The sequence below is a fragment of the Triticum aestivum genome, chromosome 3D (genome assembly GCF_018294505.1).
Source record: "Triticum aestivum cultivar Chinese Spring chromosome 3D, IWGSC CS RefSeq v2.1, whole genome shotgun sequence".
In the NCBI taxonomy this organism is placed as follows: Eukaryota; Viridiplantae; Streptophyta; class Magnoliopsida; order Poales; family Poaceae; genus Triticum; species Triticum aestivum.
This window is the reverse complement of record NC_057802.1, coordinates 28,908,316-28,980,404: the sequence shown is the minus strand read 5'-3', so window position 1 is coordinate 28,980,404 and position 72,089 is coordinate 28,908,316. Positions and strand designations below refer to the sequence as shown.

The window sequence follows — 72,089 nt, the reverse complement described above, 5'->3', positions numbered from 1 at the left end:
GTGAAATCGGTAATGTACCGGGACCACCGGGAGGGTCCCAGGGGTCCACCAAGTGGGGCCACCAGCCCCAGAAGGCTGCGTGGGCCAAGTGTGGGAGGGGACCAGCCCCAGGTGGGCTGGTGCGCCTCCCCCCCCCCACCACCAAGGCCCAAGGCGCATGGGAGAGTGGGAGGGGGCAAACCCTAGGTCCAGATGGGCCTTAGGGCCCATCTAGTGGGGCGCCCTCCCTCTCCTCCCCTTGGCCGCCCCCTTGATGGGATCTAGGGCTGGCCGCCTCCTCTTGGGGGTGGAAATCCTAAGGGGGGCGCAGCCCCCTTTCCCCCTATATATAGTTGAGGTTTGGGCTGCCCAGGACACATGAGAACGTCTCTCTTTCGGCGCAGCCCTTCCCCTCTCCCTCCTCCTCCTCTCCCGCGGTGCTTGGCGAACCCCTGCGGGATTGCCACACTCCTCCACCACCACCACGCCGTCGTGCTGCTGCTGGATGGAGTCTTCCCCAACCTCTCCCTCTCACCTTGCTGGATCAAGGCGTGGGAGACGTCACCGGGCTGCACGTGTGTTGAACGCGGAGGCACCGTTCTTTCGGTGCTTAGATCGGAATCAACCCCGATCTAAATCTCTACGAGTACGACTCCCTCATCCGCGTTCTTGCAACTCTTCCGCATCGCGATCTACAATGGTATGTAGATGCACTCCCCTTCCCCTCGTTGCTAGATTACTCCATAGATTGATCTTGGTGATGCGTAGAAAATTTTGAATTTCTGCTACGTTCCCCAACAGTGGCATCGTGAGCTAGGTCTATGCGTAGTTTCTATGCACGAGTAGAACACAAAGTAGTTGTGGGCGTCGATGTTGTCAATTGTTCTTGCCGCTACTAGTCTTATCTTGTTTCGGCGGCATTGTGGGATGAAGCGGCCCGGACCGACCTTACACGTACGCTTACGTGAGACAGGTTCCACCGACTGACATGCACTAGTTGCATAAGGTGGCTAGCGGGTGTCTGTCTCTCCTACTTTAGTCGGAACGGATTCGATGAAAAGGGTCCTTATGAAGGGTAAATAGAAATTGGCAAATCACGTTGTGGTTTTACGTAGGTAAGAAACGTTCTTGCTAGAAACCTATACAAGCCACGTAAAACTTGCAACAACAATTAGAGGACGTCTAACTTGTTTTTGCAGCATGTGCTATGTGATGTGATATGGCCAGAAGATGTGATGAATGATATATGTGATGTATGAGATTGATCATATTCTTGTAATAGGAATCACGACTTGCATGTCGATGAATATGACAACCGGCAGGAGCCATAGGAGTTGTCTTTATTTTTTGTATGACCTGCGTGTCATTGAATAACGCCATGTAAATTACTTTACTTTATTGCTAAGCGCGTTAGCCATAGAAGTAGAAGTAATCGTCGGCGTGACAACTTCATGAAGACACAATGATGGAGATCATGATGATGGAGATCATGGTGTCATGCCGGTGACAAAGATGATCATGGTGCCCCGAAGATGGAGATCAAAGGAGCAAAATGATATTGGCCATATCATGTCACTATTTGATTGCATGTGATGTTTATCATGTTATGCATCTTATTTGCTTAGAACGACGGTAGTAAGTAAGATGATCCCTTATAAAATTTCAAGAGAAGTGTTCCCCCTAACTGTGCACTGTTGCGAAGGTTCGTTGTTTCGAAGCACCACGTGATGATCGGGTGTGATAGATTCTAACGTTAGAATACAACGGGTGTTGACGAGCCTAGCATGTACAGACATGGCCTCGGAACACATGCGAAACACTTAGGTTGACTTGACGAGCCTAGCATGTACAGACATGGCCTCGGAACACAAGAGACCGAAAGGTCGAACATGAGTCGTATAGCAGATACGATCAACATGGAGATGTTCACCGATGATGACTAGTCCATCTCATGTGATGATCGGACACGGCCTAGTTTGACTCGGATCATGAATCACTTAGATGACTAGAGGGATGTCTATCTGAGTGGGAGTTCAATAATCAGATGAACTTCATTATCATGAACATAGTCAAAAAGGTCTTTGCAAATTATGTCATACGCTTTAGTTCTACTGTTTAAGATATGTTCCTAGAGAAAATTTAGTTGAAAGTTGGTAGTAGCAATTATGCGGACTGGGTCTGTAAACTGAGGATTGTCCTCATTGCTGCACAGAAGGCTTATGTCCTTAATGCACCGCTCGGTGTGCTGAACCTCAGCGTCGTCTGTAGATGTTGCGAAACATCTGACATACACGTTTTGATGACTACGTGATAGTTCTAATGGTTTAGAATTGTGGCACCAAAGACGTTTGTGAAACGTCGCAGAACATATGAGATGTTCCGAAGACCGAAATTGGGATTTCAGACTAGTGCCCACGTCAAGAGGTATGAGACCTCTGACAAGTTTCTTAAGCCTGCAAACTAAGGGAGCAAAGCTCAATCGTTGAGCATGTGCTCAGATTGTCTGAGTACCACAATCGCTTGAATCGAGTGGGAGTTAATCTCCCAGATGAGATAGTGATAGTTCTCCATAGTCACTGCCACCAAGCTAGTAGAGCTTCGTGATGAACTATAACATATCAGGGATAGTTATGATGATCCTTGAGCTATTCGCGATGTTTGAACCGCGAGAGTAGAAATCAAGAAGGAGCATCAATTGTTGATGGTTAGTAAAATCACTAGTTTCTAGAAGGGCAAGGGCAAAAGGGATACTTCATGAAACAGCAAGTCATTTGCTGCTCTAGTGAAGAATCCCAAGGTTGAACCCAAACCCGAGACTAAGTGCTCCTGTAATGAGAGGAACGGTCACTGAAGCAGTACTACCCTAGATACTTGGTAGATGAGAAGGCAGACAAGGTCGACTGAAGTATATTGGATATACATTATATGAATGTGTACTTTACTAGTACTCCTAGCAGCACCAGGGTATTAGATACCGGTTCGGTTGCTAAGTGTTAGTAACACGAAATAAAAGCTGCGGAATAAACGGATACTAGCTAAAGGTGAGATGACGGTATGTGTTGGAAGTGTTTCCAAGGTTGATGTGATCAAAGCATCGCATGCTCCCTCTACTATCGAGATTTGGTGTTTGCGTTGAGCATGATTGGATTATGTTTATCGCAGTACGGTTATTCATTTAAGGAGAATAATGGTTACTCTGTTTATTTGAATAATACCTTCAATGGTCTTGCACCTAAAATGAATCTCGATCGTAGTGATACACATGTTTGTGCCAAAAGATATAAAATAGTAATGATAGTTCCACATGCTTGTGGCACTGCCATTTGAGTCATATTGGTATAGAACGCATGAAGAAGCTCCATGTAGATGGATCTTTGGACTCGCTCGTTTTTGAAAAGATTGAGACATGCGAACCATGTCTATTGGTATATATGCATGAAGAAACTCCATGCAGATGGATCGTTTGGACTCACTTGATTTTGAATCACTTGAGACATGCAAATCATACCACATGGGCAAGATGACTGAAAGGCCTCGTTTTCAGTAAGATGGAACAAGAGAGCAACTTATTGGAAGTAATACATTTTGATGTATGCAGTCCAATGAGTGCTGAGGCATGCAGTGGATATCGTTAAGTTCTAACTTCACAGATGATTTGAGTAGATGCTGAGTGTATTTACTTGATGGAACACAAGTCTGAATTATTGAAAGGTTCAAGTAATTTCAGAGTGAAGTTGAAGATCGTCGTGACAAGAGGATAAAATGTCTGTGATATGATCATAGAGATGAGTATCTGAGTTACGAGTTTGGCACACAATTAAGACATTGCGGAAAGTGTTTCACAATTAATACCGCCTGGAACACCATAGTGTGATGGTGTGTCCGAACATCATAACTGCACCCTATTGGATATGGTGCATAACATGATGTCTCTTATCGAATTACCACTATCGTTTATGGGTTAGGCATTAGAGACAACCGCATTCACTTTAAAAGGGGCAACACGCAATTCCGTTGAGACGACACCATTTAGAGAAACCTAAGTTGTCGTTTCTTAAAAGTTTGGGGCTGCGCAGCTTATGTGAAAAAAGTTTCAAGCTGATAAGCTCAAACCCAAAGCGGATAAATACATCTTCATAGAAAACCCAAAACAGTTGGGTATACCTCCTCTAGAAGCAAAAGTAATTGTTTCTAGAAACGAGTCCTTTCTCGAGGAAAAGTTTCTCTCGAAAGAATTGAGTGGGAGGATGGTGGAGAATTGATAAGGTTATTGAACCGTCACTTCAACTAGTGTGTGGCAGGGCACAGGAAGTTGTTCCTGTGGCACCTACACCAATTGAAGTGGAAGCTCATGATAGTGATCATGAAACTTCGGATCAAGTCGCTACCAAACCTCGTAGGACGACGAGGATGCGTGCTACTTCAGAGTAGTACGTGATCCTGTCTTGGAAGTCATGTTGTTGGACAACGATGAACCTATGAGCTATGGAGAAGCGATGGTGGGCCCATATTCTGACAAATGGTTAGAAGCCATGAAATCTGAGATAAATGGATCTTTGAGGAGAAGACGTAGCTCTGATGGAGTCCGTCTGCGGCGTTCGGCCCGGGCGTCGTTAGGTTTGTCACGTCCGAATAGGTAGCCATCGTCGTGCCTTGAGGTACGTCCGCACGATCCGTAGATCGATCTTGTATGTCCTGCTTTATTGTCCAGCGTCTGCCGAAGGTCGTATGTGTGACCCCGAACTCTTTTGTCTTTGTTTTTTTGGGGCGGTGAGGCAGGCTGTTGTTCGGCATGAGTTGACGCTTTATCCCGACCGCGGGGAGGCCGGTCGGCCACCCTGTCTCGACCACGCGGTGGTCGTTCCGCATTACGCGAGGGAGATGTGTGCTCCGGTGCTTCCTCGTCGAATTGAGGTAGCAATCTGTGTTTTGGGTAGCTCTTAGCTGGGCGCTTGAGGCCGTATTCTTCGGCAGTCAGGACGTCAGTCCATCTGTCTACGAGCAGATCTTCTTCGCCGCCCCCGCCGTCGTCGTCGCCGCTCCCGAGCCCGCGCCCCTGCCCCGCCCCCACCGTCGCCGTCGCCGTCGCCACCCACGCTGTGAGCTGCCGCCGCCCCGGCCCGCTGTCTTTTTTTATTAGTAAAGTTTATGTATTTTTTGTTCATATATAATGTAGATGTATATATATATATATGTATGTATGTATATATGGATGGATGAAAATATTGATGTGATGTTTTTTTGTTCATAGACCTTTTTATGTTCATAGAATTAGTTTTTTTTTCATATATATATATATAATTAATGTAGATGTATATGTATGTGTATGTATGTATGTATGGATGTATGTATATAGAAAATATTGATATTGTGATATATAGATTATTTTTTATTTAAAATTTACCCCCTCCCCGATAACTTTGACATGAGGGGGGACGTCGGACATGCATGAGAGAGAGGCGGTCCGCTTGCCCGACCAACTATCGAGGCCACCCAAACCCTAGAAAAAGAGCGTCGTCGTTGTCGATCTACCCAGGCCCTCCCCGATAACTTCGACATGAGGGGGGACGTCGGACTATATAACAAACACTTGTGAAAAGTTTCAGTTTTCATCGCCAGTTGCCTCCCCCTCCCGGATAACTTCGACCGTGATAACTTATACCACGGGAGCACCCCCGGGCCCTTTCGCTCGACCAAAACTCTCAAGGACACCCAAACCCTAGAAAAAAACGATGTCGGTCTCCTACCCCCTCCTGCCGCGCCCCTACCCTTGAATCATTGCCGAGGCCACCCCAAACCCGGAATAAGCTAGGTCTACGTTTACACTAATATATCCACCTGCTGTCATGTTTGTGTAATAATTGCCATGTTGTAATATTTGCAGAAACAATGGAGCATGGACGAGACGAGCAAGCAGAAGAGGTGTTGGGGGACATAATCTTAGCCGGAGGTGATATCTTGTCGTATCTTAACGACAATGATGGTCTGGAAGAACAGGGTGAAGAAGCAGGCTACGGTGATCGAAGAGTGGAGGAGGAAAGACATGATTATTATCCACCATATTAGCAACTTTGTTCATTTCCTGATATCAAGTAATTCTTTTCTTTGTCTGGCAGGGTTTGGAGAAAATTCACCACAAAAGCTCCGGGACTGCCGAAGAAGCTGCAATTTAGACACCCGAAAGTAAATACTATAGTAGCATGTTCCGCACATCTCCTAGTGATTCAAGCGCTAGTTTCATCAATACCATTTAGCATGCTTGCTTATCAGTTAGATTGACCTCTATTTCTTGTAAAGTGGTCGTGGCAGGAACAAGGGAATGATTTCTATGAATACTACGTTTGCGAGTCTATCCGCCACACGACCTGTGAGCGGGGCTACTCTGACGAACAATATGAAGTGCGTAAGCAATAATATTCACAATTTTATTTTATTACCATCATTTGCGTCGAGTTTCATTTATTCATATATATATATATATATATATATATATATATATATATATATATATATATATATATATATATATATATATATATATATATATGTATTGAACCCCTTCTTCAAATTAGATCTTTCGGATGCGGAATGAACTCCTAGCACCAGATCGTATGCGAGCAATTCAAGAGGAATTGGCGGCATTCTTCCTTGACCACGTGATCACTGAAAACGGAGAATATTATGTGGACCCTGTGTTCTTACAATTTAATTAGGAGATTATATTGTAAGAGATAATTATTGTATATATGTAGCCGGTAGTGTCAGATAGATATACGAGAACTTGTTGTTCGGCCAATCTCTCGGAGAAGGAGAGGTGGTCGATATCACTTCTCTCTGTATGCATATGTTCATGACGATCTTATGTTTCCTTCATTTGCTTACTAGATAGCGTGTCTAGTCCTCTCCATACGTATATAGTACATAGCGTCGACCAAGCACGGAGATAAGAGAGGACACTTCTCTCTAGCTAACATAATATATGAAACACGTAAATTAACCCCCCAAAACCCCCCAACCCCCCCCCCCCCCCCCCCCCCCCCCCCCCCCCTCAAAAAAACAAAAACCCCAGCCCCTAAAATGCTGACGCGTGGATGCCTATTGGTCATCAACCGGGACAAAAGGCCCTGCCTATTGGTCCCGGTTGGTGTCACCAACCGGGACCAAAGGCCCCCACATGGAGGACCTTCTGTCCCGGTTCGTGTAAGAACCGGGACTAAAGGGTTAGGGCTTTAGTAACGACCCTTTAGTCCCGGTTCGAAAACCGGGACAAAAGGCCCATACCAACCGGGGTAAAAGCTCCTTTTTCTACTAGTGTCTATTACTTATTTATGTTTCATATTTGTATTATTATTTTTATTTTCAATTTTGTATTAAAGAAAATACATGGGCATTTCTCATTGATGAACGCCTCGGCTGAAGAACTTATTTCATGTTGATGAATATATTCAAACACATGGATGAATGCGTCGGCAGAAGAACTTGAATATTTTGCTTCATAGTCATTAAGTATTGTTTCCAGTAACAAAAAAAAAGGGTGGACTGTTTTTTTGCAGGATCTATACAATTGATTGTTTGGTATATGTCACTACATGAGGTATAGAAGGAAGCATTTTAGGGATGGTGAACCATCCCAGTCGTCAAATTACAATCTGACACGGAAACAAGCCCATCAACCACGGCGCCAGCCTCCTCTTCCTGCCTGGGGTGGGCCGAGTAGTCCCTCAACTTCAACCAGGGATTGTCAGCCATGAGCTTCTCGGCGTGGGCGTTGTACTCAGACCTGATCCTGGCCAGGAACGTCTCGGCATCTTCGTCGTCCGAGTCGACCTCTTCGTCCGAGTGGCAGTCCGAGTACTCCACATCGGACCACGTCGGCTTGGTCAGCACCAACTTGACCTGCACCGCCTCCTTGGCCTTGACGGTGACCGGCGCCTCCTCCTCCTCCGCCGCCGCCATGGCCTTGACGGTGACCTCGCGGCAGTCCTCCTCCGCCTTCCTCTTGGAGCCGCACCCCGCCTTGACGATCGACGACGCCTCCTCCGCCCTGGCCCTGACGAGCTCCTCCGCCTGGAGCGATGGGATGAAGGGAACGCCCTCGAGGCCGGCGGCCGGCGGCGTCTTCTGGACGAACATCTCGCCGGATCTCTCCTCTCCTGGTCGGTTATTAGGGTTTCGTGGATTGGGGATTTCTCTCGCTCGCTGGATTGGATCTCAGGGAAAACACGTCGCGAAGGAGGCGGCGGCTGGCGTATATATATGTCCAGGCCAACCCTAGCCAACCTCGGGTCGGACTCGTTCATTGAGCTGGGCTGGGCCCCACCAATTCTTTCTTTCTTTCTTCCTACTACTAGCCTGTTGGGTAGTCGTCAACAACTACTAGTAGAAAGAAAATTCTTCTAAAAAAAAACTAGTAGAAAGAAAACTTCCCTAAAAAAAACTACTCCCTCCATTCCATAATATAGTGCCTATAGATTTTTGCAAAAGTCAAACGTTACAAACTTTGACCATATTTATAACGAAAAATAGGTACATCTAGAATACCAAATGCACATCACTCAATACATCATGAGTTATATTTTGAGAATGCACATATTTGATATTGTAAATGTAGACAATTTTTTCTATACACTTGGTCAAAGTTGGCAAAGTTTGACTTTCACAAAAATCTATAGGCACTACATTATGGAATGGAGGGAGTAGTAGAAAGAAAACATCTCCTAAACAAACGTAGAAACAAAAACACACATGAATTTTCAAAGAATGTTCATGATTTTGAAAAATTATTTGTGTCCAAAAAATGTCAGTCAATTCAAAATGATGTTCCCAAATATCCAAGAGCAAAAACACACATCATTTTTTTTAAATCGTGATTTTAAAAATTACTCATGAATTCAAATAATGTTTTCTAAAATATAATCCCGAAATAAAAACATATGAATTTTCAAAAAAAAGTTCATTATTTTGAAAAATATTTGTGAATCCAAAAAATATTCGTGAATTCAATTCAATAAATTATTCACGAATTAAAGACACGCGAATTTTCAAAAGGTTCATGATTTTTTAAAATATTTGTGAATCCAAAAAAATGTTTATGAATTCAAAAAAATGTTTAAAAAATTATTCACGAATTAAAGACACGCGAATTTTCAAAAGGTTCATGATTTTGTAAAGTATTTCTGAATCCAAAAAAATGTTCACAAATTTAAAATTGTTCATGAATGAGCTTCAAATAATATTCATGAATTATAAAATAAAAAGAAATAGATCATGTGAAAACTTTTAAAATCAGCAAAGAAAAATCAGGAAAACAATTGTTGGAGGGATGGTTCTATAATCAAACCTTCCCAAAACTGATGGGAGAAAGAATCAGTGGGCCCGACTACAAACGCCTAGGAGGGTATGCATGTGGTCGCTATCGAGACCCACGCGTGGAATAGGAAATCCCACCGAATCTCTACTAGGACTTTCCAACAAAAAAGGGGGGAAAGACTACAACTTGCAAACTTAAGTTGTCAAGTGTAAAAAAGCACTTGGTCTCCACGACTAAGACATTCGAATTCGTTCCAGTGCCAACATATCCTCCGCACGCGAGGCTTGAGAAGTCGCTTAGGACGGTGTGGCTGATCCATGCGGTGCTTCATTGATACAGTGCTACAGACCATGGATGCATGCAGGATGTTCTGGCTATTGTTGATGCATAACTCACTAGTAAGGGTGGCAATGGGTAGGGTATAGGACGGGTAGAGCAATACCATACCCATACCCATACCCGTGTAGTCAATGGGTACAAAATTCTACCCATACCCATACCCATGGGTTTGAAACTTTACTGTACCCATACCTGATGGTTACCCATACCCATTTGGTACCCAACGGGTAGATCAAACAGCACACAAGTTATTCATAATTTTACATTCATCAATAGCATATTTGACAAAAAAACATTGATCTCAAATCAATAACAGATAGATGAGTACATGACAATTATCTCAATTCAAATTAACAATTGATGACAACTTTAACATAGGTTCAAGAACTCACGAAACAATTTTAACAAAGGTACACTTGTGAAGCACGGGTAAAGTTCACATGTTAGTATAAACGGGTAGGGTATGGGTATATCCATGGGCAAAAGGCTATACCTGTGCCGTACCCATGACTTAAGGGGTAGGTTATGGATACTACCCATGGGTATAAATGGTGCCCATACCCTACCCATGCGAGTACGGTATCCGCCGGTACCCTATCCATGGGTAAAATTGCCATCCTTACTCACCAGACATATGAGCATGAGCTCCGAATCCGACGCAAGACGACGGATTCATGTGATGATGGAGCACACTGAGATTGTATGAGTTTATAAAGGCTATGTAGTTGATCTGGATGGCACAAGAAAATCTATGAGGGGGCTCTTCAGAGTTCTTTACCGATGCATTACTTCGTAACCAATATTTGGACGAGCTAAAAGGAGATTAAGGAGGTAGGATGGGACATAGGGGAAGTTTCAAAGTGGGTGTGGTGTCATGAAGACCTATGTGTTGATTTTGTATCTGAGATGGGAACTCCCAAGTAAATTAGATCCGATGACACTCGTACCACACTAGTAATGAAAGCTCCATTTAGCAACAAAAAAAGTAATATGCGAATGTGAGTTGCCTTGCGTAAAAAAAGATCAACTACCCATACCAGTAACTTAGCTCCTTGCATTTGTCACCTGTGGTGTGGGTGGCTGATTAGGGTTGATGTCTCCAGGATGAGGGTAGCCGTCCCTCTTGTTCTTAGCTTTATGGGGGTCTGCGGCATCTTCTTCCTTACGATTACACATGGTATGCTCTTCTTCCTTTCTCCTTTAATTCTTTGTATGTTGTTTTCTTTAGGAAGGTGGTGGCCCTGCGCAGCGTTGGCATGCTCATTGCTTTAGGGGTACACGGACTAGTGGAGGCTCTTGCCGGCCTTGGCCGGCTGCGAGGGAGTGGTGGTTGTGCCGCTCCGCATGAATGCCTGGCCGGTGCTTGATGGCCGACAACGACGACACCTGTGAGCGTTGTTGTGTTCCCTAGAGGCGTCATCGGGGAGATCTGTGCATCTTCAACTCCTGGATCAAGATCTTCAAGCGAAAACCAAGATCCTGCTGCAGGGTCAGGCGACGACGTCTTTAGCCTCGTTTCCCCTCTTTAGGGTGTCGTCTTGATGATCTTGGCTCCATTGGTGCTTCATGTGGGCCGGATGTGCATGACATTGCGGTCAGCTGGTGTCCGTCTGGCAATGTGGGTGGATGGAGTTGTGACTCATGTGGCGCCGACGATAGTGGCGAGCGGAGCCGAGTCATGGCTTGTCCTTCTGGTGTCGACGGTCGGGTGCGCCAATGCGTGCGCCTATGTTGATTTCATGTTGTGTCAGAGAAGTCGGGGTTGAGGTCTGCTGGGCCACTGCGGCACCGATGACTCCATGAGGATGGTTTACAGCTGGCGTGATTTCCAAATGTTGCGCTGGAGTAGGTCAGTGCGAGTCTTGTACTTTTCTCCGGTGAAGCTCTTCAACAAAATTGAAGCTGACATGTCCTCGATGTTTCGGTCGACTGCTTGGCGTTTGTGGCTAGGTTGTCCGAGTGTGTCCCGTGGTGGGTTCTAATCTAGGTTTTCATCCATCTTCCCTCTAATTAACTAGGCAACTCTTTTCTTCTCAATCAATAAAAATGACAAATCTCTTGCATTGTTTCAATTCCCCTGCGCAGCGTTGGCATGCTCATTGCTTGAGGAGTGCGCGGACTAGTGGAGGCTCTTGCTAGCCTTGGTCGCCTGCGAGGGAGTGGTGGTTGTGCCGCTCCGCATGAATGCCTGGCCGGTGCTTGATGGCCGACAGCGACGGCACCCGTGGGCGTCGTTGTGTTCCCTGGAGGCGTCACCGGGGAGATCTGCGCATCCTGAACTCCTGGATCAAGATCTTCGGGCGAAAACCAAGATCCTGCTGCAGGGTCGGGCGGCGGTGACATCTTTAGCCACGTTTCCCCTCTTTAGGGTGTCGTCTGGATGATCTTGGTTCCATTGGTGCTTCCTGTGGGCCGGATGTGCATGGCATTGCGGTCAGCTGGTGTCCGTCTGGCAATGTGGGTGGATGGAGTTGCGACTCATGTGGTGTCGACGATGGTGGCGAGCGGAGCCGGGTCGCGGCTTGTCCTTTTGGTGTCGACGACCAGGTGCGCCAATGGGTGCGCCTATGCTGGTTTCATGTTGTGTCAGAGAAGTCGGAGCTAAGGTCGGCTGGGCCACTGCGCCACCGATGACTCCATGAGGATGGTTTTTAGCTGGCAGTGATCTCCGAATGTTGCGCTGGACTAGGTCGGTGTGAGTCTTGCACTTTTCTCCGGTGAAGCTCTTTAGAAAAATTGGAGCTGCCATGTCCTCGACGCTTCGGTCGACTGCCTAGCGTTTGTGGCTAGGTTGTCCGAGTGTGCCCCGTGGTAGGTTATAATCTAGGTTTTCACCCATTTTTCCTCTAATTAACTAGGCAACTCTTTTCTTCTCAATAAATGAAAATGACAAATCTTTTGCCTTGTTTCATTTTTTCCCTAGGATAGGCATTCAAAAGCATCTTGCTACGTTAGAAAAAGATAGTACATAGAAATATTACCAATGTTTTTTATTTTTCCTTCTTCTTAGCTTGAAAACTACTAGAATTCAACACACGTTTGTTTAACTTTGGTTTATGTCCTGACGGTTTCATCTGATATGGACTTTTCTAGCTGAAAATAACCTGACAAGTAGACCAGCATCTTAGCATATTATGCAAAGAATAACTAATCGGTCATCGCAATTTTTCTTAACTAATCGGAACACATAAATAGCTCATATTGAGAGCAGATTAGCAGGACTACGTCATTGTCCTAGGGTTTCAACTTGATTCTTCAACTTGATTCAAACTGGATGACGCCCCTCTATCTAAAATCTTTCTCCTAATAATAAAGGGCGATGTTAGGCGCCGGCGCACCGGCCGAACAGTTTCGGCCGGTCCAGCCCTAGCCGTTCGATGCACGCGATTAGGAGCCGTTCGATCCCCCCGCGTTGACTTCCCCTCTCTTTCTTCCTCTCCTCTCCCGGCCGCTGGCCGTCACCCCGTCACCTGCACCTCCTCTCTCCGCCGCCCCCGCTACTGGATGCCGCCCTCGCCACCGGTCACCGCGCTCACCGCCGGTCTCCGCCGTCTTCTCTCATGTTTCTCGCCGGGATCCAGATGCAGCAAAAACTTCGCCCGTGGGTTGCAGCTCCCCTCGTTGGTGATGGTCGCGGCTCTGGCAACGCCAGTCGCCGGTTGCAGCTCCGGCAGCTTGCAGTCGCGCGCCCCGCCGCTCGCAGTCCAGCGCCCCCGCCGGACCCCCTGATTAAAGGCTGTAGCAAAATTCATCAATGGTGGCAGCAAAAAACACCGCCGGTTGAAGCTTTTTTTCCAACTGTTGATTCCGGTTGTAGCAAAACTCGACGCCAATGGTAGCACGGCAAAATGCAGGTTGTAGCAAAAATGGACGCCGGTTGCAGCTCCTGGTCGTAGGTTGCAGCTATCTGCTGTCGCCGGCCACAAGTTTGCCATCGTTGATTGCAACACGTCAGTCCGATAGTTGTAGCTTTTTTTGTTGCCGGTCGTACCTTTTCACGGCGTGGGTTGCAACTTTTCTGATCTCCCTGTTGCAGTTGTTTGTCGTCATCGGCCAAACTACACCGCCGAAAGATTGTAGCAAATAGAGACGCCGGATGTAGCAAAAAAATGATATAGTTGTAGCAAAAACCAGCTGTGTTTCCAACTCGCTTATCGGTTGCAGCAAAAAACAGTTGTGGTTCCAGCTCTGGATTTCGCCAGTTGAAGCAAAACAAAATGATGGCTCCAGCATCGTTGTCCGCTCGTTGGCGACGCAACCTTCACCGTGGTCATCCATGGAGGCTCGTCGGCACGGCTCGGCATGGTGCCCCCGGCGCGGTCCCAGCACCTCCGTCGCGGCGCCCCGATACAGTCCATAGCAGCTTGTTGGAGCCCCAGTCGCAGTCCGCCCCGAGCTCGTAAGCCATGGCGCATGGGAGCAGCACCCCCATGGAGGAGGTGCAGCTGTGGGGTGCGAAGGGAGGAGTGCTCGGAGCTGCCTGGTGCTATGGCGGAGGCGAGGCGGAAAGCGAGGTCACGGCCGCGAGGAAGAAGAAGTGGATGCAGGCGTTGGGGAGAGGATAAGGTACACGTGTTCACTTCCTGGTGGCTAGCGCCAGCGCGGCGAAGTAACCGGCCAGAGCGTTTCACCGGCGCACCGCGCGTAAACGTTTCCTCCCAATAATAAAGCACGGGAAGCATGGGTGAGTCTGCCGGGTTCACCGTCGCGGACCTTTTACACAAAGGTCCCTGTGGTTTTTAGGAATTAAACCCGCCATCCCTGCGTAAGTGAATCTGGAAAAACGTTTCGATTTTACACCCCTACATTGTTTAGAATTACGCCCGCACTCCTTTCTTCATCCTATCCGGTGGCAGAGAAGGTGGAAGGGGGCAGCTTCGGCTGGGCTCTCGTCGGTACGGAAGGTGCCCGCCTCGTTGGACGACGGCCGTCTCGGAATTCCCCCCCCCCCCCCCCCCCCCCCCCCCGCCTTCGTCCCTCTCGGCCTCTCCAGGTGGACGTGAGCGCCAGCGACCACATCTCCCGCGTCACGCGTGCAGCGGCCGCCAGCGCCAGCGACTGCATCTCCAACATCCCGCCCGCGGCCAGGAATGGGGAATGGGCCGAGGCGTCGCGACGGAGGCCGATAAGGCGGCCGGCCTGCTCGCCTGGGGCGCCGGACCAAGCACGGCAGCATCGGCGCCGCCGTCGTGGGGCTCTTCAAGATGTACTGCAAGATGGCCGCGCTGCTCGGGCGGCACAGCCGCAGCAGGGCCCTCCTCGCGGACCACGCGCCGGCGGTGACGTCCTTCGGGCGCCGCCGCGGACGGCTGAGCCTGGCCATCCACGAGAACACGCGGGCGCCGCCGGCGTTCTTCATCGAGCTGCCCATGCTGGCGGCCGCGCTCGCGTTATCGATCGCTGGTCTCTTTCTTGAGCATCCATGAGAGCGCCGCCACACAGCGCGAGGGGAGCAAGTGGCCGAGGTGCCGATGTGGGGCGTGCGAGCTCGGCCGCGGATGCGCTCGTGCACCGTGCTTTCAGCGTGGTTGCTGCCGAAGATGTGCTCCTCCTCGGGAAAGAGGACGTGGGGAAGCGGAGGCCCCGACGGTGAGGCGACCTCACCTCCCACCCCGACCTCGGGCGGCGCTACTCCCGGACTAGACCCAACCCCCGCGCCACTTGCCATTGCAGCCTCCTGATGCGACATCCATCGCCTTCTTGAGATCTGGCGGCCACCTGCACACCAACTGTTCGGTCAATCGACCCAACAAACAGGAGGTACTTCGCCACCTCCTCGTCGAGATTCTTTGACGGCCACGTGCCGCCGCCTGCCGCCATGTTGCCATCCCTGTCGAGCTTCTTTGGTCACGTGTCACGTCGCTATCTCTTGACACGCCCGCACACCGCTAACGCTGTCAACAGGTTTTCCGCCCCGCTTTCCTCAGCCATATCATATCACACTGCGGTTAATCACTTCCGATCCTCGTGTATGTTCGTCACTTTAGTGTTAGCAGCTCAGGAGTTTGTGTAACTGCGTCAAAATTGGCAGTAACAACCGCCAGAGTTTCAGGTTTCTGCAGATTTTGCAGTTCATTGCAAAGCAGATCAATGTAAATCTTCAGAAAATGTTTAGTTTGATATAGTGTTAACTCTCACTTTGCTTTATGTCAATCTGATTCCTGGTTAGGTAGTGTGCGTGATAGTGTCGCGGGATGTATGTGAATGAGTATGGACGTGCTTGATTTTGATGTGTAAGCACATGTTTCTGCAAAAAGAAAAAGAAAAAGAAAAACAACGACATTGCTATTTAATATTTAATAGTGTGATGTCCACAGTGCTCCTACCGACTGTTCTACCTGAAATTAGTTTCTAGCTTACTAAGTTGTCTGGTAATAGCCTATACAGGTAACCCGGATTCATGTATAAATTTCTCGGTCTTTATGACTCACATAACTACAACTGAAGTAGAACAAGTTAGCAAGGAAAGAAATAGCTAGATGAGAAATCGAGTGGTCTCCACGCTGCTTCTGCTGCTGCTACTGGCTGCAGTATGTGCTTATTTAAAAAATAAGCACATATATGAATTCATCAGGGTTTGGTGTCTTGGCGTTTCCTGAAATTTGGTTACCCAGAGCAGGCTGCTGTGGTGAGGTTCTGAATCCAGAAAGTGAAGAGCAAGCTTGATGGATATATCTGAAGATGACATACAGTATGGTCTTCCCGTGCTTGTTTTGTTTTAATTTCAATAAACAACACATTCCTGCCAAATAGTAGGTGTTTATTTTTATGCCTAGAAGTATGTGCTTTCTAGAATAAGCTCCATGATATATAAGCATTGCCTGTGTTGACTGCTCCTAAGTTATAGCACACATTTGCAGGTTCATATATGCATACTGTACAATTGTGGTAGAAGCACTTGTTCTTATTCTTTTGTCTAATTAGAGTTTTAAATTAGTATGGTAGATGATTTCTCTAGCTCCATATTAGTTACAAAATATGAGCTTGTGAAGAGACAAATTTCTAGCATTTGCTTCAAATCTTATATAATTTTTGAAATAGATCCCAAAACTATTTAATCAGATGCTACTCGCACATTTTTCTGTTTTACTAGATGACGGTGCTCACAAATATCAGGCTACTATATTCGGCCTACGATAGAGTATCTTCATGAAGCGCTTCTGATATTCCATTGTGTTTACTAGATGACGGTAAATCATTTTGAACTGTTGCGTTTCCGGTGGCACCTAAATACATTGGTCGATCTGCACCATACTCTGCCCCTATTGACTGGTGATCACAGATCAGAACCCAATCTTAGATCTATTTGATTTGTTTCCTTTAGTGTTGGATGGTGCCAATTAAAGAAATTGTACTGCCATTCATCAATTTACTAATCAGTCTGGCCTGAATTCATGACTTCTGTGTGTGAGAGAATCTGTGCTCGAATGCGTTGTCACCTGGACTTTAAATCTTATCCAATGGTCTGGTCATCATTTCGTTGGCTGTTTGACTGGAGCTCATAGGAGGAGATGGATCTAGCTGAATCTTCTTAGCTTAGAAACAAAAGTCGTTCTCTTGATGAACAGAGAACTATTGCTGTTAATTTGTCAGCCATTGTGTTCCTTCTTGTACTCTTAAATATAGTTTAAAAATATTCACAGTTTGACATATGTTCACACTATTATTAATTCAAAAAAATATGCTCGCACATAAAAAAAGAAAAAAATTCCAAAAAATGTTCCCTTTTTATTAAAAAATATTTCCACTTAAGAATGTACAAAAAAAAACAAAACATTATATTTGTAAAACATCGGTTGAAACAATGTTCCTTTTTAGATAGATGATCCAATTTCTTAAAATAATTTAACTACTCTTTAAAAAGTGTTCCTTTTTTTGAAAACGTTAACTTTTATTAAAATAAGAAAATTTCCATGTTTAACATTATCATCGACATTTATTAAAATTGGATATAAATAGTGCACAATGCCACATGAAGCAGGTATATTTTTTCGCCCGGTGCAACGCACGGGCATTTGTACTAGTAATACTCGTGCGTGGACTATTAACCCGCTGAGTACGCTATTATATGAACGAAGCCGTATCCCTAGAATACGTATTTAGTGTCCCGAAACGTAAAACCACGTCCAGTCGTATCCATCAAGTACCTGAAAACCTCTTGGCCTATCCAAACGGAGTGCTCCCCCACAATTCAATCCTCCGATCAGCAGATCCACCGGCGCGGCAAGGGAAGCGCACCATCGATCTTCCGAGTCCGGACTGCGGCACGGCGGAGGCGCGAGCTCATGGCGGTTCGGCTACCGGGCGGCGCCCCACCGAGTCAGGCGGGATCTGATCGACGGGGGACTAACCAATTCCTCCGAAGTGATTAATCAGTTCACCATCCCCAATCGTTTCATCCCAGCAGGCATATAATCAGATAGTGTGATTAATTAGTCCCACCTCGCCATTTCGGGCGGAAATTACGCGCTATAAAAGCGCCCCATTCGCGGGAACCCTCGCCGGGTCTGGTGGCGCAGGCCTGTAACTCCGGCTTCTTTGGAGGGCATTGTTGGCGAGGGAAAGGCTCGGCTCGTAGCGCGTCGCCGGCAACGGCGGCGGAGCCGAGCTCGGGTTGTGGTTGGTGGTGCTACGAGCTTTGAGCCCAGGGTCAGGCACGCACGCACGTCCTGCTTCTTCACGCAGGACGCACGCGTCTCTGAGCCCGGCAGACGCGGTACGGGACTGTACCCACCGCGACGGGCATATGCATATATGCATGCAAGACCGGCAGCCGCCGGCGGCGAACCCATATAGTTATCTAGCTGGGCTTTCTCCCATTGTGGGGAGCCCTGGGTTCGTTCGCGCGCACTCCGACCACCACCCCTCTCGCCAACTCTTTTGGAGTAGTTTTTGCATGGCCTGCATTGCGTCCTGACATCTATGCAGAAGACACGAGCCAAACTATGTGGTTAAATTAGAAATTTGTATACACCCGAACGTAGGATAGTCACCTGTCGATGCTTGCAGTGGTTGAAGCTTCGATGTGCTGAACTTGATTTCGCCTGCGGTGCCAAAGCCAACCCACCCAAGCCACCTCTCCGACCCATTCGACGGCATGAGCCACCAGCTCCACGCGATTTACGAAAAAGGGTTTCCCCCCGCTTTATATTATACTCCTTCCGTGTCAAAATTCTTGTCTTAAATTTGTCTAAATACAGATGTATCAAGTCGATTTGATACATCCGTATCTAGACGAATCTAAGACAAAAAATTTAGGACAGAGGGAATATAAAAGCATCCATCGCCGATTACAACCGTGAGCCGATATAAACACACACCCCACTATACACATCACACATCCAAGGCTAGATACAAGGGTACCGGGCACCGACACACCACTCCAACGACTACAAAGCACCCGAACGTAGGATAGTCCACGCGATTTCGCCGTCATTAATAAATCCTAGGCGCGATATTGTTGTCCGTCCGCTCGTACTTTATTTTCTTTCTCTACCACAGTAGGAAACTCCAGCAACAATATAGCCTTTGTCTTCCCTTTCCGTCCCAGTTACTTGTATCAACGGGGTAGAAAACTTGTATGGAACAAACTTCTTAATTCATGTAAGTGAAGTAAATCTTTCTTAAGTAGAGTAGCAGTCTAGTGGATTGTTGTTGCCATATGGATGGTTTTGAGTATAATGGTTGGGCACAAGGTTTTAATTACCACATGGTAACCACGGATCTCGGTAACACTTGATAAATTGCCTTACTGAGCACAAAAAAATATGATTTTTTGAATTTGATTGAACTTTGGCTGAATTCTCATTCATATAGAAAAAACGGCCGGTAATCGTCATCTGTTTTCTGTTACCGTGGTGACCGGAAATCTCGTTGCCCCTTGAGTTTTGTTTCAACCTTGGTTGGGCATAGAACTTATATTCTCTCTATGTTAACTCCAAAATTTTGTGAACATTCTTTTAGAAAAATCATGGATGCTAATCTTAACATGGCATGCCGTTTTGCAACTTTCTTGTGTAAGATATGATCACGCATGTCCTACATGAAAGAAGACAAATTAACACACACGGGGGTGTGAAGATTTTTATTTATAAGTACAAATTTTGTCTTTTATATGCATAGTGCATGTTGTCATAATTTTGCACCAACTTTTGCAAGTCTACATGTTATCTCACACCGTATATTAGAAAGAAGTTCCAAGTGTTTTGTAACTTTTTAAGCATGCAAAGAAGCGATAGAATATATGTTTTGTATGCAATCCATTTAACTTTGAAAGCATGTACGAAGAAGTGAAATGAATTCCAAGCACTTCAGAGAGACTAAGACAATAGATTTTTGAATTGACGAAATTGTCATAGGCACCTCGTAGTTCAAGAACACCTCATACAATCTAATAATAGCGTTGGAAAGCCATAAACAAATATCAAGCCAAAAATTTAAACCCGGTTGAGGAGGTTCCGTCACAAGGGAACTAACCAACTGAAAGAAACTACACATTTGGCCATACAAATTAAATGTACCAAAAAGGTTCCACGCTGGTTGATAACAATAGTTTTTTTTTGAACCTTGCACGATGGCATCAAGCTCCCGCGTTGCAATAATAATAATAATAATAATAATAATAATAATAATAATAATAATAATAATAATAATAATAATAATTGATCCAGTTAATAAGAGGAAAACCTCCGAAAACCCCCCACACCCGACTAGCAATCAAGGCACATCATTCGGGCCAGATACAAAGGGTGTCTAGGCCCAAGTCCATCAACACGACCTCGTACATAACCAAGTGAGCCTCCACAACTTCTACTCCTTGCCGAGCTCTAAGTTTAAAAAGGAATAGTTTAAAAAGTTGAACCCGTGACCATTCCGGCCGAGCTCTAAGTTCACCTGTTTCTCGACAAGTTTGTATATATTTCTCTCCAAAATAATGCCCTCGGATTGGCCTAACCGTTGGTGCACACGGTTCAAACGGGATTTGCTTGTATACAAAATGGATCTCAATTATAAAACAGACAAAAAGGATTGTCTAGCTTTTTTTTTTTTGAGAATGCCTGGTTGGTTGTTGGGTTCACCTCTCAACAATGAGGTTGTGGGTTCAACTCCCCACATACTGGGTAGAATGAACAAGTGTGGTACGGAAAAACGCAGGAAAAAGGGAGAAAATTCGGACAGTTTGATGATAGGACCCTGCTTTGAATTTAGCCCTAGGGCTTTCAAATATCAGGGCCGGCCCTGGTTCTGATAATGAACTTTTATAATATAATCCGAGTCTTTCGGGGGAAACAAACTTGTCAAAAGAGTCCACACATTAGCCCAAAACAATCCTTGACAGGTTCGGCGCAAGAAACAATCGTTGCAGGTAGGCCCTAGTTGCAGGAGCCAGCTGCTGTAAAAACTCACGCGACGCACGCGGCACCCCAGCCCCTCCCGCATCCACGCTGCCGGCGATCCACCCCTGCACCGCATCGCCCACCGAGACGCGCTCCTGCCCCGTACTCGGTCGAGGTAGAGGTAGCACCGCGCCAACAACCTCACCGCCTGCGCTCGGCCGATTCCGTTTTCCGAATCATGACGATCTAATTCCCAAATTCTGCCCTAGCTTCTTGCGTCGGCCTAAGATCCATGGCTGTCCCCACCTTGTCCATCAACCCCTCCACCCTGGTTGGCTCAGACGCCGCCGGCTGCGCCACCGGCACCCCACGCTCCGGGCTGCCCGAGTGGGCTCTACTCTGCAGGGTGGGACGTAACTCACGCCGCCGGAACGCGACCACCGCCAGGAGCCACACAAGCGACGGCTTCGCCGTGGAGGTATCCTTCTGGCTCGTTGACCCGCCGGGCGTCTCCTACTTCTCCGTCCGCTGCCCCGGCTACCAAAAGTTCACTTCCTGGCTCATCTGCGCCGAGGACGCCTTCGTCCTCTTCAGCGTCGCACCCTGGGGGTCCACCCAGCACTACTTCGTCTACACAGCCCGCGGCCCCGGCCCCACCGTTACTCAGCCATCGCTGCGACTGCTCCCACATCCCAGTCCTGCCTTCAACGGCTGGCAGACGATTTTCGGCCTCCTGCCCCGCGGTGGCGAGCACTACGCCGTGGTCTTCATCGACCGCAAGGTCCGCAACTGGACCCTCGACGGCGATTTCTGGCGCTTTGACACCTACGTCTTCTCGTCCGAAACGGGGGCATGGAGGAGTAGCCACGCGTCTTTGGTGCACCTATCAGTCTCTGACAAGCGATTGTGCGACCAACACACCTTCTCCAAGCAGATCACGATCGGAGAAGGCTCGATGGGCTGGGTTGACTCCGACCATGGCATTCTCCTTCTCCACAACCTGTTCGACGACGGACGTCCTATCATCGATTTAATCCCATAGCCCCGTTGCGCCTCCCGGTATTTCTTCGACGTCGCCTGCTGCGACGACGGTCTCATCAAGCTCGTCGAGATCAAACATGATGGCCCTGGTGGGCATGATCTCTCGACCTGCGGGGAAGGCTGGAGAGCTACCGTGTGGAACAGAAGGGTCTCTTGGGACGGCTGGCAGAAGCGATGCACCGTCCATGTCGACGATATCTCAGTTGATCAGAGTTACTCTACTTTGCTGCCTGAGCTGCGGGATGACGAGACGCAAGAGCTGAAGCTCAAGAAACTGATTTTCAATGGCCCGATTCTAGACGTGCACGATAAGGATGTTCTTTGCATGATGGCCAGGGTGAGCGATGAAGACGACAATGCCTGGGCCATCACCATCGACATGGAACATGGGATGGTGGAAGCACTAGCCCAGGTTCCTGCCAAACGGAACGACATCCTCAGGACAATGTACTGTTCGTGCATCTTCCCTAAGTACCTCAACATAGCCCAAGGTGGTTCTTCGCCCTTCTTTCCTCCTGCGCGAAAGAAGAGGAAGAAGAGAACGAGGAGTAGTAGGAGGAAGAAGAAGCAGCAGCCGCAAGTCTTAGATCACCGGCAGGGATTGTTGTATTTGCTCTGCATTGTTGGCTGCATACTGATATTGATTGTTGGGAGAGAGTTACGTCGTTTCTATTTGTTGTAAACAACATAATCTGCCGCTTTTTAAAAGCTCAGATGGAGCTTAATTTTTGCAGGTCAAAAGAGTTTCAGGGCCTTTTTCTAGTTGCGCATATTATGCACATACCATCCGCACAGGCACCTGTCAAACATTTTTATTCATATTCTTGATGCAAGTTATTTTGGCAGTCTAAGGATTGTTCTGCTTTTTTTATGTCACATGTCACTAGAAAGATTGAACCCTACCATATGCCATCTTTGTATCCATATTGTTTTGCCAATCTTACATTTTAAGAGAATTGGTCAAGAATATCATACATGTGTTCTGTGGTCCAAATGTGATAAGGTAGATTCAGCGACAATCATACTATCACTAGTAGAAAACGGAGTTTTATCACCGGTTCGTAAGGGCCTTTAGTGCCGGTTCTGCAACCGGCACTAAAGAGTGGGGACTAAAGGTCCCCCCCCCCTTTAGTACCGGTTCGGCACGAACCGGCGCTAACGTGCCACCACGTGGTACGAACTAGGCCCGGGTGCGTGTAGGACATTAGTACCGGTTGGTAACACCAACCGGTACTAAATGTTTGGGTGTGTTTTGGTTTTAATTTTTATTTTTCCTTTAGTTTTGTGTTTTTAATTTAACTTAGTGATGGTTTTACATTATAATGAGTTGTTAAATCATTAGGTGAAAGTACCGCAGATTAGTTTCGACTGGATGCATGTGGATCCTAGCTAAGTGATCAAGTATATGCCATATCCATATTACTTGATCACTTAGTTATCTAAGTAATATGGATATGGCATATACTTGATCACTTAGTTAGGATCCATCCAGTTGAAACTAATATGCGGTTTTATTCATAAATGATATAATAACTCATCATCATCATCATCATATTAATATAAAAACTCTTGCATCATATCATCACCAACAACAGTATATACTAGCTAGTAAAGATATCATCGAGTTCAACATGGTCATGATATTATAAGCGTTTATAACACCACAAAAGCAAATCACTCTTTGAGATTAAGTTCAGGACGAAGAACACGGACACGCATGAGAGGACAACAAGTACTAAGAGCATGATAACTAGCTAAATCACTCCTGCTGCTCTCTCTCTCAGGTAAAATAGCATAGAACATGTATAGCTCTCCTGATTCATCATATTGAAGCATGCAGATGAACCTGTCTCCTAATCGTGGGTTGCTCTTCTGATTGCTGCCCCCTAGTACTTCTCTGCGATCGTTAACAATTTTGCTCCAATCTTTCACTATTAAGCATTCATCGCTTTCAGAAATCCTGAATGCACTCATGTGCACTGTAGGATATCTTGGCCGTAAGCTAACAATTGACATGCGACCTTTAGTCTCGATCCACTGAGGCACAACTGTCATCGGGAGTCCCTGTTGAAGAACATCGTATAGTAATTAATATACTTAGCAATGAAAGTTTAGCTTGAAAAATAATGTATGCAAAAGATGCACTGAGGACTAATAGTAAAAATCTTACCATCTTTCCTAAATACATGTGACCGTAGTTCAATACGATCACTATTGGTCGCACGTTTTGAGTACTAAGATTTTCAAATTCAGGAAAATGATTTCTCTTGACAGCATCAAGATCCTCAAGCCATGAAACATAATGACTTATCTCCTCGCAGTTTAGTTCAGCCCCGGGACAGTGGATGGTCCTGTCTACCAAGCGCCGAACATGTTTGCTTGAATCAAAATAAGCTGTCAATACAAATTACTTGTCAACTATTTTTGAATAAACAATATCGAAGACATAAATATGGTTGAGAAACTCACATAATGGTAGAACTGGAGGCGTCTGCACATCGACCCAGATGTCTCTATTACCTTCAATATCATCTTCCGGACGAATATCAAAGGTGATAACCATATCAGGCTCAAATGCATAAGTCTTGCATAATGCTTGCCAAGTTTTGCATTCAATATAGGTGTATGTGTCTGCATTGTATAACTTGACGTTGAAAGTATAACCATGCTCGGTCTTCAGGTAAACTCTCTTTACCTCCATAGTTTCCATAACACTGAAACCTATCTTATCCAAGACAAAAATTCTTGCATGGCAGGGGATGCGCTAGTACAATAGTGAAAATTAAAAATTATAAGTTGAAGCAAATGAAGCATAAGTCATGCTTAGTTACGAAAAAAGACTTGTCGTTGTGACTTACTGTATCCACTTCGAAGGTCTCATCCAGCTTGATACTTAGCGCCTATCATCAACAAGGAAATTTCTGTCACACAGGCCGCGCTGGTCTTCACAGTATTCACACTTAATGAAATCTTTTTCGTCGTCAGACGACATTTCCTATGTTCATATAGGTGAAACATTAAATACTTACTAGTTCTATTAATTCAACTAATTCAACTACTTCTATTAGTTCAACCAGTTCTATCAATTCAACTAGTTCTATTAATTCAACTAATTCAACTAAGCATTTACTAAAAATAAACTAGTTCTATTAATTTTCTTACTAAAATAAAGTAGCTAGTTCTATATATATAGTAATATTTTAATTAGATCATCAAATCTCAAATACCTAAATTTTCTTAGTAAAAATAAACTAGTTCTATTAATTCAACAAATTCAACTAAGAATTTACTAAAAATGAACTAGTTATATTAATTTTCTTACTAAAATATTTAAAGTAGCTATATATAGTAATATTTTAATTAGATCATCAAATCTCATATACCTAAATTTTCTTACTAAAAATAAACTAGTTCTATGAATTCAACTAGTTCAACTAAGCATTTACTAAAAATAAACTAGTTATATTAATTCAACAGAAAATTTGACATGCATTAATCTAAACAATAGAAAACAGAAAATAAGTAAAAAAAAATGTGTGTGTGTGTGTGTGTATGTGTCTTTGTGTGTGTATGTGTGTGTATGTGTGTGTATGTGTGTGTATGTGTGTGTGTGTGTGTACAAGCGGGGCGGCGGCGTACGGGCAGCGGGGACGGCGCGACGGGTGGCGGGCCGGGGGCGACGGCGCAAGACGGCGACACGTACGGGGCGGCGGGCCGGGGCGACGGGGACGGCGAAGACGGGCGGCGGGCCGGGGGCGACGGGGACGGCGAAGACGGGCGGCGGGCCGGGGGCGACGACGCGAGACGGCGACGACGGTGCGGCGGGTCGCGCGACGACGGGGGCGGGCTGGGGCGGCGACGACGACGGCGACAGGGACGGGCAGGGGCGCGACAGGGGCGGCGACGGGGGCGAAGAACAAACTGAAACGAACTGAAAATATTCGTAAGTGGTGCTTATATAGCGGTGGCCATTAGTACCGGTATGATCCACCAACCGGTACTAAAGGCCTAGCAGTTGGTGGCTCCAACTGGTACTAAAGACACACCTTTAGTACCGGGTTGGGCTACCAACCGGTACTAAAGGGGGTGCGCTGCCACCCGCGGTGTAGAAAGTTTAGTCCCACCTCGCCGGGCGAAGGGCAGCCGCACTGGTTTATAAACCCAGCCGCGGCTGCTACTTTGAACTCCCTTGTAAAGCAGGCTTCTGGGCCTAACTATGGCGCGCTGCCCTGTGAGCCTGCTGGCCCTTGTGGGCCTGAATTTCCACACCCGTGGTCTAGCAGGCCCACTGGGCAGCGCCCCAATAATTTTTTATATAGTTTTTTTCTCTTTTTCTTTATTTATTTTCTTCTATTTATTTCTGAGTAGTTTTTTATATAGTTTTTCTTTTATGCTTTTTTTATTTTCTTCTATTTATTTCTGATTAGTTTTTTATATAGTTTTTTCTTTTCCCCAAATCGGTAAATGACTGAAAAATAGCAAATTCTGTCAGAAAGTGTTGACAATTTTTTATATAGTTTTTTCTTTTCTTCTTTATTTATTTTCTTCTATTTATTTTTGAGTAGTTTATTATATTTTTTTTCTTTTCTGTTTTTTTATTTTCTTCTATTTATTTCTGAGTAGTTTTTTATATTTTTTTTTCTTTTCTGTTTTTTTATTTTCTTCTATTTATTTCTGAGTAGTTTTTTAAATTTTTTTTTCTTTTCTGTTTTTTTATTTTCTTCTATTTACTTCTGATTAGTTTTTTATATAGTTTTTTACTTTTCCCCAAATCGGTAAATGACTGAAAAATAGCAAATGTTGTCAGAAAGTGTTGAAAATTGATGACGTCGCTTTGAATGGTGCGTACGGAACGCAAAAAAGTCTGGAGTTGTAATAAGTTTAAAAAAATGAAGTGCCAGTGTAACAGATGAGTTCTCGTCCGAAACCCTGATACTTCGAAAGAGATTGTCCAGTTTGTACACGAAGTGCATCCAGTTTTTGCCGTAACCCTCTCTACTGTTTTACACATGCTATGTGGGTCAAATGATGATACCATGCCAAGTTTCGACATTTTCTGAGTTCATTTTGTAGTGATTTTCAATTTCACGGTCATTTAGCTCTCTAAACAAATCGATAAATGACTTAAAAATAGCAAATGCTGTCAGAAAGTGTTGAAAATTGATGACGTCGCTTTGAATGGTGCGTACGGAACGCAAAAAATTCTGGAGTTGTAATAAGTTTAAAAAAATGAAGTGCCAGTGTAACAGATGAGTTCTCGTCCGAAACCCTGATACTCCGAAAGAGATTGTTCAGTTTGTACACGAAGTGCGTCCAGTTTTTGCCGTAACCCTCTCTATTGTTTAGCACATGCTATGTGGGTGAAATGATGATACCATGCCAAGTTTCGACATTTTCAGAGTTCATTTTGTAGTGATTTTTTCAATTTCACGGTCATTTAGCTCTCTAAACAAATCGGTAAATGACTGAAAAATAGCAAATGATGTCAGAAAGTTTTGAAAATTGATGACGTCGCTTTGAATGGTGCGTACGAACGCAAAAAAGTCTGGAGTTGTAATAAGTTTAAAAAAATGAAGTGCCAGTGTAACAGATGAGTTCTCGTCCGAAACCCTGATACTCCGAAAGAGATTGTCCAGTTTGCACACGAAGTGCGTCCAGTTTTTGCCGCAACCCTCTCTACTCTTTTGCACATACTATATGGGTGAAATGATGATACCATGCCAAGTTTCGACATTTTCACAGATCATTTTGTAGCGATTTTCAATTTCACGGTCATTTAGCTCTCTAAACAAATCGGTAAATGACTGAAAAATAGCAAATGATGTCAGAAAGTGTTGAAAATTTATGACGTCGCTTTGAATGGTGCGTACAGAACGCAAAAAAGTCTGGAGTTGTAATAAGTTTAAAAAAATGAAGTGCCAGTGTAACAGATGAGTTCTCGTCCGAAACCCTGATACTCCGAAAGAGATTGTCCAGTTTGCACACGAAGTGCGTCCAGTTTTTGACGTAACCCTCTCTACTCTTTTGCACATACTATGTGGTTGAAATGATTATACCATGCCAAGTTTCGACATTTTCAGAGTTCATTTTGTAGCGATTTTCAATTTCACGGTCATTTAGCTCTCTAAACAAATCGGTAAATGACTGAAAAATAGCAAATGATGTCAGAAAGTTTTGAAAATTGATGACGTCGCTTTGAATGGTGCGTACGGAACGCAAAAAAGTCTGGAGTTGTAATAAGTTTAAAAAAATGAAGTGCCAGTGTAACAGATGAGTTCTCGTCCGAAACCCTGATACTCCGAAAGAGATTGTCCAGTTTGTACACGAAGTGCGTCCAGTTTTTGCCGTAACCCTCTCTACTCTTTTGCACATGCTATGTGGGTGAAATGATGATACCATGCCAAGTTTCGACATTTTCAGAGTTCATTTTGTAGTGATTTTCAATTTCACGGTCATTTAGCTCTCTAAACAAATCCGTAAATGACTGAAAAATAGCAAATGATGTCAGAAAGTGTTGAAAATTGGTGACGTCGCTTTGAATGGTGCGTACGGATCGCAAAAAAAATTCTGGAGTTGTAATAAGTTTAAAAAAATGAAGTGCCAGTGTAACAGATGAGTTCTCGTCCGAAACTCTGATATTCCGAAAGAGATTGTCCAGTTTGTACACGAAGTGCGTCCAGTTTTTGCCGTAACCCTCTCTACTCTTTTGCACATGCTATGTGGGTGAAATGATGATACCATGCCAAGTTTCGACATTTTCAGAGTTCATTTTGTAGTGATTTTCAATTTCACGGTCATTTAGCTCTCTAAACAAATCCGTAAATGACTGAAAAATAGCAAATGATGTCAGAAAGTGTTAAAAATTGGTGACGTCGTTTTGAAAGGTGCGTACGGAACGCAAAAAAATTCTGAAGTTGTAAAAAGTTTAAAAAAATGAAGTGCCAGTGTAACAGATGAGTTCTCGTCCGAAACCCTGATACTCCGAAAGAGATTGTCCAGTTTGTACACGAAGTGAGTCCAGTTTTTGCCGTAACCCTCTCTACTGTTTAGCACATGCTATGTGGGTGAAATGATGATACCATGCCAAGTTTCGACATTTTCAGAGTTCATTTTGTAGTGATTTTCAATTTCACGGTCATTTAGCTCTCTAAACAAATCGGTAAATGACTGAAAAATAGCAAATGATGTCAGAAAGTTTTGAAAATTGATGACGTCGTTTTGAATGGTGCGTACGAACGCAAAAAAGTCTGGAGTTGTAATAAGTTTAAGAAAATGAAGTGCCAGTGTAACAGATGAGTTCTCGTCGGAAACCCTGATACTTCGAAAGAGATTGTCCAGTTTGTACACGAAGTGCGTCCAGTTTTTGCCGTAACCCTCTCTACTCTTTTGCACATGCTAGGTGGGTGAAATGATGATACCATGCCAAGTTTCGACATTTTCTGAGTTCATTTCGTAGTGATTTTTTATTTCACGGTCATTTAGATCTCTAAACAAATCGGTAAATGACTGAAAAAATAGCAAATGATGTCAGAAAGTGTTGAAAATTGATGACGTCGCTTTGAATGGTGCGTACGAACGCAAAAAAAGTCTGGAGTTATAATAAGTTTAAAAAAATGAAGTGCCAGTGTAACAGATGAGTTCTCGTCCGAAACCCTGATACTCCGAAAGAGATTGTCTAGTTTGCACACGTAGTGCGTCCAGTTTTTGCCGTAACCCTCTCAACTCTTTTGCACATACTATGTGGGTGAAATGATGTTACCATGCCAAGTTTCGACATTTTCAGAATTCATTTTGTAGCGATTTTCAATTTCACGGTCATTTAGCTCTCTAAAAAATCGGTAAATGATTAAAAATAGCAAATGATGTCAGAAAGTTTTGAAAATTGATGACGTCGCTTTGAATGGTGTGTACGGAACGTAAAAAAGTCTGGAGTTGTAATAAGTTTAAAAAAATGAAGTGCCCATGTAAGAGATGAGTTCTCGTCAGAAATCCTGATATTTCGAAAGAGATTGTCCAGTTTATACACGAAGTGCGTCCAGTTTTTGCCGTAACACAAGAAGTCCGGAGTTGTAATAAGTTATTAAAGATAAAAATAGCCACAATGCTCATTAATTAGCTTCAAGCCTTTCGGAATAGTGCAAACTGCACTGCACGTAGCTCCGTGCAGTCTACACTATTTCTCAAGGCTTAAAGCTAAGCAACGTGCAGATGAGCATTGCGCCTCTCCTTCATCGTCTCTGCACTCAGGGCTTATAAACCGCTCCTAGTGCCTCTCTCTTCGCGAGGTGGGACTAAAAAACAGCATACTAAGAAACTATAGTACCGGTTCATGGCACGAACCGGTACTAAAGGTGCCCGTGGGGCCCCAGCCTGACCACAGCCTGACGCAGCCTCATTAGTACCGGTTCGTGACATGAACCGGTACTAAAGGTTGCTCACGAACCGGTACTAATGATCTCCGCCCGCCTAGCCGTTGGAACCGGCACTAATGGACACATTAGTGCCGGCTCAAAATCAAACCGGCACTAATGTGCTTCACATTTGACCCTTTTTCTACTAGTGCTAGTATCATATTACTTCTATCCATCGTATATGCAAGCTAGCTAGCAGGTAGTGCTAAACCTTGACATTTTTCAAATTTGGTCAAATGGATGCTGCTATTCACCATACTACTAGTATTACCTTTGATGATTATTATACATGGTCATTGTGCATCTTGTGTCAAAGATTTAATTCCTCCAAATTGGTATACGCTTCTCTGCAACCTGTCTCAGAGATGAACACTTAAAAAAAAGACCACGAGAAGCGCGGAATCCAAAAGCAATTGCAGTTCATATGTATGATTCAGCAGCAGTTGAGTGCAACAATTGTAGGCGAAGTGAGCACTCTACTAGAAGTAGTATTCAGAGATACAAACTTGAACATCACAAAAACTATTTATTCTACACTAGAGGTGGTAGAGACTTTAAAATTTCCTCTACTAACCTACTCCCAACCGCGCTCCGCCGCCTGTGTAATTTCGCTTCCGGCGCCACAGTGAAGCTAACCTTATTTTTCAAAGCTATATACACGGTGTGAAAAGCCAGCTCTGCTTGGTAAATGAGACTAAACTTCTAGAGATTTTGTTAATTATCTGGTGATTTTGTTTTTGCGCACAGTAGTATGTACAGATTATTTAAGAACAAAAAATAAGTAGCTTGCCAAATGCCAAATATCTAACTGCTACTGAACATCTAAACCAATCAAGATTATCATAGTATTGTTAGCAATGAACCTTTCGGTTCAGATTAGAAAATTCATAGTTAGGTGTATCATATCTAAGAGCTTGTTAGCAACAACTGCAATAAATAAATAGGAACCACGTATAGCTATACAAGTATCATATATATAGTGGGAAACATCATTTCAACTTAAAGTTATAAAATTTTAACACGGTTATCATAGTATCATACTCCCTCCGTCCGAAAAAGATTATCCCTCAAGTTTGTGCTAGATACATCCATTTGAGGAACAAACTTTTGCGGATGGAGGGAGTATCTATGAAGGACAATGTATCACGAATGAAGAAACAAGCAGACTGAACACTTAAGTGGAACTCACTAGTACAGTAGGAAACTGGTCGTCTACTTCAGTGATTTTTTCAATTGAAATTTTGCTAGTTGTCAACTTGTCATTTTGTGTGATATTTTGAATAACATAGGTGAGAAATTTAAAAGCCTATCATCTTCTTTGCCTTGCTTGCTTCCTCTCTCATCATGATGATTTCTTCCCCGCCTGCTCATGTCGCGGTCACCCCGAGGGGGAAGCTTCAACTTTCCGTATCTTATTTCGGTCGGCACCTGGATGATCTTCCAGATCAGCATTAGTACGTACCGTCATCGTCGAACACTAAATCATAACTTCTGCGGTTGTTCCCGCCTCTGTGAGTGTTTTGATCTTCCAAAACATAATTGGTGCCTTTGTTTTCCTCCTCAACGCCTTGATCACAATCTCGGGCCAGGTGATCCGGGGCACCACACTTGAGGCGCCCATCTTTATCGGCATTTCGTGTGCTTTGCCTGAACCGACCCCACAGTTTTGAAACATTTTGTGCAAAATCAACCTGGATCCTCCTGTCATGAATCAGGCTATCTTCCATCTTAAAATATGCACGCTCACAATCCTCCTTTGCCTCGAATTCAATGAAAGCATAGCATAAGCTATCTCCGGTCTTGCAGTCACGAATTATTTCAGCCGATGTCATGGTTCCGAAACGAGAAAAGATTGTACGCAGATCCTCGTCCTCTGTAATTGGGTTAAGTTTAGAAATATACAAGACATTGTCTGCCTGTTCGACTCCTGGAATGTCTCCGCCGCAGTGATCGCAGCTAACGATCACGACACTAGCAAGTGCATCATCCGAAGGAACGTCTAAGCGATCTTCTGCAATCTCGGCACGTGGCTTTCCTATGGGAGAATCCCCAGGGATGAGTTCTGCAAGCTGAGGAGGATCATCGAATGGATCGTCCAAGACATATGTATGTTTAATCCTTATGTCCATGAATGGTCTCCCTTTTATCAGCAACACATGATTCATTTATCTTTGCCAGTGTGTCGAAACCTTCACCTTCAGCGACCACCCCAAACACAGTGTGTTTACCATCAAGACCGTCCACGCCGTCCCGCAAGGTGAAGTAGAACTGCGAGCCACCTGCCATGGCGACGGTGCCAGCCTTTGAATGCCTCAGGTCCGGACGGAACTCGTCATCGAAAAAACGATCTTGATCGCCATGAAGGATCTTGTACACAGAATCACCTCCAGTGCCGATTCCGGTTGGGTCCCCTGTGTGTGCCAGGAAATCCCTCTCCACCTTGTGGAAGAGGCAGCCGTTGTAGTACTTGATCTTGCAGAGCTTGAGGAAGTTCTTAGTGGTGATGGGCAACTCGTCTGTGTGTAGATCCACCTCGATGTCGCCCACGCTCGTAACGATCAGAACCGACATCTCGGGCGCGGCCCCGCTGTGTGCGCTGCTCAGTTGCCGTCCGCCTCCAACCTCGCTCTGCGTCCCTGCGGGCCGATCGGTCGGGAAGAACTTCTCTGCGGTCGATCCCCTCCTCCTCTAGTGTTCCTCCTCTTCCTCTATTTTTAGGGTATAAACCCTTCTGACTTATAACCCGTAGTCCAATTGGATACCGAAATCACGTATACATGGTTTTCCTAATTAACCTAGAAGACCTACTCAAACTAGTACTCCTACGTACTTAGAGCATCTCCAACAGAGACGCTAAATAAGCCACGCGCCTAAAAAAATGGTTTTTAGCGTGCGCGCAACCGAATCGGCAACTCCAGCAGACGTGCAAAAATCACGCGCGCTAAAAATCACTCCGCGCGCCGAACAGAACTACATCGCGCACTACTTTTTTGGGCGTCCGCTACCGTGCGTGCGACAGAAAGAAATCGCGCGCGAGCGAGCAACCGCCGCTGAACTCTCCGCCCGCGCCCGCTTTCGCCCCGCCTCGCGCTGCCGCCGCCAACCTCCAGCCATGGACGGGCGCACTGATACCCCCCTAACCCCTCCATACACGCGCGACCTCTCCGCCGCCGCCGCCGCCACAAACCCTAGCGCGGACTTGACCTCCGCCACCGTTGTGGCTCCGAACACTGGCCTCACGCGCGGGCTCTTCATGCCGCCCGGGAAGAAGATGGGGAATGATTGTTGATGTTTAATTCGTTTGTGTGAACTTGTTTGTCATGAACTTTGCTTGTGATCATCTTGTTTGTGCGAACTTTGCGTGTTTTTGAACTATGCTATGAATTTGAACTATGCTATGTTTCTCATTGATGTTTGAGATCATCTTGTTTGTGTGAAATTTGTATATTTTGGATGTTTGAGATCATCTTGTATGTGTTGTTTGTGCACCGGCTGGTCGCACACGCTCTATTTACCGCGCCTGCTGAAGCGGCACGCTCAAAATTTTGGGCGCCTGGTGAAGCAACTGACTAGTTCGGCGCGCAAAAGCGCTATTTCGGCACTGTACAAAAATTTAACGCGCTGCGCCTGCGCGCGTCTGTTGGAGATGCTCTTAGCCATACAAACACAAGTCTTGAGGTGTTGCTCCATCGCCCCTAGCATCAGTGCAAACCACCGCATGGTGTGCATCAGTGCATGGTGTTACGATGGAACCGCTCATTGTTGAGCTGCTTGCGATGCGGGGATTTGCTCAGCTGCTGGGCTTCCTTCATGTCGTCGTGGAAACTGATTATCGATTAGAGGTGGTGAACCTCTAGTCTTCGGGTTGCAATTCTCGGTCTATTGTTGCGCCTATCCTCCATGAAATTGAGGAGCTTGCTACTGCTTTCGGTCTTTTCCTGTTCAACATGTTTGGAGATCCAAAAACGTAGCATTCTGGCGGAAACTGATAGTTGGCTGGTCGTAAGTCCAAGCTTCCTGGCATCTAGCTTGATGGACGATTGTAACAATGCAAACAAAAATACTAGACCCGTGTACACGGGCACCCCATCACATTGACATGTTTCGATTTTTTCCAACATGTTGATGTGCAAAAACATGAGAAAACACAATGAGGATGGCGCTGATTATGAATCGGAACTTGTTTAAAAGCTTCCGTTAAGGTCTCCGTTTGAAGACTCCCTTTTCATGATCGATGTCCATTTTGTCATATTTAGGTTTCAATGGTGTTTCGGAGGTCCATAGGCAACATTGAGCTTTGCTCACAGTGTGCCGACGAAGAGTGCAAGAGAAAGACAATGTCTCGCTTTCTCCAAGGATGCATGTGTAGTTTTAAAAATATGCAACGATAACCTTGTAAGGGTTGGTTGACTTTAATATACGAACTTTCACCTCTTCAAACAACAACAAACATAACCCCACATTAGTGAACCAACATGACTCTATTGGAGCAATTCCATACCATCATAAAGTCGAGCCTCTTACCGCACATGATTTCAAAATGATACCTGAGTAAAATGAATCGATGATATGATCAGCTTCTCCTTCAGGAGGCCAATGGAGGGTGAGTTCGTCAAGGAGCGCCTCTCCTAGTCCATCCTTGTCAGGTAGCTCGCTCTTCCCAAGGATAATTCTTTTGGCTGGAATCAAGATGTCCTACTTTACGCCCTGAAGCTCGTGAGAGCCGCCCACCCAATAATAACTTTTTTAATTCTAGCCTTGAAGATATGTGAGTTACGAAGTTTAAATTCAACCAAACTATGCATTCTGAAAATCCATCAATATTCAATCATCCTACTCTCTCCACCATTCCAAGAAAATATACTATACATTGCGAAAATATTCAACTATATAATTTTAATTATTAATAAGTTTACCTTAAGTTCAAAAGGCTACAATTCAATTTCTTAGTATAACATAAATATAGTAATAGGGTTTTCACATATGGGAAATTACAAGATATCAAGTAAAATTAATCCATTATGAATTTCTAAATTTCCATTATGTCAACTGAATTATGAAACTGGAACTCAAAACAACTTAAAAGTGAAAGTAATGTGGAATAACTTATGTTATAAGTTCTCAAACATTTTTTAGTAAAAAAAACTACATTGGAGTTAAATTGAGCGAGAAATGGCCACTAGGACTTTCAAAAGAATTTTGTAAATAACTGTTTTTGAATATCTCAAGGTGTAGCATCTATAAAACATCCAACCTGGTCAACCTTGCTGGAATATATGTGCCATGTTAAATGGGGTAAAATATGCCACAAAGTTCTCAAATCTGGTAGTTCAAGAAAGTTTCTTCAGTAGAGTTGTTCTCACAAGTATAAATAAATGCTGACCCGCAAAAAAAAGTATAAATAAATGCTAAACTTTCTTTTGGCTAATAAAAATATGTGCGTTTCTCTGAACTTTTGGCCCGTTCACCGTATATAATTATTTTTTCTCACGTGCCTATCTGAGGTGGTACTAAAAAATTTATCCGTCCATGCATAAGTAAAATTTTGGGTTGGGCCTCCAAATCGTGCAGTCAAGGGGTGTGCTTCGCATCTTCTTTTTTCTTCAATAGGGTCGCAGGGTGTCAGTCCCTTAAGTGGGCCAAGTGGCCCGCCCCGCGTCTTTTTTCCTTCTACTGGGCCGTAGGGAAAAATTTGCTGCTACACTTTTTTTCCTTTGATTGGGCCGCGGAGAGTCAGTCCCCTATATGTGCCAGGCCTCTCCGCATCTTTTTCACTAGATTGGGCCGCAAGAAAAGAAATTAAATGCTACTCGTGTGGGATTCAAACTCAGGATCTCTCCTATCAAGATTTGATGAAGGCTCCAGTCGACTGACCGGTGCGTACAATTGTGTTACAAGAGATGGTTCGTTAGCCAATTAATAGTACTGCCTCGATTCTTTACACCTAATTCCATCAATTTACACCTCCTACCCATGTGGGAGTAATAGGATGAAGAAGAAGTAGTAGCCGCATATCCTGGATCTCCGGCACAGATTGATGTATTTTCTCTACTTTTTTGGATGCATATTGATAGTGATGAATGTGAGAGTACCACGTTGATTTTCTGGGATGTAAACAACATAAACTGTCGTTTTTTAAAAGATCATATGTAAATAGAATAATCTATCATTCTTCAAGAGCTTAGATCAAGCTTAATTTTGGTAAGCCAAAACGGTTTTGGAGCCTTCTTGCATTTGTACATATGATTATGCATATACCATCCACACAGGCACCAGCCAAAAATTTAGTCATATGCTAGATGACTAGTAGAAAACAGGGCTTTGGTCCAGGTCGGGCCAGCCTATTATTCCCGGTTCAGTCACGAACCGGGACCCATGGGGGCAACAGTCCCGGTTCGTGAGGCCAGGGGGCTGGCCGGGCCTCGTGGGGCATTGGTCTCGGTTCGTCTGGACCCTTTGGTCCCGGTTCCAGACACATTAGTTTTCATCTTCTCTCTACATTAACCTCTTAGAATCCAGTCTAATTATAGGTCGAGCTTTTTATGACGCATGCCACTCGAAAGATTGAAAGTGAATCCTCTATTTCTAAATACTTACAAGCCACTAGCAATTTTTCTAAGCATGCAACTATGCCACATCAGCACCTATGCATGTCAACCAGAAACATTAAGTTGCATTTATTTACATGTAATCCATTGTCTAATCTTTCTAAGCATGCAACCATGCCACGTCAAAACCTATGCATGTCAATTATAAGTTACACTATTGTATTAATTTAGCGATTTAATCGTGCCACATTAGCAAGTCATACATGTCGTCCATAAGTTATATTTTTTGAGTCAATTTCTATATTTTCATACGTGGTATATGTGTTGGATAATTGAAGCATACCTATACAGTTCATGATTTGTATTCTTTATAAAAAGAGAATGGCATTTTCTTAAGTACAATGTAAATTGAGAGTCCTTTTTTGCATTAGTTTAGTTGTTTTTCTAGCACCTATTGATACAATTGTTATAACAAGGTTCCCGCGGCAAGGCGCGGGGCATTGTCAAGTTATCTTTAACGTACACCACCATATGCCATCTTTGTTCGCATTTGTTTTGCAAATCTTATATTTTAAGAGACTTAGTAAAGAATATCATACATATAATAATTACCCTAGTTTGTTAAGTAAAAAGATGTTTAACAAGCCATGAAAAAACTTCATGAATAGAAAAAAAGATTCCTGGATTTCAAACTACTTTCATGAATTTTAATAAAAGTTCACAAATTAAGAAAACTCAGACTATACAAATACTCACAACTTTAGAAATATTCACGAATTTAAAAGAAATCTCATGAATTTGAAAAATATCTGTCGGTTTTAAAAATACTCATGGATTTGAATAAATATTCATGAATTAAAATGTCAAAAATAAAATAGAAAATGAAAAATAGAATTAAGAGAAAAACCAATAGGAAAAATATAAATGTCAAAATAAGTAAAAACCATAAAATCAGAGGAAAACAGAAAATAAAACAGGCAAGATCGCTTAATCTTAGAAATATTGGCAGGGGCAAGCCAATATTTGTCATAGCGAAACGTACGCCTCAAGGAAGATTTGTCTGGCTCCTGGTCACAAGGAAAGGTCGTATAGAATACGTTTTCGCTGACCTGAAACGTAAGCTTTCGTATCCGTCAAGCACTCTACTTGATAACCTCTTGGCCTATATATCCAACCAAACAGAGCGCCACGCCCCGAATCCAATCCCCCGATGAGCAGCAGATCCACCGGCGGCAAGGCCGGCGTACCATCGATCGTCGGAGTCCAGACTACGCGACGACGGGGGCGGGCCTCTCCCATCCCGTTCACGACGGTTCGGCTCCCGCAGGCGGCGTCTCGCTGAGTCAGGCGGGCGGGCTCGATCCACCGGCCGGGGACTAATTCCTCGGAATTAGCTGCTAATCCCCCGTCCATTCATGGCAGCACGCATGAGGTGGCGCGATTAATTAGTCCCACCTCGCCATTCCGGTCGGAACTCGCGGCCTTTAAATGCGCCCCATTCGCCGTATCACTCGCCGAGTCTGGTGGCGCAGACCTGTAACTCCGAGCTTCTACGGAGGGTATTGTTGGCGGGGGAAAAGAGCTCGGCTCGCGTGAGCGTCGCCGGCAACGGTGGCGGAGCCGAGCTCTGGGTTGTGGTTGGTTGTGTGCTGTTGCGCCTTGACTTGAGCCTGGGAGGGCAATGTAGTGGCGCTGAAGTGCGCCGGGCATCAATGCCGGCTGGAACCTCGCCCCCCCCCCCCCCCCCTGTGGGGGGGGGGGGGGGTACTGGGTTCGTCGGCGCACACACACTCCTCCACCCCTACCTCGCCAACTCTTTTTGTAGTTTTGCCCCGGCATTGCCTTCTCACATCTATCTATGCTCAAGAAACCCAGCTCAATGAATTTAAAGTAATTCAGAGATGAGACGGGACAAACTCTGTGGCCTCTCAGAAATTTATATACAGCCGGTCCAACGGGAAGCACTAGCACTGCAGCAACATGATCGACTGCGCAAAAGCTTACTTGTCTCGAGGTTTTTCACCTCAACGTAGCTTGGATAGTCACCTGTTGTGTTGAGGCTTGCACTGGTTGAAGCTTCGACGATGCGTGGTCTCAGTTATGGTCGAAGCTTCAGTTCGATCCGACTTGAATTTCTACTCTTAAAATGAACCATGATAGGCTGAGGCATCTCTGGTTTTCTTATGTGCGCAAATGAGATTGTGAGAACGAGATGGATCAAACGCGCCGCCGATCGAAGAAGAATAAAAGTATTTCCCAACACCCTCCCTGAGCTCTGCCAAAGAATTAACCACATGATGTCGTTCTTGCTTTCAGAGACTGTTAAAAATTCCTCTACTAACCTACTAGTAGAGCACAACAGCAAGGCCGACCTTCTTTGCTTATTTTTATTCCTCTACTAACACGGTGCGAGAAGCCTGCTCTGCTTGGTAATTCGGGTGATTTTTATTTTCGAGCATGGTAGTATCTGCAGCTTGCTTATAAGAACAAAACAAAAGTAGATCGCCGAAAGACAAGTATTTAACTGCTGCTCAACGCCTAAACCAATCAAGATTATCATATTATATATTGTTAAAAATGAACCAAAAGTTAGGTGTTTCAGTTAGTTCAGAAAGTTCAGAGTTAGGTGTGCTTTTCTCTTCAGTTAGTATCATACCTATGGAGTAGAATGTATCACGAAAGAATAGGCACAGATGCCAAAAAAGTACTCCCTGCAGTGATCTAAACGCCCTTATATTTATTTACGGAGGGAGTACATAAATAGGCAACACGTATAGCTATACCGGAATTTAACACGATTATCATAGTACCATATCTACCCACAATATAATAATAATCATAGTATCTTATCTAAAGATTAGAATGTAACTCGAATGAAGAAACAAGCAGACTTGAACACTCAAGTGGAACTGGTTGTCAAAAAGGAAACTGTTAATCTACTTTAGTGATTTTTTTTCAATTGAAAATTTGCTAGTTCCGTCATTCTTTGTGATATTTTGAATATGATAGTGGACAAATTTAAAAGATGAAAATGAGTTGGTGATTGAGTTGTATGTTATTGCATATTTTCTGGATTTCGCAATCTCTGTTTACCATTGTACCAAAATGAGCGATGTTTAGACTCAACCTGATGATCATCACATGGAAATGGAGGAAGTGGGCACTCATAGGGCCACCCGCGGCACAATTAAATCAGCTGAATTTTCTGGTTCACAGTCATCTTCAAAGGAGGAAGCTTTTGGTTCACAACCATCTTCGCAGGAACAATGTTTTGGTGGACAACAATCTGCTGCTCTTTGAGGTTTGATCCTGATGCGCTTAGGGAAGCTTTTTGCATAGATGGTCATAGAAAATGAGTTGCCCTTTGCTTTTGGTGAGAAGATGGGCTTTAGGGAATTTATATCCAGATCCCACCCACGTCTCAAACTGCCATCTAGAAGAATTTGTACCAGAGACACATTGGGACTGTTACCGAAAAAGGCTTTCGCCCCGCTTTATAAATAAAGCAAACCACCACAGCCACAAAGTACCATACAGGTTCACACACACACACACCCAGGTCGCACGACAAATAGTACAGGAGGTGCAACTGAGGGCACAACTCAGCAAGCCCTAAAAGAAAAAAGAAAAGGCGGTAGCACCGCAACGAGGAAACTAATCTGGCTCAGGTGGTGGCGGAGGTAGCGGCAGCGCCAAGCGTAGAGCCATCGCACGAAGATTAGCAATGATGATGTTGATGGCGTCCCGATCCTGGTGGTGGTTAAGCGGCCGCCAAAGTTCTCAACCTCTCCCTCACCAGCCTTGACGTTGTGCTTCCTTGAGTACCTCAGGTTCCTCGGGAACTTCGGGTCCATCCCCTTGGTGGAGGCCTGGCGCTGGCGCTTAGGCTTCTTAATGCCGTTCCTGTGCGCCTTGTACGACTGGTTGTGCGCCATGTAGTTCTTCGACTTGGCCATTTCTGATCCATTCTGCTGCGGCTCCGGTGTGCTGGGGTTCGGCCGCGGTGGCGGCGGAAGAAGGGCTAGGGTTTCGATAGACCACTTTCAGACTGTTCTTCCAAGAGAAAGCAAGCTTAAGAAATTCTTCAAGGATTCTTGTCAGTGAGTTGGCCTAACAACATATTGCTGGATTTCTCAGCAGCAAGATGGATATATCACTTTGGCAAAATGTTTTACTGATGCATCTTAGAGTCTACAGAAGAAATCAGTGGGTTTTTCTTGATGAGGGGGAACAATTGGGATGCCATAGGGAGAGATGTTGGACTGATTGGGGTTTGGAGAGAGTAATGACTTTAATTGTTGACAATGCAAGTTCCAATGACGGTCGTGTTGTTTATTTGAGGAGGCGGCTGAGATGAATCCACATAGCTAACTGCAAGTTCTTGCACATGATGTGTGTTTCACATGTTGTTAACCTTATTGGGCAAGATGGCATAAAAGAAGTGGACATCTCCACGAAGCGTTGTAAAGTTGTTATTATGTATGTTAGTAATGGTGGTTAAAGAATTGTCAAGTTTAAGGAAATTGTTGAGGAAGAAAAGGTGGACAACAAGGCATTTCTGAAGCTTGATATCCTAACCAGATGGAGCTCAACATTTCTCATGCTCAAATATGCAAATATTTATGAGAAGGTGTGCACAACGTTAGATGAAGAGGATATTACTTACATCAGTGACCTTTCTAAATAGAATGATGGCTTTGGTTGCCCTGAAGAAAGATTGGGAGAATGCAGAGTAGTTTTGAACAATTTCTGGAGCATTTTCATGACCTTACTGTTTGTGTCTCTTCTACTCTCCAGGTCACTTCCAAGTTCCAATAGCTTCTTTCATGAGATTGCATAAGTGCATTTGTTCCAATAATTTTTTGCCCGAAAGAGCATGTGATCCTCCAATAGATGACACTGACATAGAAACAAACAGTTGAATTCTTTTGCGTTGATAGAGTTCAACAGGAGGGACTCCACGTTGGGACAACCTTCCAAATGCAAAAGGACAAGACAGGCGAGGTTCGGTAAAATGTCTGGTCGAAACGACTTGTCAAGTCTCTGGAATTGAAAACAGATAATTGTTGAAGTGAAGAGGGCAAGATCATCTCCCTTGTGCAAACTAAGCTCGAGAAATTGTGGATCTTTATATCTTGGAACAAGAACTGATCAATTTGCGAGCTTATAGCATCTGATATTAGATGTAAAGTGGTGTGGTTTGTGAGGCAAACATGTAGACACCACTGGTAATTTTGCTTGCAGCCTGCATCCTGCCATCCAAACTATCACGGGTAGTGATTCTAGAGATGAACACCCCTGAAGAAATATCGGTTTAAACGTTATTTATAGCCTACAACTTTGATTCTTGGTCGGCGCCGCCCCAGCATGTGGCCTTGGAGTCGGCTAGGGATGAGTGGCCTCGGGGTGGCTCACGATCACCTCGGTACTCTCCGCCGAGGCGCTCATCGGAGGTTCCAGGTCCCTTGGAGCCGGCACGGAAGAAGAAGAACAACAAGAAGAAGTCCAGATATGGTTCGGTGACTCCTCATGCGGCGCCCATGTTGATGGCTGGGTCTCCGATGGTGGAGGCGCAGGGTAGGCGGCTCCGATGGCTCCCCCAGCTCGGGTGGAGGTTAGCCCCAGGTCACCCAAGGAGACGATGTGCTTCAACTGTGGCGTGGCGGGTCACTTATGCTCGGAGTGCTCAGCCCCACCTCGGTGCCCTATGACCCTGGGTTACTTGGGGTATGGGTTGGAGGGTGAAGGTTTCTATTATGTCGACGTGGAATTGGTCTCTTTACCCACTCCTCGCGGTCGTCTCGGTTGTACCGGATCAGGTTCCACTCCCGTCCGTCGAGATTACTGCCAACCTCATCCGCACGGAGCTGTTTGAGTACATTGGTGAATACCGCGACAACGGCTTCTCATGGGAGGTCACTGAGACCGTGTCGCTCGTCTTCTTAGTGCCCTTCCCCTCCGTAGAGATGCTCTGTGTATGCACACAGAGTGACATGATCAAGTCCCCCATCAACAAGTTCATGGTTACTATTCGGGAGGCATCTATGGAGCCCGAGACGGTACCTGTCGGCGTTCTGGGAACGGGGGTCCCCAGACTTGCCTGCCTGCGACCCACGGCGTGGCTAAAGCTAGCAGGCCGTACGGCCCATCTTCATCGACAAGGCGTTCAAGACCCTCGCGAGGGGCCAAGCCTCGCGGGGCGGCCGACGCAAGACCTCCTCCAGAGCGGCCTAGCCAGGCAGGCTCGCGAGGAGCGGAGATATCAAGGCGGGGCAAACCTCGCGAGGCTCGGGTGACGTGAGCCATGACGATCGACACCAGGCGGGCACCAGCGCGCGCAGTGTCCTTGCTTCCTCTTTGGTGCTAAGGAGGCAGGCGCAGGCGCGGAGTACCGAGGCATCAAGCAAAGGTTTCCATATTGGTGCAACGAGACCGAAGACCAGCAGGATGGCAAGACGGAGGTCACCATGGAGCCCAAGACGACGTCACCACCAGAGCCTTTTGCAGGCGAAGACCACTTTTGTCAGGATAGCTTGTACTAGTTGTCCCCTTTCAAATTGCCCGCCGTTGTTGGCTCCCTTCCCGCTCAATATTTGGGGAGAGGATCAAGGCCTATATAAGTAGAGCCAGCCACCACAGTAGAAAAGAACGAAGCCTGGACGGATCGAGTCCTCACCCACACAAGTTCGACAAGCACAAGAACACCTCAACCTCAGGAGGCTGTTCTTTCCCTTGTACTGTTCATCATCAGCCCAAGAGGCAATCCACCATCACCACACTAGAGTAGGGTATTACACCACAACGGTGGCCCGAACCAGTATAAATCTCATGTCTTTCTGTGTTGCGAGTTCGTCGAGTTCGTCCGCGAGATCTTAGCGAGCTAGGGCGTAGATCGGTAGAAGGGAAAGAACTTCGCGCGCACCCCAAAGTTCGAACCTTAAGGGTTTTGCCGGAACCCCAGATCCGACAGTACCCCCTCTCTCCTAGGTGTGGGTCCTTGTCTATGGGCTTCCAAGGGGAGCCCACGAAGGAGCATATTCTTAAGGCGGCTTGAAGCCGGTGGGCAAGTTTGTGACCATCATTAATTTAGGGTCTCTCGAGAGTGATGGTCCGACCTCAACCACGCCATCGCGGCGGCGCCTCACATTCATGCCCTCGCAAGAAGCCCGCGGTTACGGCGCCGTTGCGCCGCCGTCTTGCGTTGCATCCATGCCACCACCCAAAATCCCATGGTCATGCTGCCCCATGCCATGGCCAGGCCCACCCCCACACCGCCAGTGAACCCCGTGTGAGGGACGTACGAGTAACCTCGTCATGGCCGCGCGGGGTTCGCCCGACGCCCTCCGGTGACGGCGAGGGAGAGGAAAGGATGGGAGGCGGCTCAGTTTTGGTAGCGCAAGGATCCGCAAGTGGCACGGGACGATCCATTTTTTTATGCTAGTCAGTTCACACCGTCCCAAGAATAGGTTGGTGCTTTGTATTGATCTCTGGTGGAGCTGAAGCTAAGTTTTGGGAAATGATCTTGCTACACTACTGTATTTTTGTGGTGCTTGTGCTGATGTCTCCCCCGGTAACGGGGCGGGAATTTTTAGATGTTTTTTTAATTTTATTAGATTTGTGTCATGCTTAAGAAGATAAGACGGTGGCCGCTTTCTGAAGATGGAATAAGGTTCTCCTTACCTAGCCCCCGTTCTGATGGTGCGTCTAGCATCATTGATGGGCTTGTGGAGGTGTGTCTTCACCGAATCCGTCTTTGATGGATTTGCTCGGATCTTGTTGTCGTTCGTCTTCGTTTATGTGTTTTTGAGGTTGGATCCTTCCGATCTATGCTGCCCTTCATCGACGGCAGTTGATGTTCTGGTGCGTTGGTCCTATGTGATCTTAGCACGACAACTACCCGATTATCTACTACAACAAATTTTGACCGGCTCCAGCGAGGAGGAGAGATGATGGCGGCGTGCCTTCGGCTTACTTCAGTGCGTGTAATCGTCGCTAGGTGGTCTATGGATCTGGATGAAATTTTTATTATTTCTTATGTTTATTGTACCACCGTGATTGAAGAGGAACATATTGCAAGTTTTCTAAAGGAAAAAACGGGGCGGGAGTAGCCTTGGGTGCTACATGCTTCGTTGTGTCAGACTTTTGTTCTAGTTTGTGCTAGCGATTAGGCTTAGCACGACACATTTTAGTCCCGCTGTTAGCAGCAGCGAGCTCTGTTCTTACTTTCAGTACTCTGCACTGGGATGCTGTTACGAACCCGGCAACTTTGGTCGTATTGTATTTTTCATTCCAATGTAGTACTAGTTCGTTCTTTCGTCGGTGAAGACAGCGAGAATCTTAGTCAATAAGAATATAGGATAAGGCGAGATCGATGTTGGGATCGTGGCTTTGAAGATCACGCAGCTCGGTTGTGTCGCAAACTCTGTTTCTCTCTGTTGCGTGCGCGTTCATTGCGTTCACCCACAGCAGTTCGCAGAGGTTGCAGATGACGGCGGGTATTTTGTTCAGTTCATGTGGTCAACGTGCCTTTTTTTAGCAGACACTTAGCAAAGGAACAGTGCAATTTTAAGCGGCTGGAACGGATAGCTATATTATCCAGTGGTGTCATAGTGTGTCACAACTCATAAGTAATGGAAAAATAATAGCACCATGTATATGAAGATTGGCAAATTGACTCAGCCAACCTAAGTAAATTTATACTTCCGCCGTTTTAAAATAAACGTCTTACTTTATATTAGCTTTAGTATAAAGTCGTATTAAATTTAAGACCTTCATTTTGAAACAGAGAGAATATTATATCAATCTGATTATACCAGTGAGCTTCTTGAGCCCGGCATTTGAGGAGATCAATTTATTCATAACGCAGAGAAAGGTGAAGAGCGCAGGGTTTCGTCACTTTTTGAGCTTGTATGCGAACCCGTCGAGCACGATGCCGAGCAGGAGCGTGACGAGGGACGCGTAGAGGATCTTCCTCCCGGTGGCACCGCGCGCGCGTGGGTCACCAGAGACCCAAAGCGCGGCCAGCATCTCCGCCACGCCAGCGGCGAAGACGCTTCCTGTGCCGAGGAAGTACGCGAGCTCGTCGCCGTTGATATCAACGACCGTGTGCGGGCGCTTGTACAGCGCTGCGGCAGAGGCCGTGAGGTCAGTGAGAGCCCCGAGAGCGGCCACCTTCAGAGCGAGAGCCCCATCTCCAGTGCCGCGGACCTCTTCCTTGACGTTGCCCTGCGCCGCCACTACGCCGGTGACTCCAGCGGCGATGGCGTCGCCCGGTGCCAGCACGCCGCTAGCCACGGTGCCATGGACCTCGTCCTCTATGGGCGCCAGCATGCCGGTATCGCCGACACCTTGCTCGACGTTGCCTTGTGCCAGCACCCTCGCAACGTGGACACCTCCCTCGACATCGCCATGTGCCAGCATGCCGGCGGTGGTGGCGCTCAGGGCCGCAGCGGTAGTATCGAGGTCCTCCAATACGTCGATGATCACATCCCCATTGATGTACGCATTTTTTAGCGCCGCCATTGCTTGCTGCGTAGTGTAGGTAGGAAGAGCTTGGAGCCTTGGACGGGTGAGGCTTGGCGGATAGAGAGATGGATGAGCTCTACTACGGCGACGACCGGTCTATAAAAGACGACGAGGGGTGGCATACAGAGGTGGTGAGGGCCACGTCACCGGCGCAGGGAGAGACGAGGTGGCCTCCCCTCCGATCACCTCACCAATATACTCCTATTAAATGGGGAAAGATCCCACTCGATCGACATAGCATGGTGCCTATAACACCGGTACACGTCATCTATACGTACATACTCTAACCGCGGACGCCTATCCCAGCACACGACATGCGCTCGATTCGGCCTTTGACTACCGACAAACTCGGTACAATGAAAAATAAGCCGACTTACATGGGAATAGACGGACCGTCAATGTTTCTGCAGACAGACTAGACCGCGCCCCCCCCCCCCCCCCCCCCCCCCCTCTCTACGTTCCCCTCCGTTTTGAATATAAGGTGTATTGATTTTCGTGCAGGTCAACCATTTTAATGTTTGACCAAGATTATAGAATAAAACACAACATCTGCAATTCCTAACAGATAAAATGTGAAACTACTAATCATGATGGATCAAATGATATAAATTTCGTATCGTGGATATATTGATATTTTTTCTTAAAAATTCGGTCAAACATGTCCTAATTTGACTTTTGAAAAAAGAATACACCTTATATAAAAGAACAAGAGGGAGTATTTTCTTCCGTGACTCTTGTTGCAGACAGCTATATAGAGTTATACATGCCCTAACGCGCGGCCAAGCAACCTCCTAGTCAGCACATAGGACATGCGCGGGGACCTCCTATTCAACGACCAGTGCGGTGGACAAGGCCTTAGCCCCTCCCTCCCATGCACACTTTGGGCCCGCCCATGCGCATACGGCGGCGTGGGTGTAGCAAACGCGCAACCCTCGAGCGTGCTTTAGGCTGGCATTTTGAAGATTCTTAAAAGGTTCCATTAAGGCATCTGTTTTGCAGATTCCCATTTTATGATGTCCATTTTGTCCTATTTAGGTTTGAGTGATGTTTCAAAGGTCCATGGACGACATTGAGCTTCGCTCAGTGCGCCGACGAAGAGTGCAAGAGGAAGACGACGTCGATATCTCCAAGGATGCATGTGTAATTTTAAAAATATGTAAGGACAACCTTGTAAGGGTTGGTTAACTTGAATACATGGCCTTTGACCTCTTCAAATAAAAAAATAAGATGCTCCCCGTGCAGGAGAGGTGGACACCCCCATCTGTCAACTAACATGACGATATTGGAGAAATTCCGAGCCCTCATAAAATCTGGCCTCCCGCCACACAAGATTTCAGAACCGCCATAGGAATTGAGTAAATCCACTATCGTAAAGAGCTGGAACTGAAGAAACTGGCTTTTTTATGGCCTGATTTTGAGCATGCATGATAATGATCTTCTTTACATGATGGCCAAGGTGAAAGATGAAGACGACGATGGTTGGGTTGTCGTTATCGACCTTAAACATGCGGTGGTGGAGGCACTCTCCTAGTTTTCTGTCGAAGGGAACCACTTGCTCAATACAATGTGATGCTCGTGCGTCTTCCCCAAGTATCTGAACATGGACCAAGGTGATTCTTCCTTCTTTCTCCCTGATGATGACTCTCGAGGGAATCTGTGGAAGAGGAAGAAGAAGAGAATGGGGAGTAATAGGAGGAAGAAGAAGTAGTAGCCGCAGGTCCTGGATCGCCAGCACGATGATTTATTTGCTCTAGCGATGAATATGAGAGCACTACATCAATTTTCTTGGATGCAAACAACATAGTCTGCCCTTTTTAAAAGTTAATATGTAAACAGAATAATCTATCGTTCTTCAAAAGCTCAGATCAAGCTTAACTTTTGTAGGCGAAAAGGGTTTTGGAGCCTTCTTATACTTGTACATATTATTACGCATATACCATCCGCACAGACACCACCAATTTTTTCAGTCATATGCTATATGTGAGTTATGTTTGCATTAATTTTCATCTTCTCTCTACATTAGCCTCTTAGAATCAAGTCTAATTAAAGGTTGGGCTTTTAACGGCGCATGCCACTTGAAAGATTGAAAGCCAATTCTCTATTCCTTTTTTATTGCTGGAAAAATCATCTATTTACATGCTAATTTTCTATGCATGTCAACCACAAATATTAAGTTACATTTATTTACACATAATCCACTATCTAATCTTTCTAAGCATGCAACATGACACATCAACACCTATGCATGTCATTTATATCTTACACATTTGCATTAATTTAGCGATGCAACATTGCCACATTAGCAAGCCATACATGTCGTCCATAAGTTATATTTTTTGAATCAATTTCGATATTGTCATATGTGGTATATGTGTTGGATAATTGAAGCATACCTACATAGTTTATGATTTGCATTTTTTGTAAAAAGAAAATGGCATTTTTTTAAGTACAATGTAAACTGAGAATATCATTCTTTTTGCATTAGTTTAGTTGTTTATGTATTACCTATTAATACAATTATTTTAACAAGGTTCCCGCAGCAACGCGTGGGGCATTGTCTAGTTATCTTTAACGTACACTACCATATGCCATCTTTGTGTGCATATTGTTTTGCCAATCTTATATTTTAAGAGAATTTGTCAAAAATAACATTCTAACAATTTTCCTTGTTTATTAAGTAAAAATATGTTCATGGATTTTTGTTTATGTTGTGAAATAAAAAGCCATGAAAAAAGTTCAGGAATGGAAAAAAGATTCATGGATTTCAAACAATGTCCATGAAATTTAATAAAAGTTCACAAATAAAAAAATCACAGACTATACAAATATTCATAACTTTAAAAATATTCATGAACTTAAAGGAATCTCATGAATTTGAAAAAATATTTGTGGGTTTTAAAAATACTCATGAATATGAATAAATATTAATGAATTAAAATATGAAAAGTAAAATAGAAAACGAAAATAGAATTAAGAGAAAAACAAATAAAAATATAAAAGGGAAAAAATAAAAACTATTTAAAACGGTAAAAACAGAGGGAAAAAGTAAAAAAAAAACAGGCGATAACTTTTCGAAGCCGGAGAAATCGGCTGGGTTTAGAGCGACACACACCCGACAGGCCGACACGTCAGATCTAGGGAGCTTAGTATATACAGATCTTAGAAATATTGGTTGCCATCCATGGTGACCAGATTCATAGCGAAACGCCTCGATCAACAGAAGAACCCGGCTGATGGTCCTTCTTGCAGGGGAAAATCGTACAACGCCACTGCCACTGATGCAACTTGCAGGCTGTGGACAGGTAATGTTACTAGAGACGAACACCCCTCAAGCAAGCAAGATTTGTCAGGCTCCTGATCACAATGAAAGGTTAACCAAACCGTATCCGAAGAATACGTTTTCGCTGACCAGAAACGTATGCATATCTTTGGTCGTGTCCGTCAAGCACTCCTACTTGATAACCTCTTCGCCTACATATATCCAACCAAACAGATCGAACGCCACACCCCAAATCCAATCCCCCGATCAGCAGCAGATCCACCGGCGGCAAGGGCGGCGTACCATCGATCGATCCTCGGAGCTCGAAGCCGCGCCGCGGCGGAGGCGGGCGTCTCCCTTCCCGTCGCGTTAATCGCCGTTCGATCAGGCGGAGTCTCGCAGAGTCTGGCGGACTCGATCGAGGAGCTGGGGATTAATTCCTCGGAGTTAGCTGCTAATCCCCCATCGCTTCATCGCGGCACGAATGAGGTAGCGTGATTAATTAGTCCCACCTCGCCATTTCGGGCGGAACCAGCTCCCTTTAAATGCGCCCCATTCGCCGGATCACTCGCCGAGTCTGGTGGCGCAGACCTGTAACTCCGAGCTTCTACGGAGGGTATTGTTGGCGAGGGAAAAGAGCTGGGCTCGCGTGAGCGTCGCCGGCAACGGTGGCGGGGCCGAGCTTTGGGTTGTGGTTGGTTGTGTGCTGCTGCTGCGCGTGGACTTGAGCCCAGGGCCCGGCAAATATGCGCGGGAGTCCCCGCGCCCCCCGCGCATGGGCATATGCTGCCGGTGACCATTCAAGGGCAGGGCCCGGCAGGCGCGGCGGCAGTCCACCACCGCGCCAGGCATATAGTATATATATATATATATGCCGCCGGTTGTGGCAGCACCACGCCGGCGGTGAGCACCCACTGGGTATACGCCGCCGGTGGTCACACACACCGGCGGTGAACCCGCTTGTAGCCATGCCCCGCAGCCCGTAGGGGGGGTTCCTGGGTTCGTCGCGCGCACACACACACACACTCCTTCACCCCTACCTCGCCAACTCTTTTGTAGTTTCGCCCCAGCATTGCGTTCTGACATATATGCTCAAGAAACAGAGCCCAAAGTGAAAAGCCTGCTCTGCTTGGTAAATGAGACTAAGCTTTTACAGTTTTTGTTATCCGATGATTTTACAGTTTTTGGCAAGCCCAAAGTAGCTTGCCAAACGCCAAATAACCAACTGCTGCCAATGCCTACACCAGTCAAGATTATCATACAGTATTGTTAGAAATAAACCCCTGCGGTTCGGTTAGTTCAGAAAGTTCAGAGTTGGGTGTCGTTTTTTCTTCAGTTAGTTCAGAAAGTTCAGAGTTGGGTATCTAAGGAGTACAATTTATCACGATAAATAGGCACAGGTGCCAAAACATACATAAATAGGCACTACGTATACCTATACCAGAATCATAGTGGGCAACATCCTTTGTATTGTGAAGTTAGAACTTTAACACGATTATCAGCATGTCATATCTATGTAACACGAATTAAGAAACAAGCAGACTGAACGCTCAAGTGGATCTAACCGGAACAGTAGGAAACTGTTAGTCTACTTCAGTGAACTTTTCAGTTTGCTAGTTCTGTCATTCTGTGTGATATTTTGAACATGATAGTTGACAAATAAAAAAGAAGTTGAAATGAGTTGGTGATTGAGTTGTATGTTATTCCATATTTTCTGTAATTCGCAATCTCTGCTGACCATTGTACCAAAATGAGTGATGTCAATGCTCTAATCTTTTGTGTCTTATAGATGACTCAACCCGATGATCATCACATGGAGATGGAGCAAGTGGGGCACTCAGGGTCACTCGCGGCGCAATTGTATAGGCTGAATTTTCTGGTGCACAACCATTTTCAAAGGAGGAAGCTTGTGGTTCACAACCATCTTCGCGTATCACTGTTCTGGCACACAACAATCTGATGCGGATGATCAGAGGTTGTTGATTTTGAGAATCGGAAGGATACTGAGAAATGTAAGAAAGGAAGGAGATGGCACCACGATCAGAGATGTGGAACCATTTCATCAAGATTACGGATGAAAATAATGCAAATATATTGCGATTTTGATATGAAGGCTGACACGAAGGACCATGGTACGTTATCCTTGATCAGACACTTCAATGTGTGCAAGCGCAACCCTCACAAGTTCAACAAATATCCAAAGCAGGGCACTTTGCAAGCAACTCAAGGGGAAGGCGTCCGGACTTGAGGTATGATCTTGACGCGCTTAGGGAAGCTTTTGCAGAGATGATCATAGAAGGTGAGTTAGTGTTTGCTTATTTTTAGAAGACGTGCTTTAGAAATTTGATGTTCAAAGCCTGCCCACGTTTCAAACCGCCATCTAGAAGAACCTGTACCAGAGACACTGTGTGACTGTTCTTCCAAGAGAAGGCTAAGCTCAAGAACTTCTTCAATGATTCTTGTCAGCGAGTTTTCCTAACAACATATTGTTCGTCTTCTCGGTAACGATATGGATATATGACTGTGACAACAAGTTTTATTGATGAATCTTGGAGCCTACAGAAGAAAATCATTGGTTTTTTTATTGGTGGAGGGGCACAAAGGGGGATGATATAGGAAAAAACTTGGTGAGATGCTTACCTGGTTGGGGTTTCGAGAGATTAGTGACTGTAGTTGTTGATAATGACGGTGGTATTGTTTATTTGAGGAGGCAGCTGAGCAAAACACACATCACTAACTGCAAGTTTTTGCACATGAGGTCTCTTGCACACGTTGTTAACCTTATTGTGCAACATGGCATAAAAGAAGTGGGCATCTCTATGAAGTGTTGTCGGCAACTCTTTTGCAGTTTTGCCTCTTCATTGCGTTCTGATTCCCTCGCCTCACCGGCGCCGTCGGCGTGCAGCCTCCATCTTTGTTCCCAAACTAAATCGAATTACGTACCTACATTTGAAATCCAGGCAAATTACTTCAACAAAACAAAACTGTTCCATCGCAAAAAAAAAAAAACTGTGATTTATTCGACCACCACATCGATCGTAAGGTACGGCAGCTATCCATCCGACGCACGCGCATTTTATTTTCTCCTATCTTTTCATCATCACCACCAAGCAAAAGCGCCACGATTCGAATTCCGTTGGGAGCAGGCTGCCGTCAGCATCGCCGGTCGTCGTCGAGGCACCAACATTGGTAGTCGGGTTTGGACATCGCGAGGAGCTCCTCCGGCGACATGCGCTCCAGCTCTCGCTGCCTCCACGCCGGGAAGGCCTTGGCCGTGGACTCATCGTCGTCGTCCTTACGCCGGCCGTTCAGGTGCAGGTGGCTCATGGCGCGCATCCTCTTGTACAGGCGCATGGCGGCCACGCAGTCGTCGTAGGGGTGATGGTGTCCGCCGGTCTGTATGTCATACCCCAGGCAGCTCCGCGTGAGATACCGGAGCGAGTTGCTCATGAGCCTGGCGCTGGTCTTCATCAGCGGCGGGTACGTCGCCGTGTCCCGCTTCAGGTGCGCCGGGTAGTCCATGCCCAGCGCGTCGAGGTCGTGCTCCAGCCCATGGCCGACGAGGAGCCGGGCGGCGCCACGGGAGGAGTAATAAGATTGCTCGCCGTTGAGGAGGATGTCCTGCACCCGCCTCATCGCCTGCTTCACCGTGGGCGCGCCGCGGAGGTGCTCGGGGCGGATCCCGGTGGTCTCGTACCGGTAGTGCGTGACCGGGATGATGGGCTTCACGAAGCTCTCGTAGAGGATGGCCTCGTGCTCGTCGACGACGCAGACGCGGGCGCATACGTCGAGCGTGCCGTCGCTGCCGCCGCCCACCATCTTGCACCCCAACGCCACCGCGCGCCCGCCGCCTCGAACGCCCATCCTCGACATAGTCGTAGTGAGGCTCTGCATGGAAGAGGGAATCGAAGCGCGGGAGAGCTTGCATGCGGCGCAGTGGGCGCGGAGGGCGCTGGCGGTGGGGAAGACGACGAGGCAAAGCGGGCAGCCGTGGGCTTGGAAGGCGGCGGCGCAGGCGGGCTTGGAGGGCAGGGAGGCGCCGAAGCCGAGGTGGTCGCGGAGCGCATCGAGGGAGCGGCGGTGCTTGCCGCAGACGCCGCAGCGGGGCTCGTGGTAGGAGTGGTGCGACGACCGCATGTGCTCCACCAGGTGCTCCATCCGGTTGAACTGCCGGTAGCACGCGGCGCACCTGTGACGGCTGCACGTACAATTCCTGGATCGTCAGCAACAAGAAAACAACAGCGTATCTGAAGAGTTGTAGTACGTGTGATCGTGCAATGTGGCATGGACGTACGTACAAGAGAAAACAAAGCAGTGGGCACCGTACGTACCTGTGAGCATCTGAAGAGTTGTCCATGGTCGGCAGTTAGTGAGTCACCTAAGCAAGTGCAGAGACGCAGCAAACCGTAGTCGTTGTGCGCTGCTTGGATGGTTGGTTGGGGAACGGACGGCTATTTATGTAACTGCAAAACGGATGGCATTCGATTCCTGCCAGCGCCGCCAACGGAGAGCTTCTTCTTTGCAGCATCAACCATATTATGATGATGTAAAGTTGGCAGTAGCATATTCATGCAAGGTTCCGGAGATGCGATGCAAACCGGCCGCCAGTGTACTTCGTCAGTGATCGAGCTCGATTGCATGTTGTTCAGAGCATAGACACCAGACTGCCCTCAAGAAAAAGCAAAGGAGATGCCCTGGTCAAAATATCCGGTTTGAGAAGGCAAGAACAACCCGATGGATAGAAAGATTGGATTGGGATTCCGGCCGGAGATCAACCGACGTGCACACGCCCGGCAGGTAGGTATAGTCGCTGCGGCGTCGGGCGGACGATGATCGTCGTCGCCTTATGTTGGCTCCGTCTTTTGGCGGTGGCGGAGAGCCGCACAGAGCGCCGGGTGATGGATCTGCATGGATATCCTGGGAACATACCCTCTCCACCCACAGGAGCTTTGGGATGTGAGATCGATGTCCTCATCTCACTCCTGGTCCTGGTTCTGGCCATGTGTTTTGCTGCCTCTGTGACTGGAATGGATTTCCAGAGGTTTCTGCTGAGCACAACAAACGGCATATTAGATGGATTTCACCAAAGCTAAGTTTGGCATATCATGAGGGGAAACCATATTGGATGGATATTGAGGCACATTTCTTAATGTTGGCCACAAAAAAATTCTGAATTTTTTGAAACAAAACATTTTTCTTGACTTTACTGTTCATCTGCGATCATTTGAGCCCGGCAAAGAAACTCCTTGTCCGTTTCAGGTGCCAAAGATGTGCTATTTTCTCCATCATGATGGATTATGGATGGGCTTAGGCCCATATAAGACACTAATCCCTGGTTAATCTTGAGGCCCATGTATGAGATGGCAGGTGGTGGGAAGTTTAGTCCCACCTTGCTTGTTGAGGAGAGTTGAGACCCCTTTATAAGGGCTGCTCTACCAATTACCATTGGGAGCTTGGGAAGAGGAGTGGTACACGCGCGCTTCTCCTCCTCCGCCGCCCGCCTGGCCACAACGAGCGCCGCAGGTTGCGAGAATGAGCCGAAGCTTATTTTTGCCGCTCAGGAACGGATTAATTAATCAGGGATTAATTAACGAGTCGCTAACAGGTGGGCCACTGTCTGAGACGTTAGACTGTGGGCTGACTTGCGTTGCCGGGATTCGTCTAGCCGTCATCTATTGTTCCTCACTCTGTGCTGCCTCCGGCGATCCCATCCCGACTGAAAGGAACGAGAAGAGGTGTCTAGAGGGGGGTGAATAGACACTAAGCAATAAAAGTTGCAGTTTTTAACTCCTTTAAGTTTAAGTGGAGTTTAGGCACAAGTTTAACATTCACAATACACATCAAGCAAGCATGCAAAGAGTATATGAGCAGCGGAAAGTAAAGCATGCAAATTGCAAGAATGTAAAGGGATGGGATTGGAGTGTGCAAACGCAATTTGGAGGCACTGAGATTTTTAAGCCGTGGTTCCGATAGGTGGTGCTATCGTACATCCACGTTGATGGAGACTTCAACCCACGAAGGGTAACAGTTGCGCGAGTCCACGGAGGGCTCCACCCACGAAGGGTCCATGAAGAAGCAACCTTGTCTATCCCACCATGGCCGTCGCCCACGAAGGACTTGCCTCACTAGGGTAGATCTTCACGAAGTAGGCGATCTCCTTGCCCTTACAAACTCCTTCGTTCAACTCCACAATCTTGACGGAGGCTCCCAAGTGACACCTAGCCAATCTAGGAGACATCACTCTCCAAAAAGTAACAAATGGTGTGTTGATGATGAACTCCTTGCTCTTGTGCTTCAAATGATAGTCTCGCCAACACTCAACTCTCTCTCACAGGATTTGGATTTGGATTTGGTGGAAAGAAGATTTGAGTGGAAAGCAACTTGGGAAAGGCTAGAGATCAAGATTTATGTGGTAGGAGTGGATTATCTTGACCTCAACACAAGTGTAGGTGGTTCTCTCTCAGAAAATGTATGTTGGAAGTGTAGGCTTGTTCTGATGGCTCTCTCCACGAATGAAGAGTGGGTGGAGGGGTATATATAGCCTCCACACAAAATCTAACCATTACAGACAAATTACCAAACTCGGTGGGACCGAATCATGAAACTCGGTCGGACCGATTTAGTTCAAAATGTGAACGTTAGGATTCTCGGTGGGACTGACATGTCAACTCGGTGGGACCGATATGGTTAGGGTTAGGGCATAACATTATCTCGGTGAGACCGATTACACATGGTGAGACCGATTTTGGTAATAGACAAACAGAGAGTTGTTCAGGCAAACTCGGTGGGACCGATTCGCTCATCTCGGTTGGACCAAAACGTTACGAAAGGGAAAGAGAGAGTTTGCATTGCAATCTCGGTGGGACCGATCGCTCATCTCGGTTTGACCGAAACGTTACGAAGGGAAACAGAGAGATTACAATCCCATCTCGGTGAGACCGAAAAGACTAGGGTTTCTGGCAGTGGCTATGTCATGAGAACTCGGGGGCGCCGGATAGAAAGATTCGGTGGGGCCGAGTTTGACTTTTGGTTTTGGACATGTGTGGATGTGAGAAAGTGATTGAGGTTTTGGAGCATATCACTAAGCACTTTGAGCAAGAAACTCATTAAGCAACACCTCATCCCTCCTTGATAGTATTGGCTTTCCTATGGACTCAATGTGATCTTGGATCACTAAAAGTAAAATGTAGATTATTGTGCTTTGAGCTTGAGCCAATCCTTTTGTCCTTAGCATCTTGAAGGGGTTCCACATCCTCTAGTCCATGCCACTCCATTGTTGAACTTATCTGAAACATACTGGGTAAAAGTATTAGTCCAACAAGAGATATGTTGACATAAATTACCAAAATCACCCAGGGAGCACTTGTGCTTTCACCGACGACCGCGTGCACGGCTGGTCGGGAGAGCAGGTGCCTCTGGAACCCTGTCGTTCGAGATCCTACCTGGGAGAACGGCAATAAGGTTTTTGGGGAGCGTCTCGACGCGACTGCTCCCGATCCGTCCCCAACTCCGTCCTCCTCTGCTTCCACTTCGTCCTCCTCTCCCCTGCCCTCCTCTCTCTCTCTGCTCTCTGCTCTCTCTCTCTAAGTGTTGGATGTATAAACCCTAGCTAGGAGATGTAGTAGAGAGAGAGAGAGCAATTTAGTTTAGGGCAATTTAGCAAATTTAGTTTAGTGCAATTTAGTTTAGGGCACATTTAGTTTAGTGCAATTTAGCTTAGGGAAAATTTAGTTTAGTGCAATTTAGTTTAGTGCAATTTAGTTTAGGGCAAATAAAAAAACAGTAGCACATTGGTTTTTGTAGGTATAAAAAGCAGTAGCTAAAATTTATAAAAAACAACAGCTAATTAGTTTTTGTAGGTATATAAATTAGCTATAGAAACAGTAGCAAAAATTTATAAAAAATGGTAGCTAATTAGGGCAGTAGCAAATATAGCTAGGGCCAATTTTTTTAGCAAATGAGAAAATTTAGCTAGAGCAAATTTGTTTAGGGCAGTAGCTAATGCAATAGCTAATTAATTAGGGTCAGTAGCAGAGAGAGAGAGAGAGATCATTTAGGAAAAAACAGTAGCAAATAAAAACTAATGCAATAGCCTATACAATGTTGCTGTTTTAAACACTTGGTTAATTTGCTAAGTCTTGGAAATCTGTCATATAATGTTGCCATGTTCTCTTGAGATAGCATCAAATCTGTTATATGAACTTGTGTTAATTGTCGAAGAATATCCGAGTGGCCTATGTTTTGCTGGAATGTTGATTCATTTCCGTTCCAGCAAATTTCAGGCGCTCCATATGTCCACTTTTTAGCAAAGGTCATGCCAAAAATTTCCGTGATTTTCTGCATGACTTGTGCTAGAAACTAGGACATATGGAGTACCCGGAATTTGCCGGAAGGGGAATGAATCAACATTCCGACCAAATATAGGCCCCTTTTTTCATTTCATTGTATCTTTTATTTACAATTGTTGAATAGGAAACATGTCTACCGACGCCAAAGTCGTGGGTGGTTCTGCTCGCCTCAAAGACCCCATCGAGGCAGCAAATCACTATTTCGATTACCTGGACGAACACCAGATGGGGTTGCATGGTGGCGGCAGTGGCACCAACCCCGACACCGACACCGGCACTGGCACCGGCACCGACACCACCCCCGAGACCGGCAATGATGCTGTCGTAGCCGGTAAAGCACCGAAGAAGAAGAGGACACGAAGACGAAACGAGCTTGGCATCGGACAAATTGTGGTCACAGAGATGCACCCCAAGAAGTTAGAGCCAACGGCGCCGGAGGAAGCGCGCAAGTGCTGGGGCAATCAACTTGGATGCATCCTCAGGGAAACCGCCAATATCAACGACGAGAGGTTGAGGCTCGTACCACATATGGAGAACATGCTCCTAAAGAAGTTGCACAATAGGTTCTTGTTCCCCTGCCGCAATGAAAAAGAATATGAAGATCCATGGAAAGACATCACCTTGACAAAGATAAACGACAAGGCGATGGTGACGTTCACCAATGACTTGTCCGTCTGGAAAGTTCGGGTGAAAAAAGCGATTGCGAAGAATGAACCGTGGTCCAAGATTCATGCTGACAATCAAACAATAACGGAAGAGGACTTTGCAAAATTCAAGGAGAATTGCGCTAAAGAAAGTGTCAAGGCAAAGTCGGAGAAAATGAAGGCGCTCCAGGCCAGGAACACGCCTCCCCACCGCCTCGGAAGCCGTGGTTACGAGGGCCGTATGGGCCAAGGAGGACGCCGAACGTGAAAGTCACGGAATCCCAGACCCCTTGGCAGAGTTCACCGACCCTCTGGAGCATGACTGGATCAGGGCCTGGTACAAGTGGGACAAAGAAAAAAAAGCTCTTTTACATGGACCCGAACACGAGGGAGTTCATGAGACTTCTTGTAATTGTTATATTACCACATTATCATATTATAGCTTCCAATCAATTCCACTGCAAGTTTTGTCACATTAGTAAACCATCCACGTTCCTTTTGCAGAAAGAGCAGCACCAAAAGGCAGCCGAAAGCGACGAGTCGTCACAGTTGTCGGCGAGGCCCATGTGGGACACCCCATTCAACCGAGCCCTGAACATAGTGAAGAAGGTCCCGGTGGACAAGCCGCCGTCCTATGGACGTGTGCACGGCGTCGGAGATGGCGTCTCGTGGAAGACGTGCTACCCCGAGGAGCTAGAGGAAAGAAGGAAGAGACGCTCGGTCGTCACTTAGCAGAGCATCGACGAGAAGGTCAAGATTACGGTCGATAAGACCAAAGCTGAGACCAAAGAAGAGTTGCTCGGGGCCGTCTCTGCAGTGGTCACCGACGCGGTGGTCAGCTTGCTTCCGGCACTATGGGATTTCACGAAGAACAATCCAAATGCACGGCCGGAGGACTTTCCCCTTCCCAGCTTTGTTGGGAGCAATTCGGTGAACACCAGAGCACCAACACCTGCTCAAGCAACCGCAAAAGGTCCCGCTCCTGTTCATAGCAGCCCGACCTCCGTCTCTTGCATGGTCGGTGGGCCATCATCGCTGGCTGAGCTCGACGCCCTCACGGTAATTACGTGTCATACCCTTTTCACCAGCATGTCTATAGTCTTCTGTTTCAGTTGCCTTTCGGATGTTTGACGTCGCAGACATGTCTCCTTCGTAGGCCGACGACACCTTGTGCACCCTACTCTATGACATCAAGGTCCAGAAGGTGGCTGTGGGAAAGGAAACGATCATGAAGCCAAAGGACCGCATGTTCCACAACCGAGAGATGCCCGATGGCGTCTTCAAGGTTAACGTGGCCAGTGTCTTAGCGGGGTTCGAGGATTTGCCTCCTCCGGTACCATTCGATGACGACGAGACCCTTAAGATGATTGGCGCATGCATGAGCTGGTTCTTGTCTTGGCCCAAGTCTCTTCTTCGTCTCGAGGCTCCCAGTATCATGCCAATGCCACCTTCTCAAGAAGGTATGAACACCACCCCACCTACCACATTACCTGCACCTGTCGTGGCGAGTGATAGCAGACGACGCGAGGGAGAGCCTCCATTAGTGCCAGATGATGTAGCCCCCGTTGTTAAAGAATCAAATGTTGATGATGACATGGAGGATGATGATGATGACCCAGACAAGTAATTCAATACCGCCTATGATGATGGAGGATTGATGGCTCAGGACGGCGAAGACTCAGGCTATGAGCATGGGGATGATGACTTGATGCTGCCTGATTTGCCGGAGCTGGAACATCCTAAGGCGGAATGCAAAAAGTCTCTCTTCAAGCGATCCTCGCAGGAAACGCCTCCAGATGCTGCCTATACCCAGCAACCCCCCGAGGCCCGTCCACTGATTAGCCCGACGACACTGGGGGTGGTGGTTAGGGAAGCTATGGTGGGCTCACTACCGCCACCCACCAAGAAGCAAAGGAGGAGACCGGACAAGAAAGGCCCTAAAGGAACCAGAGCTGCTTCAAGAAGCCAGCCGCCTCTGGAGCCCCGGGTGGTAGACACAATACTTGTCGAAGGTGCGCAACGCTTCCATGTCGCCGGCCAGCCGATCCTACCTGCGAAAGGAATAGAGCACATACTGAACAATGATCTAAGGAGACTCCATGAAGATGTGCTGGCCAGAGAGAAAAGCCTTCTGGTCACGGAAAAACCAGGACACCCGCTTTAAGCGGCTCAGGTGCCGGGTGGGAGGTTTTACATCGAGAGATGGCCCGCGAATAAGTTCATCCTGCGATTTGACTACATCTACGACATGTTCCACATGACCAAGCTGGATTTCCAGTTCATCCGCATGTATGCGCTGTATCTGAATTACTTCATCAGGGTCGAGAACATCAAATATATCTGCGTCGCGGACCCATGCTATATGCACGAGAGCTTCTTGGCAGTTTGCAAAGAGCACCGTGACTATGCGAGCAAGTACCTCGGCGAATTCATGATCGCTAATAGGGACAAGGAAGCGATTCTCGTGCCTTATCATCCCACGTAAGTCATCCGCACATATCCTTTCGTAAGTGTTAATCATTCCTTTGCAAGCATGGAGGCTAATTTGAGGTGTACTTAATTTGCGTAGCGGGGGGGGGGGGGCGTCCTCATCGTTCTGTACCCGGAATACTCCCATGCGATGTACTTGGACTCATCGAAGAACCTCAGGAAAAAGGATTACAGGCACATAAGGAGTGTTCTCGATAGTGCCCCGTTAACCTTCGGCCTGTCTGGTGGATATATCAAGGTGAAAAATACAGGAATCGCGGGCTGGCTTTCGGTCATAAGACCGACTTCTGCTGCATCCAGCAACCGCACACCAGTATGGCTGATGGATTCTACCTCATGCATCACCTGCTCGAGTACAGAAGGGATGATCAACGCCTTCGCATGTCACCTACTACCAACGATGCCGAGATTGTCAGCTGGGCCACAAGCATAGGAAGGACACCGGATCATCGAATCAGAGCTGAGTTTTATCACGTACAGTGTGAACTTGCCCAAGTGATCATGAAGTAGGTCCTCGAACCAACAGGGATGTTCTACCATGGGCCAATCACGCGGGAAGATGTCCGAGCACTGCTACTCGCTCAACGTCTGGACCTGAAGCCTTTCAAGAAGCTTGGGTGCTTCCTCCCTGACTATGAAGATTGGACCGCCGACATGGAGGACTGATTGTTGATGACAATGTGTCACTACTGTCTTTCTATGGAAAAACTTTGAATTTATGCACGGCGAAACTATAGGATGTAACTAAACCGTGGTCCTGAACTAGCGTAGATCGCTCTAGTTAATTAGTTTGGGTATGAGGAACTTCGTCATTTATGTTTACTATTGGTTGCTTGTATTTTGCTAATTATGCCTCCTTGTTTTCTTAAGTACATTATGTTGCATATTATCATTTAATTCATCAACTCACGATGCAGGTACATAGATCAGAGATGGCGAAGGGCTACTATGCCGTGTATGTTGGGAGGGTTACAGGAGTCTACGACCACTGGCCAGCCGCTCAGGCCCAGGTGCAGAGGTACCCGGGTGCTAGCCACAGAGGGTTCGACAGCAGAGCCGAAGCGGAAAGTAGTTACTTGAGGTGGACACTCCAGCATGAGGGGTGGGACCGCCGGTACTACATAGTCGCGCTCTTGCTCATGCTGATCGCTCTTCTCTTCTACATCATGGTTTAGATAGAGATGATGAAACTTGTGTGTGTGCCATGACCATGCAGTTGCACTTATTCGAGACATGACATGATCACACTTGTGTATCGCTATTTTCGAGATTTGATGATATTTGTGTTGAATGATGATGATGATGATGGTATGACGAGTCTACTGTATGTCTATGATATGATCAGAATAGTGTATGTTTACTATGATCTAATGAAACTATTGTATAGAGCCTATATAAATACAACACAAATACGTAGAGGGGTGCGAATTGGTGAAAGTAGGAACATTAGTAGTGGCGCTAGAAAGCACCTAGCAGTAGCGCTGGATTAGCAGCAGCGCTTCCTGTGGACAAGCGCTACTGATAGGTATCAGTAGCGCTGGTCCAGGAAGCGCTACTGCTAACAATACTTACCGGTAGCGCTGCCCCTACTAGCGCTACTGCTACAACTTAGCTGTAGTGCACTAGCAGTAGCGCTTGACCTAGTGCTACTGCTATGCATATATCAAGCGCTGCTACTAGGGTTTTCCCTAGTAGTGATGCAAAGCATTTCTAGACTGGAATCTGATGAGACTCCTGAACCTGCCATTCCGATGAAATACTATGAACATAAAAGTGATGAGAGTTTCACGGAGGATGACGAGGAAGCTCCTGTTAGGAGCAAGAGACAAAGGACTGCAAAGTCTTTTGGTGATGATTTCCTCGTGTACCTCGTGGATGATGACACTCCCAGTTCCATTTCAGAAGCCTATGCATCTCCTGATGCTGACTACTGGAAGGATGCGGTTCGTAGCGAGATGGATTCCATCTTGGCTAATGGGACATGGGAGATCACTGATCGTCCTTATGGTTGTGAACCATTGGGATGTAAGTGGGTGTTCAAGAGGAAGCTTAGGCCCGATGGTACTGTTGAGAAGTACAAGGCAAGGCTTGTGGCCAAGGGTTATACCCAAAAAGAAGAAGAGGATTTCTTCGACACTTACTCACCTGTGGCTAGACTGACAACCATTCGAGTGTTACTCGCTTTGGCTGACTCGCATGGTCTTCTCGTTCATCAGATGGACGTTAAGACGACTTTCTTTAATGGAGAGCTAGACGAGGAAATTTACATGCAACAGCCGAATGGCTTTGTAGTAAATGGTCAGGAAAGAAAGGTGTGTAAGCTAGTGAAATCTTTGTATGGCCTGAAACAAGCGCCTAAGCAATGGCATGAGAAGTTTAATACTACTCTGACATCTACGGGCTTTGTTGTTAACGAAGCTGACAACTGTGTATACTATCGCTATGGTGGGGTCAAAGGAGTTATACTGTGTCTGTATGTCGATGACATACTGATATTTGGGACTCACCTCAAGGTCATTGAGGAGGTCAAGGCTTTTCTATCTCATAACTTTGAGATGGAAGACCTGGGAGTGGCTGATGTTATCTTAAACATCAAGCTACTGAGAAATTCTAAGGGTGGAATTACACTTTTGCCATCCCACTACGTTGAGAAGATTTTGAGCCATTTTGGATATTCGGACTGCAAACCTTCTGCAACACCATATGATCCTAGCGTGCAGATTCAAAAGTTTGAAAGCATGACTGTAGATCAATTGAGATATTCTCAAGTGGTCGGTTCACTGATGTACCTAGCATGTGCTACTCGTCCTGGCATCTCATTTGCTGTGTGCAAACTGAGCCGGTTTGTTTCCAATCCGGGAGATGTGCATTGGCATGCCGTTGAGCGAGTGATGCATTACTTGAAAGGTACTGTGAACTATGGAATTCACTATTCTAGGTACCCGACGGTACTTGAGGGCTATAGTGATTCAAATTGGATATCTGATGCTGATGAGATGAAAGCCACAAGTGGACATGTCTTCAAACTTGGTGGTGGTGTTGTTTCCTGGAAGTCTTGCAAGCAGACGATCTTAACCAGGTCGACTATGGAAGCAAAACTCATAGCATTAGACACAACATGCGTCGAAGCAGAATGGCTTCAAGAGCTTTTGATGGATTTTCCGGTGGTTGATAAACCAGTGCCGGCTGTTCTTATGAACTGTGACAATCAAACGGTGATTGCCAAGGCTAAGAGTTCAAAGGACAACATGAAATCCACAAAGCACATAAGAAGAAGATTGAAATCTGTCCGAAAATCAAGAAACTCCGGAGTGATAGCGTTGGATTATATCCAGACGGCTAAGAATCTGGCAGACCCTTTTACAAAAGGGCTATCACGGGTTGTGATAGAAAATGCATCGAGGGAGATGGGTATGAGACCCACGTAAGTTTCCATGGGGGTAACCCAACCTATGTGATCGGAGATCCCATGAATTAGGACCTGGGAAAACAATCCAGCGGTCAACTGAGGAGAGTATCCTTAATAAACCCACTCCGTTGGAGATGCAGTAATACTCTCAATTCTGTAAGGCAGGCTGACTTTTGTCTTAATGTGTTCCAAAGCTTTTTGTAAGCAAGATGCTAACCTACAGAGCATTCTTTGGAGGAACACACCTATGTGAGCCCGACTGCTGGTCACAGTCTATGAGATTGGGTAATCTCTAGTAAGCTCATGAGAAGGTACGGAGTATGACTAATAAGCTGTTGGGGAACGTAGTAATTTCAAAAAAAATCCTACGCACATGCAAGATCATGGTGATGCATAGCAACGAGTGGGAGAGTGTTGTCCATGTACCCTCGTAGACCGTAAGCGGAAGCGTTTTATCAACGCGGTTGATGTAGTCGTACGTCTTCACGATCCGACCGATGCAAGTACCGAAAGCACGACACCTCCGAGTTCAGCACACATTCAGCTCGATGACATCCCACGAACTCACGATCCAGCCGAGTGTCGAGGGAGAGTTTCGTCAGCATGATGGTGTGATGACGATGATGATGAAGCTACCGACGCAGGGCTTCACCTAAGCACTGCAACGATATGACCGAGGTGGATTATGGTGGAGGGGGGCACCGCACACGGCTAAGAGATCAATGATCAACTTGTTTGTCTATGGGGTGCCCCCCTCCCCCGTATATAAAGGAGTGGAGGAGGGGGAGGAGGCCGTCCTCCTAGGCGCGCCCCAAGGGGAGTCCTACTCCCACCGGGACTAGGATTCCCCCTTCCCTAGTTGGATTAGGAGAGAAGGAAGGGGAAGAGAGAAGAGATGGAAGGAGGGGGCGCCGCACCTCCCCCTAGTCCATTTCGGACTAGGCCTTGGGGGGCGCGTGGCCTGCCCTAGGCAGCCCCTCTCTCTCTCTCCCCTAAAGCCCAATAAGGCCCATATACTCCCCGGCGAATTCCCGTAACTCTCCGGTACTCCGATAAATACCCGAACCACTCAGAACCTCTCCGATGTCCGAATATAGCCTTCCAATATATCAATCTTTACGTCTCGACCATTTCAAGACTCCTCGTCATGTCCCCGATCTCATCCGGGACTCCGAACAAACTTGGGTCATGAAATCACATAACTCATAATACAAATCGTCACAGAACGTTAAGCGTGCGGACCCTACGGGTTCGAGAACTATGTAGACATGACCGAGACACGTCTCCGATCAATAACCAATAGCTGAACCTGGATGCTCATATTGGCTCCTACATATTTTACGAAGATCTTTATCGGTCAAACCCCATAACAGCATACGTTGTTCCCTTTGTCATCGGTATGTTACTTGCCCGAGATTCGATCGTCGGTATCTCAATACCTAGTTCAATCTCGTTACCGGCAAGTCTCTTTACTCGTTTCGTAATGCAACATCCCACAACTAACTCATTAGTAACATTGCTTGCAAGGCTTATAGTGATGTGCATTACCGAGAGGGCCCAGAGATACCTCTCCGACAATCAAAGTGACAAATCCTAATCTTGATCTATGCCAACTCAACAAGTACCATTGGAGACACCTGTAGAGCACCTTTATAATCACCCAGTTATGTTGTGACATTTGGTAGCACACAAAGTGTTCCTAGGGTATTCGGGAGTTGCATAATCTCATAGTCATAGGAACATGTATAAGTCATGAAGAAAGCAATAGCAACAAACTAAACGATCATCGTGCTAAGCTAACGGAATGGGTCAAGTCAATCACATCATTCTCTAATGATGTGATCCCGTTAATCAAATGACAACTCATGAATATGGCTAGGAAACTTAACCATCTTTGATTCAACGAGCTAGTCAAGTAGAGGCATACTAGTGACACTCTGTTTTACTATGTATTCACACATGTACTAAGTTTCCGGTTAATACAATTCTAGCATGAATAATAAAAATTTATCATGAAATAAGGAAATAAATAATAACTTTATTATTGCCTCTAGGGCATATTTCCTTCAGTCTCCCACTTGCACTAGAGTTAATAATCTAGTTCACATCGCCATGTGATTTAACACCAGTAGTTCACATCACCATGTGTTTAATACTCAAAGGATTTACTAGAGTCAGCAATCTAGTTCACATCGCCATGTGATTAACACCCAAAGAGTACAAAGGTGTGATCATGTTTTGCTTGTGAGAGAAGTTTAGTCAACGGGTCTGTCAAATTCAGATCCGTATGTATTTTGCAAATTTCTATGTCAATAATGCTTTGCATGGAGCTACCCTAGCTAATTGCTCCTACTTTCGATATGTATCCAGATTGAGATTTAGAGTCATCCGGATCAGTGCCAAAACTTGCATTGACGTAACCCTTTACGATGAACTTTTTGTCACCTCCATAACCGAGAAACATATCCTTATTCCACTAAGGATAATTTTGACCAATGTCCAGTGATCTACTCCTAGATCACTATTGTATTCCCTGGCCAAACTCAGGGCAGGGTATACAATAGGTCTAGTACACAACATGGCATACTTTATAGAACCTATGGCTGAGGCATAGGGAATGACTTTCATTCTCTCTCTATCTTCTGCTGTGGTCGGGTTTTGAGTCTTACTCAACTTCACACCTTGCAACACAGGCAAGAACTCTTTCTTTGACTGTTCCATTTTGAACTACTTCAAAAACTTGTCAAGGTATGTACTCATTGAAAAAACTTATCAAGCGTTCTTGATCTATCTCTATAGATCTTGTGCTCAATGTGTAAGCAGCTTCACCGAGGTCTTTCGTTGAAAAACTCCTTTCAAACACTCCTTTATGCTTTCCAAAAAATTCTACATCATTTCCGATCAACCATATGTCATTCACATATACTTATCAGCAAGGCTGTAGTGCTCCCACTCACTTTCTTATAAATACAGGCTTCACCGCAAGTCTATATAAAACTATATGCTTTGATCAACTTATCAAAGCGTATATTCCAACTCCGAGATGCTTGCACAAGTCCATAGATGGATCACTGGAGCTTGCATATTTTGTTAGCACCTTTAGGATTGACAAAACCTTCTAGTTGCATCATATACAACTCTTGTTTAATAAATCCATTAAGGAATGCAATTTTGTTTATCCATTTGCCAGATTTCATAAAATGCGGCAATTGCTAACATGATTTGGACAGACTTAAGCATCGCTACGAGTGAGAAAATCTCATCGTAGTCAACACCTTGAACTTGTCAAAAACTTTTTTCGACAAGTCTAGCTTTGTAGATAGTAACACTACTATCAGCGTCCATCTTCCTCTTGAAGATCCATTTATTTTCTGTAGCTTGCCAATCATCGGGCAATTCGACCAAAGTCCATACTTTGTTCTCATACATGGATCCCATCTCAGATATCATGGCCTCAAACCATTTTGCGGAATCTGGGCTCATCATCGCTTCCTCATAGTTCGTAGGTTTGTCATGGTCTAGTAACATGATTTCCAGAACAGGATTACCGTACCACTTTGGTGCGGAACGTATTCTGGTTGACCTACGAGGTTCGGTAGTAAATTGATCTGAAGTTTCATGATCATCATCATTAACTTCCTCACTAATTGGTGTAGGCATCGCTGGAACTGATTTCTGTGATGAACTACTTTCCAATTCGGGAGAAGGTACAGTTACCTCATCAATTTCTACTTTCCTCCCACTCACTTCTTTCGAGAGAAACTCCTTTATAAAGGATCCATTCTTAGCAACGAATGTCTTGCCTTCGGATCTGTGATAGAAGGTGTACCCAACTGTCTCCTTTGGGTATCCTATGAAGACACATTTCTTCGGATTTGGGTTTGAGCTTATCAGGATGAAACTTTTTCACATAAGCATCGCAACCCCAAACTTTAAGAAATGACAACTTGGGTTTCTTGCCAAACCACAGTTCATAAGGTGCCGTTTCAACGGATTTAGATGGTCCCCTATTTAACGTGAATGCAGCTGTCTCTAATGCATAACCCCAAAACGATAGTGGTAAATCGGTAAGAGACATCATAGATTGCACTATATCCAATAAAGTACGGTAATGACATTCGAACACACCATTATGCTGTGGTGTTCTAGGTGGCATGAGTTTGTGAAACTATTCCACATTGTTTTAATTGAAGGCCAAACTCGTAACTCAAATATTTGCCTCTACGATCAGATCGTAGAAACTTTATTTTCTTGTTACGATGATTCTCTACTTCACTCCGAAAATCTTTGAACTTTTCAAGTGTTTCAGACTTGTGTTTCATCAAGTAGATATACACATATCTGCTCAAATCATCTGTGAAGGTCAGAATACAATGATACCCGCCGTGAGCCTCAACACTCATTGGACCGCATACATCGGTATGTATTATTTCCAATAAGTCAGTGGCTCGCTCCATTGTTCCGGAGAATGGTGTGATGCCCCCGATTCAATCGTACACTAATCATACACGCAAATGTGTACGATCAAGATCAGGGGCTCACGGGAAGATATCACAACACAACTCTAGACACAAATAGAAATAATACAAGCTTTATATTACAAGCCAGGGGCCTCGAAGGCTCGAATACATAGCTCGATACACAAGCGTCAGCGGGAGCAACAATATCTGAGTACAGACATAAGTTAAACAAGGATGCCTTACGAAGGCTAGCACAAAAGAAACAACGATCGAAGAGGCAAGGCCTCCTGCCTGGGACCTCCTAACTACTCCTGGTCGTCGGCGGTCTCCATGTAGCAGCATTCGTCGGCGGTGGCATCTGGCTCCAGGGATCCATCATCTGGTTGCATCAACCGAAAAGAAGAATGAAGGAGGGAAAAGGGGTAGCAAAGCAACCGCGAGTATCATCCAAAGTACTCGCAAGCATCAGATCTATACTAAGTATGCATTGGTATCAAATGGAAGGGTTGTATCTGTGGACTGAACTGCAGAATGCCAGAATAGAGGGGAAGGCCTAGCCTATCAAAGACTAGCATCTTCAAGCAGCTCCAAGCATCTTGCAGCATGTAGAAGAGTAAAGAATAGCAGTTTATAATTAACAAGCATGTTTGTCGGGGATATACCCCGCGGTGTAAACCGGCCGGATGTATAACCCTGCCGGAGAGTGCTGATTCACTGGTGACCCGCCCGGAGCTTGGCGACTCATGGCTAACCCGCCCTGGTTTGGCGTAACCTGACGGGCGGGTCAGACAGAGGACGAGGCCCAAGGCCTAGGAGGCCGGTTCATGTTATGGTGGGCCGGTTTAAGAGGAAAGGCGTGAAGAATATTTACCTTACAAGGAGTTAAGATCCGGACTTGTATCCGGTTTGTATTAGAAGGTAGGCCAGTCCTAATCCTAATAGGACTCCACATGTAACCCGCCCCTTCAACTTATATAAGGAGGGGCAGGGCTCCCCAAAGAAGGGGGGAGAGAGAAAAATAATCTTAAGGGTTAGCCATAACTAGGAGAGCCGGTTTACGGCGACTCCGTCATGATGATAATGAGACCTAGCCTCAAACAGCATGTAGGGTTGTTACCGGATGATGTTTCCCGGGGCCCGAAGCTATCTAAATCCTTGTCTTGTGTTGCGTCTCTCGATTCCTCTCAACCCCTCTCAAGCAACCACATGGATGCGCTGGCCTCACGACTAAGTCCTCACACTAGGACATCTACCGTGACAATTCCACGACAGTTGGCACCCACCGTGGGGCCTGCGCATGGTGGTGTTGAGTTTTTGAAGGGATCTCATCTAGGGATCGACAAGCTCGCGATTTCGTCAGATGAGAAAGAGCTGGCAAGTTTGTTGTTTTTTGATCAGGAGCATAATTAATTTTGGGGCTGGCAGTACCAGCTAGCGCGATCCGGCGAAACCGAGACCGACTCAGAGTACTCCACTATTCAATTGCTGTTTTATACTATAAAAGCCGGCGCGTGTGAAGGAAGTTGTATCCACGGCAGTCGACGTATGCAGATTTTCTTCAAGTCCCGAGGACGCTGCCTGGATGCTGTTACTACGCACTGCGTCCAAACATCAAATCAGAATCAGTACTAAGTACTTGTGGCCGGGTTAGTACTCACGTGAAGGCCAAAGATCAATTCATCTACCGAGCATTACTTTTTGCTCCTCGCATGTTGAAGCAAATAAAGCAAAGATTCAGAGGCAACTCACGATCAGACCAACCACCATGTGAAAGCACCAAGGGGGATTTTTTCCAAGACAACCGTGACCCGGAAACAGATTTGGACACCGAGTTGTTCTCTGACCTCACGTCGAGTCAACGCCTTCGCTACTGCGATTCAACCACGGCCGGCGCGCCGTTCTGCAGTGACGGCCTCTGCCGGTGCACCAAGCCACCGCTGTGGCCTCGCCTGAAGCCGCCTCCGCACTCAGCCTCCCATGCCCTGAGTCGCCCGGTCTTGCAGCCGCCTCCACCTTGCTGCTGCACTGCCGGGTCTCCCGCGCCTTGAGTCGCCTCTGCCTCGGGGTTGCCTCTGCTTGCTCCGAGCCGCTTGCTGCAGCTGCCGCGGCGCCTTTCCGGGAAACAGTCCCGCAGTCGCACTGGCCATCGCCGCCGATCGCCTCTTACTCAACCTCGCCGCGCTGCGCCGGATCTTACCAGCCGTTCATCCCGGCGCTGAGATGCCTCTCCTGCTCCGCCGTGTTTTCACAGTGGCCGCACCAAGCCTCCCTGGTGCGAGCCGCCCTTGAGGTCTCGCCCTCGCCCGGCTTTTGCACGAGCTGCGGTGAGCCGCCATTGATTTCAACCCGCCCCTATTACATCAGCCTCGCGTTAAGCCGCCACTCCAGTGGGCTCTGCTTCTAAGCCGCCTTCACCAGCGTGGCTTTGCCTCGTGCTCACTTCCAAACCGCCGGCGCCCTGCATCCAGACCGGCCTGGCGTGCTGCAGGCCGCCGGGTTTTGCTCTTGCTTCATTTTTTGCTGGTTTTCTACTCCTGTTTCGCCGGTCTCCCGCCATGCCCACTGCTGTGTTCGTAAGACCAGCAGACAGATGGAGGAGGAAGAGACAGGGGGCTGGCTGCTCGCGAGACAGATGTGAAGTTGAAAAAAATGGGGGCGCGTGCTGCCGTCGAAGTCCCATCAATCGTTGCTGTTCTGGTGCGCAAAAGAAGGATCCAGAGATTCAATGAAACATCAGCACTAATACAGTACAGCTCAAAAATCTGCTTAGTCGTTGTCACACGCAGAATTCGTCTGCTTGCGTCGACGAAAAATATCAGGTGCTATTTACCCCATTTATTTTTAAGCACATATTATTTCATTCGAACAAAATTACTTTGCCCTGCTGTATTTTATATGCAGGAGAATTATCCACTACAAAATGGTATTACACCACGGAGATGGTACAGGTGGTCGTCCTTATTCAACGGACTCCCGCACCGGCTTACAAT

General features: G+C 46.1%; 1 protein-coding gene and 1 pseudogene across 1 annotated transcript; both read right to left on the bottom strand.

Annotated features, from left to right (window-relative positions):
- Positions 1–31,629: 31,629 nt before the first annotated feature.
- Positions 31,630–33,102, bottom strand: LOC123073911 (peptidyl-prolyl cis-trans isomerase CYP59-like; annotated as a pseudogene).
- Positions 33,103–52,747: 19,645 nt separating this feature from the next.
- On the bottom strand, positions 52,748–54,643 carry LOC123077099 (RNA exonuclease 4). The gene is made up of 2 exons (XM_044499313.1): positions 54,080–54,643; positions 52,748–53,946 (listed from the first exon to the last, which is right to left on the bottom strand). Exons 1-2 carry the CDS (start codon positions 54,103–54,105, stop codon positions 52,902–52,904), a joined length of 1,071 nt encoding a protein of 356 aa, XP_044355248.1. The 5' UTR covers positions 54,106–54,643; the 3' UTR covers positions 52,748–52,901.
- Between the last annotated feature and the right edge of the window lie 17,446 nt (positions 54,644–72,089).

Excerpts from the sequence above, each read along its gene's own strand:
- LOC123077099 (XM_044499313.1), bottom strand. The coding sequence starts at position 54,105 with ATGGACAACTCTTCAGATGCTCACAG. Across the intron at positions 53,947-54,079 it reads AACTCTTCAGATGCTCACAG|CCGTCACAGGTGCGCCGCGT; the intron begins GTACGTACGGTG and ends TTGTACGTGCAG.